We start from the raw sequence: 71,239 nt of genomic DNA, 5'->3' as shown, positions 1-71,239 counted from the left end.
GAAGAACTTGCCTAGTTTGGAATCCGGGAGGTGCATTTTGAGCATGAGAACTATAAGAACCTCCGTGAGAAGTACCAAATGAAGACCCTTGGCCATGAGAACCACGAAATGAAGAATTTGGGCCTTGTTGCCCTCCATAAGAATAAACGCCACCTTGTTGTGTACTAGAAGATCCTCCACTATCTCTCCATGAGAAGTTTGGGTGATTTCTCCACCCCGGATTATAAGTACTTGAATAGGGATCATTCCTTGGTCGTTTTGGAAAACTACCAACCGGTTTAGCATGCTCATCAACAAAATCCGGATAGCTAGAGGCAAAATGACACTCACTAGTAGCATGTGTAGGCGACTCACAAAATAGACATAAAGATGAAGGCATAGAGGCGGCCTTTACGTGATGTGTAGATGCACCATGCTCTTGAGCATGAAGAAGTAGATCAAGCTTCCTCTCAAGCTTTCTATAATCCGCACTAGAGATCTCTTGGGTAACCCGTGTCTCATGAGTGCTCTTGGTGTCATAATATGGATCTTTCCTCAATCTTTCCCTCCTAGAGTCATGATCATCCCATTGCCTCGATTGTCGACCCAAGTGCTCAAGTATATCCCATGCCTCGGTTTGACCATGGCTATGAAGTGAACCTTGTGCGGCAACATCAACCCTTCTCCTCTCGTGTGGTAACAAACCACCATAGAAACTGTCAATCATCATCGACTTAGTCAAACCATGATGGGGACATGCATTGCAAATATCCTTGTACCTATCCCATGCCTCCCAAAATGTCTCATGATCTCATTAGGTGAAGAGTAAGAGCTCATGTCTCATGCTAGTAGTCTTGTGTGGTTGGTAGTAAGCATCCAAGAAAGTGTCCGTCAACTCATCCCATGATCGTATACTCCTTGGTTGTAGCTTCAAAAACCATCCCTTTGCGTCATCTCTAAGTGAGAAAGGAAACGACCGCATCTTGAACTCACCCTCCGGAAGTCCACCCTTTGACATGGTGCTCACAATCGCCTCAAAGTCTTGCATGTGGTTGATGGCCTTCTCAGATGGCATCCCACGGAAAATAGGTAAGATGCTCAATTGTTGTGGCTTGATCTCAAAGTCCACATATCTATCCAGAAGTACTAAGCATGATGCCGTATTGGTCATGGAAGGTCTAGAGAACTCCCGAATAGGTCTCTCCGCCATCTCTCTAACCGGTGATCTAATCGGACTCGATGAGGGATCTCTTGGAGGTACTCTTGGCCTTGGAGGTGTTCGTGAACGATTCCTTGGATTTTGTCTAGGAAGTCTTTGCAAAGTGCGACCACTCCTCAAATTGATAGGTAGTAAAGTATTGCTCATGCACCTATCAAAAAAACACTAGAACATTAAGCACCTCAATAACCAAATAAACACAAGATATTCAACAAGCTTACCAATCACAAAATTTGATAATTAATTAGAGGGTGAGAAAAGAAGGAGACTTGACAAGTAGTGAAAAAATAAAATTAGAAATTAAACAACTAAACAAAGAAACAAGAAATAAAAATAAAAATAAAAATAAAAGTATGCTAAAAGTGACCCTAAATTCCAATTACCAAGGGATTAAGATCCGAAGACCCTAAACCCCCTTTGTCGACCCTCGGGTGCCCTATTTTCTTCACTAAAAAAAAAAAATTAGCTTTATGTAATTATATTTTAGTGGTTAATGCCTTTTTCCAACCCCAATGTCGAGACATGGACTTAGCTTGTTGTGATTGTGAATAGATTAATCATGATCTAGGACTTTGAATTTGTTTTGTAATTGAGCGTATATGTGATCTATGCTTGACTATATGTGTGCACATAGCCTATGGTTAGGTTGGTTCATCATAATCAAATAGACATATAGAAGACCCAACATAACCTACCAAACTCACGTAGGTTCACTAAATATTACCGCTCAAGTGTTTAGAGGCTATATGTGTTTCACTCAAAAGCAATTTCAAAACACGCGTCGCCATATGCTTGCTCTTCGATCTCATCTCCGCTAGGTAGCTCACAACATTCAAGATCAAGAGGTCTTTTATTTTGTTGTAATGGGGCTAAGGGCGAGTGGCTAATAGAAATGAAGGATATGGAAAGACGAAGTCCAAGGAAATCGGTGAAGCAACTCTCTCTTGTAGAGATATATGACTTTTGCTTTCAAATGCTAACTCACTCACTCTAATCCCAATGTACAACCCACACTATACTATACTATGTAATACTTTCTTTCTTTTTTCAACACCTTTTCTTTTCTTTTCTCTTTCTTTCTCTCTTTTTTTTTTTTTTTTTTTTTAACTTCTTCTTGTAACCTCACACTTTTGGCTTTTCTTTTCTTTTCTTTTGAAGCACTCAAACATAAAGTCATTCTCTCGAATCGCTTCACCAACTACCATGGAAGGGTAGGATAAAAGTGTATAGGCTAGGTAGGAATTTGTGGTGCGAATGAACAAAAAGGCTAACTATATAAATAGGCTCAAAGTGGCAATCTAGTGGTAAATATCTTTGGCACATGCTTCTTTGGCCGTGGTGGTATTAAGCCTAATTGCCTCAATCCTTTCTATCCCGTCGTAAGCTAAAAGTAGCCTCGAGAAGTCTCAAGCAAGTTCTAGATACGCAATGTCATGAAATTGTACACACATGAAAGAATAAGTGAATGAACGATGCATACACTATAGATATAGGCACAAAAGCTCACAAATGAGGGCATGCAAGTCAATCAAATCAACATCCTTAAATTTTCAAAATTAGTCATTTGCTACTCTATATTTCAAAACTAATCAATGTTTAGATGGAGTAATGAACAAATTAATATGATAAAAGGGTAGTAAATTGGCTAATTTTGAGAACATATGGTAGCAGATTGGCACAAATAATGCTTAGCTAATTGTAAAAACCTAGGGTAGCAAATTAGTAGAAATAAAACGTACGATAGCAAATTAGCACTATATTAATACTTAAGATAGCAAATTTGGTATTAAGCCGAAAAAATAATGCTCTTGATATTCGAACTCGTAACTTCCAAGTTATTCATTTCCTTTTCCAGGAGAGTAGGTATGGAATGGCTTTCCAAGAATTTCACTTTATAAACTAAACCAGCTAGACCTTAAAAATTACATGTGAGGGAAAGGGAATGTAAATCAACTGTCTTATTAATTTTTACTCATGAATGTAAATCAACGGCAATTGAGTACGACCGAGTACATAATCAACTAACCACCAGAGCAGGACAGTAATGATACATTACTACATTGATACTCGATACGTACAACTTTATTCTTTAGCCGCATTCTGTAGAAGAATCATCAACCTTTTTTAGGTGCTTGGGAGGAGGTCAATTTCTCCGCAATGAATTGAAATGCATGCTAGAAGTCGAGTTTTCCACAATCATAGTTTACGTATTTTACCATCTTAAGGAAAAGGAACTTGTAAAATATGGCGTCTCTTAAGAATTTCATACCCCGTCCAGATCCTCCCTGTTGCACCCATCCAGATATATAGGACCACATGATCAACAAAGTGACGTGCCACCTTTTTTCTTCTACGTATTTGCCCAGTACTTCACTCAAGTTTTTCAACACAAGTACTTGTCCATTCTGTACAAAGGATGTCCTGATATGCCTGCCTAAGATCACTGCATCTTCTAATGCTGAGCAACCCCCCTGTGCTAGATCAGGGGTCATGGGGTGCATGGCATCGCCAGCTACCGTGATGTTTTGCTTGCTTAATTTTCCAAATACTACGTTCCAGGGGTACCTAAACATCAACGGAGCCCATATTAATGTCGAAAGATCTGCGTGCTGCACAACATCTAAGTATATAGGTGGGAGGTCCTTGGCATAATTCTCAAGTACTTCTTTTTGTATATCTTCAGGATCTTCTGCCAGGGAGGTCCCTGCAACCAATCAAAATGTAGCATAAAATTTCCAACAATTGGTACAAAGTTAGCCTAATCTAGGAAATAAAACATGTACTCAACCAAAACCAATCTACAATTGATGGAGAAGCCATCTTCCACAACGGCAATTGATTGGGTGGAAAGCTCTTATTGCTGTATATAGGTAATTACACAGTCTGTTATATACAACTACTTTGTTACTCGGTTTAAGGTTTCGAACCTTTAGCTGGAGATATGCCAGAGAAGAACCAATAGATCTCTGTTTCAGCTGTCTCGAAAGGGTTAGATCCAGCTAAATCACGGATTGGTCTGGTCTGCTACTATCGCTCTCGGTCTCGCTTATCTGTAAAACAAACAAAGGTCAGAGGGTAGATCGGGTGTGCCGGCCTTCAAACCTTCGATGCCTAAGTCAGTATCGTTATGAGATAATGATAATAGAAAGCGATAGTAAACAGTTACCTCTTTGGGTTGCTGGAGATGACCTTAATGTAGCAGATTTGTGGGAGCTTGGTTCCGTTTCTTTCGGTGTGGGATGACCGGGGTTCCCGATATCGCCCAGAGGGGTATCGGGACCCTCGGCTGGGTTCCCGATATGAGTCTTGTGCTTCCGATACTTGTGCCTAGGAGGTATATGTATACCAACAAGTCCCCCAAGTCCCCGGTCAAGAGTTCTCTTGGGTGGGGAGTTTGTCTTTGGTAGAAGTATCGGAAGTGCAAGGCGAGTTTATGCCACGTGGCTTCCGTACCACCATTACCCCAAGTTCCCACCTAAGAGGAGTCTTGGTTGGGGTGAGAAGTTCGTACTCGCGACTGGTGATGTGTCGCTATCGCTAATATGTGTTAGGGTTCCATGCGTCTTTGGCGCATATGCTATGCCCTGGTGACACGTGTGCTGTTGTCATTAGTTTTCCGTGTGCGGGAAGTCCGGTGTACTGGAGTCCGTAACATGTAATAATGGCGTAGTGGTAAGGAGTCGAGGCGATGGCGCATTTTCTTTGTAACGCTCAGAGATGTCGGACACGTGGTGAGATCTGGTGTCGTCGTCCTTGCACGTCCAACGGTCCCTGTATTCTCGAGGTCCCTATATAAGGACAGAGGAGGGAGATGGAGGTGGTTACTATTCCTCTGTTCTTGTTGGAGATTGGGATAAGAACTGATTAAAGTGAGAGCCTTTAGCGTGCAGAAAGCTTGAATCTTGCGATCGATGGCCGGAATTCCGGGTTGTTTGCGTCGTTTTCTCTGTTTCCCAGTTGGAAGAGTGAGCATGTACGTTGTCTCTTGACTTTTCTAGGTTTGTCTAAGAGCATTCGTGTGTGTGGGTTTTGTTAAGGGGGTCGTTTGCCGGTGGGCTCTGGGTCGCTTTGGGTCCGGTTAAGCTTTGGAGAAGGTGAATTGTGGGTTGAAGTGGGCTTGCTGTTGCGACTCCGGGCTAGGTTATTAGATTTTGAAATTTTGTGGGGCGGGTCGGGGAAGGCGATAGATAGGAGGCGATTAACTAATTGTGGGTATTGCGTGCAGTATGGTACGGGAGCATCACGGTCGCAGTAGGCGAGAGGGTTCCTCTCGTAGAGGTGAAGGAGTTTCTCGTGGTGGTGTTAGCGCTGCTCGTGGGGGTGGTGGAGGTGCTCCTCGTGGCCGTGGCGAGGGTATTGCTCGCAGGCGTGGCGAGGGTGTTTCTCGCGGTCGTGGCGAGGGTGGTCCTCGCGGGGGTGCCGTGTGTACTTCCCTAGGAGGTGGCGAGGGTTCGTCTCGTGGGGTCCCGAGTAGGGTTGAACATGTCGCGGGCCTTGAGGCTCTCGAGGATGAGAACATCGAGGTTTTAGAGATTCCCCACTCGCCACGTGGGCGGTTACTCCTTGGCGATATGCCCATTGATCAGCTAGGTACGAGTATGACGGAGGAGCAGATCGCCGAAATGAGGACGACCTGGGGCAATCCGGGCAACGTATTGTTACACCCACTGAGAGATGGTGAGCGATTTAGCCACCCCGAGGTGGGGTGGGCATGCTTTTACGAGTATCAGCTCAAGTGTGGGCTAACGTTCCCGATACCGGAGGAGCTACAGTATTTGCTGTCGTGCATAAATATATCGTTGGGGCAGTTATCGCCAAACGCGTTGACGCAACTGATGGGGGTATTGCTGTTGTGGAAGCTCAGCAGACTGCTATGTCCCCGCATTGGCGAGTTTAACTCCTTGTTCAAGATGCAATACTCGACGAAGGCTGGCCATAGCAGGTGCGTTAAATTTAGGGCGCGTGGTCGCGCGATTATTGAGGACCTTCAGTCAAATATTTATGCTCGCTGGCGGGGCAGGCCTTGCCTGGTTGGGGGCCGCTGGCAGAATCCAGACATGGTGCACCGGGCTCCAACTCGTTTCCAGCCTATCTGTGAGTATCGTGATTGCATTTTTGGTGGATTTTGTCATTGGTGTGTGCTAACTGCGTGTCTTTATATCATAGTGAGGCAGGAGGCTGTCCTGACCACGCTAGAGCAAAAGCGTGTGGCAAGGGTGTTGGGCGCGTTTCCCAGAGGGACAAGGGGGTTCTATCGCCTGTGTAGGCTCCCGATATATGAGAGGTTTGAGCTGGGGAGGTGTCCGGGTGAGGGGCTATTGATTGTTTATGATGTCTAACCGTTCCTTCTGTTCACTAGGGTTGGCCGGAAATAGATATTGAGAGCAACTCTCTCTTTTGATTGCTGCACTCAATTGTGAGGAGAAGAATTTCTTGGAGGTAAGTCAAGTTCGAGATGATTGTAAAGTTATATGATTGTTTTTCAATCAGTTAGAGTTCAACATATTCACTGGAAAGCAAATTGTGTTACAGATAGGCTTGCTCACCATGCTAGTTTGTTTTCCATTAATAATGTTTGGTTAGATGAGACTTCTGCTATTATTCAAGATGTACTCTATGAGAATTATTGTCATACATACTTCTAATGTAGCTTTAGTTTCAGGTTTTATGTCCCCCCTCCCCCCCCTCCAGAGCCGCGATGCAAAATTTTACTAGTAATATAATAAATGGAATCGAGTGTGGGCAGAACCTCCTACCTAGACTGGGTTCCAAATCCTTTTGAAAAAAAAAAAAACTAACAGATGTAGAGAACGATAAAAAGAAATATATATATATATAGGATTTTTCTCAGGTGCGGACGTCCGTACCGAAATTTCGATACGGATTTCCGGTTTTCACCCACTTTCCGTTCACATATTTTGATCTTAACCGTTCAGTTTTTAGGTCCTAATGTATAGATCATCTCTGCAAAATTTCAGCCAATTTGGTGATTGTTAAGGCATCTAAAACTGCAATTTACACGAACGAACCGAATCTGTCGAACTGGAACCGTTCGTGTACATTGTTGTAATTTGCAGTTTTGGATGCCTTAACGATCACCAAATTGTCTGAAATTTTGTAGAGGTGATCTATACATTAGGACCTAAAAACTGAACAGTTAAGATGTGAAAATGTGATCGAAAAATGGGGGAAAACGGGAAATCCGTACCGTGCGGACGGTACGGACGTCCGCACCGTAGCCGGACTATATATATATACCGTAGTCGGACTATATATATATCGTGATGAAGGATCAATTCTCATGTTTGGATTGGTTTTAGAGATGGCTAGAGTTATCAAAAAACAACGAAAAACTGTTAGAGAACCATGAGTTTTATAGGCTCAATCTGTTGTCAGCACTGATTCGATAGATGATACCTGGGAATGGATAAATTTGCGCAGGTGAGAAGAACATATCAGCATCGGTCTGCCGTCGAAAATTTGGCCGGGTCAAGTTTTGCCTGAAAATAAGTTAATAGCTTTTAGGTTAGAGAAGTAGATTTTCTGTTTTTAGTAGTAGCTTTTTGGTTCATCAACAATAGCTTTTTGATTTGGACAACAACTTTTTGGAAGATGTCAATAGTTTTTCAAAAGATGACAACATCATTTATTGTGAATGACAATAGTTTTTCTGGTGAATGATAAAAACTTTTCAGTTTGGGACAATAGGTTTTTTAAATATGGCAATAACTTTTTCTGAAGAGTAGCAGTAGCTTTTTTTCGTCGATAACAGTAGCTTTCTGAAGTGACAATAATTGTTCAAATGCGGTGGCATTTAGTAAATAATAAAACTTAAAGATGCGTAGTTTTTTCATAAATATTAAAATTTCAAATATTGTGTTGGGGAAAAATATTGAATTAGAAATGTGACCTTGTATTTATTTGTTTTTTTTTTTACTTTTTTTAAATGTATTATTTCTTTTCCTATCCTCACCCCATGGCTGCGTTTGTTTCAACGGATAAAGAGCTTGGATAGGAAAATTTAGGCCTGGGCATAACTGAATCACATACGGTTTTCCGACCGTTTCGAACCGAAAACTATGGTTCGGTTTCCGAACCGAATTAAGAAGGGAAAAAACCCATATTTTCCGAACCGAAACCGACTGTATGCGGGTCGGAATCGGTGTTGAACTTGTTTCCGACCGGTTGAAAACCGACCCGACCGAATTTCCTAATATATATTAAAAATATATAATTTATATTATGTGTCAATATTTGATTGGTTTTATTTTTTCTTTCAGTACACCTTACCTCACTGAATCTATTCATCTAAAAGAAAACCTAATACCGATCTCACTCATCTCAGATCTCACTTTCTCTCGAGTCGCTTTCTCTCAACACAGGCGATCTGCCGATCTCAGTCTCTACGAACGAACACCACGGATCTCTATCTCCGGCGCCTCTCTCAGCCATCTCCGACGTCTCCCTCTTCTCCGACGTCTCTCTCTTCTCCGGGCTCCGGTATGTGATGAAATTAGTGATATTGGGAATTTAGATTTAGGGTTTTCTAGTTTTCTGCTTTGATTTCTGATATTGTTTGTGGGTTTTACAACTTTGGTTTCTATCTCTCAACACAGGCGATCTCAGTCTCTACTAACGAACACCACGGATCTCCATCTCCGGCGTCTCTCTCAGCCATCTCCGACGTCTCCCTCTTCTCCGACGTCTCTATCTTCTCCGGGCTCCGGTATGTGATGCATGTTTGTCTAATTGGGAATTTAGATTTAGGGTTTTCTAGTTTTCTGCTTTGATTTTTGATATTGTTTGTGGGTTTTACAACTTTGGTTTCTACTTTGCAACCGATTGTTGATTGTTGGTGTTTGTGGTTTTTTTTTTTTTTTTATTCTTGTGGCCTTGTGGGCTCAGATTATGAAATTAAGGTCACGAACTTGATTTGTTTTTTATTGTTGTTTGCTCAGATTATGAACTTGATTTATGATTTGTTTCTGACTTGATTTGTTTTTGTTGGGATATTGTTCTGATTTGTTTCATTTGTTATTGGCTTTATGGCTTACTGCATATAGTTAAAGAAATTGTTTCTTCAGCCTTTTTAGAACATTTGAGGCTAAAATTGTGTTCGATATTTTTTGCAGATGATGGAAGGAACTCCAGGAACTCAAGGAACTCCAACTGGATCAAGCATAGGCACCACTCAATCCCAGCTGGATCCTGCAGCAGCTATGGGAGTTGTTCCATTAGCCCAGCCTGCTTCTACTACTGCAACTACTACTGATACTGCAGCATCTGAGCAACCTGCAGCTGACTCTGCGCCTAAAAGGAAGAACAAGAGCATAGCTTGGGATCACTTCACTAAGCTCACCAATCCTGATGGTTCGAAGATGGATAAGCCTCGAGCAAAATGCAACTACTGCCCGCAAACATATTATGTGCACTCCAAGTCAAATGGGACTTCAAGTATGAGGAACCACATGTTGTATGCCTGCCGGAAGTGTCCCTTATACATACCGTCGAAGAAACATAAGCATCTGGTATTTGATTATGCTGATAATGGAGGTAATATTACTGCACTTGGGTATGAAGAAAGCAGGTCTAGAATGTTTTGTGCTAAAATGATCATTAGGGATGAGTTACCCTTTAGTTTTGTCAAGGCACCAGGTTTTATTGATTTTGTGAAGGTAACTCAGCCTTTATTTAAACCACCTTCCCGTAGGCAAGTAGTTAGAGATATCTGGGATCTCTACCAAGGTGAGAAGACTAGGATTAAAAACATTTTAGCCACCTACTCTCAGAGAGTCTCCCTCACCACTGACACTTGGACTTCGATCCAAAATGTCAATTATATGGTTCTCACAGCCCACTTCATCGATGAAAATTAGGTTTTACACAAGAGGATCTTGAATTTCATTGTCATTCCTAACCATAAGGGTAAGACTATTGGGAAGCTTGTGGAGTCATGCTTGATAGGATGGGGAATAGAAAAGGTTTTTACCATAGTTGTCGATAATGCTAGCCCTAATCAGGTGGCCCTCGATTATATGAAGGAAAAGATAGGAAATTGGAAGGAGCTGGTCTTAAATGGTCAGTTTTTGCACATGAGGTGCTGCTGCCATATCCTTAACTTAATTGGTTTGCTGCAGGGTTATCAATCCTTTTAGGGCTAGCTTGACACCAAAGATGGTTGAATGCTTGGTTTGCTGCAGTGACTGGTTAAGGGCTAATGGTGTGGCCCAATTATATCAAGAACCTACTAGAACTGAGTTGGAGATGTATGGTGAGCTGGAAAAGCTTGAATCAGGTAAAAGTTTGTTTAATTTCAGTCATTATATGTATTTGACTATTTGCATATATTTTTTAGTTTTTTTTTGTCTAATACATGTTCTTTTATCTGTTTTCTTTTTCTTGAACTAGAATCAGGGGTTACTCAGGTGGCATCTGAGGAATGAACTGCTTGTGATGATGGCATGATGAGTTGAGCTGCTGAAGGCCTGTTTTTGATGGCAGCAATGTTTTTTTTTTTTTCCCTACAATGCTAGCTATTCGGTTTGTAATAACTTAACTTATTTAGCTTCATTGCTTTGAACTTACTTGAGAGACTAATGTTGGACACTTGAACTGCTTAGTGATGTCTAAAATTTTAGGTTTGATAATTTGCAGGTTTGATTCGTTTGAATTGCTTAGATTTGGGTCTAAGTCTTTTGCAGGTTTGAATTTTGAAATGGTTATCATTTGCTACATGTTTGTCTGTGATGGTGATGCATTTGCAGGTTTGAAATGTTGATAACATAATATGATGATTGATGCATTTGCAGATGTGCTGAGTTATGATGTTATCATGTTATGAGTTATGGTTGAAATTTTAGGTTATCATCCATTCATGCTTAGATTTTGCAAGTTTGAGTGCTTGGATTTTGAATAATGTTTGTAATGTTAGTGATGCTTAGATTTTGCAAGTGCTTGGATTTTGTGATGCTTCTTTTCACGTTTGTGAAAGACTGAAAGTGAAAATAGACTGAAAAAGTCATTATGGGCTGAAAATTGACTATAATATGCCTAGAAATAATATTTCACATTGGGCTTGAAAATGAAAATTTGGGCCCATAATAAAACCGAAACCGACCCGCCCCGATTCCAAAATTCAGCCCAACCGAATTTTCGGCCCAGCTAGCAACAATATGGTGTTCGGTGTCAAAAATGGTATTTCTGATTGGATCGGTTCGACTTCGGTTTGGGCCTGAAACCGACCAGGCCCGACTATGCCCAGGCCTAGGAAAATTTAAATCCAATCTGGAAGTAATCATGTAGGGGCCGTTTGTTTGTCCGGATATGATCCATGGACAAGATTAATTATCTCCAATCAAACGAGGAGTTGTGTTTGGACGTCCAGACATCAAGTAACTTGATAATTTTTATCATATCAGATCTTGATTTCAAATCTCGTTGAAAAGGTATGATAAATCTTATCCATCTGGATATCACCAAAAAGCATAAAAACGCTACCTACTCATCACTGCGGCTTCTTCTTTGTCCGTCGAAGAAGAAAACTTGGCCTCCTCCTCGATCAAACCGCCTCTTTTATCGATTAATTACGGTTTCGCTGTCCGAGCCAAACCCTCTCTGCTACTCTTGATCGTCTTCTTCATCGTCCTCCTCTTCGGTGGTGATGCGAGACGGCGGCTTGCGGCGGATCTCGATGAGGCGGGTGAGGACTTGGTAGATGCTGCATTTGTAAATGTAGAAGGCGGAGACTGCCATGAGGGAGGCGCCGACTGAGGCGGCCATGGTTGAGAGTGGAGATTGAAGAGGTGGAAGATGAAGATGACAAGATGGACTCAACTCAGTGGTTTTTTTATATTTGTTGTAGGATAATAGAATTGTGTAGAAATAGTTGTGTGTATTATTGATAATAGGAGCCCTATATATAGGGAATTACAAAGTACCGTAAAGGTAATAGAGTCCAAACATAATTAGGGAATCTATAACTACTCCTATTACAACTCTACAACAAACCCTAGTTTGTAGAGGCACACATTATGTCGATATCCTTCAACACTCCCCCTTGTGCCGCTCAAACTTGGTGATGACGCTTTGATTGTTGCCTCGTTAAAAACCTTGCCAGGTAACAAAAACCCTGTGGGACAAAAATAACCCTGGTCGAAGGACAAAAAGAGCACAACACGTCCTTCACTCTTCGAGATCGAACATGTAGACATCATGCCTCCCCCTGATGTCAATATCTCCCCCTGATTGCTACAATCATGGGAGTTCGGATAACTTTCTCAATCCGATGCTCTTCACATGTTTCTCGAAGGTGGATTTTGGTAACGACTTAGTAAATAAGTCCGCTACATTATCCTCTGATTGGATATGGTTCACTTCAATATTTAGAAGTGCTTGTTGTCATTTTGATGGAGGGGATGAGGAGCACGGAAGGTGGCATTTTGCCTTGTGGGGTCCGATCCCATACTTCCGTCATCTCTTTTCTCTGTAGGGATAGAACAAGCCCATATCAATCGTACATCTCAAGTATTGAAAGATTGTTTTTATACCAGTCCAATGGCGTTGCGTTGGCGCATGGCTACATCTAGCCAACAAGTTCATAACAATTGAGGTGTCCGGTCTTGTATTGTGCTAAGTACAATAATGCGCCTATTGTACATGAGTAAGCATTCCTGCTATTAACACGTCTTCGTCATCATCCCTGGGACGAAACGGATCCATTTTAGGGCCAAGACTACGGACGACCATGGTGCATCTTTGACTTTATCAAAAATGTCTAAGCATCTATTGACACGGTATACAAAACCGTGTTCTCCCAAGGTCCTTCCCCTCAAACTCGGATTTCAGGTGTTCAGCGGTTTTCCTTAACTCACAAGGGTTCCAATTATGTTTATCAACATAAACCGCGACAATTGCAAATCCGGAACTTGTCATGGAAACGCGTGGGCATAGTTCATCATATCCCTTCCCAATCAAGTAGTCATTTTAGTGAGCATTTCAACCTCGTTGCAAATGCGCTCCGTGGTCTAGAGCCACTTGACTTGGGTAAACAAAGTCCACAAGAACCTTCATTATATTCCGTATCTAGATCCCCATAGAAATACGTAGTGACCACATTCGTAAGCTGCATGTTCAGTTATTTGGAAACTACCAAACTGACAAGGTAGTGGAGTGCAATGACATCCATTACGAGAGAATATGTCTTCTCGTAGTCGATTCCAGGGCGTTGTGAGAAACCTTGCGCCATAAGGCGAGATTGCCATCTCTTTCTCTCATCACGCTATCTAACGAAGACCTATTAATGTCAACAGGTTTTATGTTAGGAGGTGTTGGCATCTCAGGCCCGAAATCCTTCCTCTTCGTTAGTGAATCCAATTCAACCTGGATCGCATCTTTCCATTTAGGCCAATTTTCTCTACGTTGGCATTCTTCAACGGAGTAAGGTTCGATGTCATTGGTCTCAATAATTCCACGTCCTCATGTACACTAGTGTAGTTCGTAGAGATCTCTATATTCTCAGGAATTGGTTCTAACATTGAGGCGTCCCCCAACGATGTCTCTTGGACATAACCACAATCCAAAATATTCTCATGAGATGGATTTTGAGTATCAATGATCAATGGATCAAGTTGTGCCAAACTCGCTCTCTTCTTAGGAAGAGAATCCATCGAACCTATGGGTCTCCTACGCTCTCTAGCGGAACCCATGGCCTATGACGCCATTATGCCACCTTGTGGCGTCACCATATTACCATCCATGGTAGTGGTGCAGTACCCATCTTCTCTGGGTGGCACCATGTCCTCTTGTGGGGACATCAATCCTTGCAGGCATGTTTGCAGCAAGTATATGTGATCTCGTCACTTTTAGGGGATCAAGATGAGACATAGTGGGGACAGACCACGACAATTCCTGTCGTTCCTGTTGAACATTGACGTTCTAATCTCCCCCTAACGACGGGAAGACTGTCTCATCAAAGTGACAATTCGCAAATCCAGCGAAATAGAGATCGCCTGTCAAGGGTTCTACATAGCGGACTTACAGTTGGAGACTCATGTCCAACAAATATATATATATATATATATATGCATTCGTTGCAATGACTCATGTTGATGCGCTGTGGCGGCGCAATTGGCACATGAATCGCACACTCAAATATGCATAAATACGAGATATTAGACTCGAACCCAGTCACTAGCTGTAACGCAAATAAAAGTTGAGTGGCTGCTATGAGTCGTAGACGAATTAGCATAGCTGCATGCGATATTGCATAACCCAAGCGGAAATATTGGTGCGCATTACCAATGTCCGGGCTACCATTGTAGTCGTTTAATGGTGGCTTTTCCGCGAGATCAATTGGGTGTGTACATGGGAATATGATACTTGATATCAATACCCAATGATATGCAATAGTCATCGAAAACTGTCGATGTAAACTCTCTAACATTATCAGGTCAAATTGACTGAATGGGATGATCTGGGTAGTGAGCCCGTAGCCATATGTTATGTGCTAGGAGTGTAGTATAAGCAGCATTACGAGTGGATAATGGCACAACACGTGACCAGCGTGTTTGCGTATCAACCAACACCATAAAACATCTATATGGTCCGCAAGTTGGTTGATCAAATCCATAGAATTCCCTTGGATTCTTTGTAAGAATGGAATTATTTCCTCAATCTCCTTTGCATAGGATGGTCTCAATCCTAAATAACAGGCTTTACAGAACGAAACATGGGCTTTATAATCAACCAATGAAGGTTTTGGTTAAGCCATAATGTCACAATAGACTTGAGAAGTAGAGAGAGGAGTTTATGGCGTCAATGCCATGTATTTGCCGCAGGGGGTAGGCGGCACTGGCCATGTATGGCCTGTCTTTGCACAATCATGACGCCATGAGGCGCATGTGCAGCTCCTCGAACCAATTCTTGGTTCTTACTTTTCTTCGTTCTGAAAATGGATGTCTGTGTAAAGTCTTTAATACACGGATCATCATGTCAAAGCCTATATGTGCCAAAATCCCATAAGTCGTCTCTCATGACATAGTTGGATTCAATAACTCAAATAGTGGTTGCATACAACCCACTAGAGCGACACATAAGTTTCTCTAATACTCGTTTACGTTCGTAGTCATTAGAGGTGATGCAAAGGAACTCTGTCCATTCTCATAATGTGTTTCCACATGAAAAACATTGGCTCTTATATAATAAAGTTCGAATTGATGTATGTCCAAGACATTAAGTAAAAGAATTGACACTTTATTAATAGCCAATGATTACATCAAAGTTTCCAAAGTCTAATCCAAAATAAAATCAAAGTAAGACACATTGTAGTCACTCTATCCGTTTGGTAACTCCAATCAAATATGACCAGGGAAGTAGAGAGAGATGTTGGTGGAGCGAGGCTCTCTTAAGTACCAATAATCTCAATGACTTTCCTAGACATCACATTTTATTGGGTCCGCCACATAAGAAAGAGTTAATACAATTGTCATTTATTGACTAAGGCAAATTGCCATTACAAAAGTTCTTGGAAAAATAAAAAGGACTAATCTAATCAAAGTCTGTTGCATCCATGTGCACTTCATCTTCAGCTTTGAAGTCCTCTATGGTGAGATTGACATCTCCACCATCTTCTTCTTCTTCTGCAAGGTACACTTCTTGCTCTCTCAGGTCCCTATATACCCTGTATCTTGCAGCTAGTTCCTCACTTGCCTTGCATTGCTTGAACCAATGCTCAATTGATCCACATCGATGACACTCATCATTGCGGTTGCCTCCCTTTAATTGAGGTGCACGTTGTGCACGTTGTGGGCGTTCCCTAGGAGGGTTGGTGCCACCACCACGACCCATGGTACCTCCACCACGAGCCATGGCGCAACCACCATGACCACGACCACGACCATCTCCCCCACGTGTGACATTGCCACCACGTGTATCCGCACCAAACTTGCGGTTTCCTTCCTTATTAGGGCGGTTATATGGACCCATACGTCCTTCATGTCCCTCATTAGGGTTTCGCTCCTTGCGCCCTCTTTTGGGTGCATTATAATTCGCCTCATGAACGCTCTTAGTTCCAATGGGCCTTGAATTATAATTTCTCACGAGTATGTTATCATGTTTCTCAGCTACAGATATGATATTGATAAGCTGATGAAACCTCGTGATCCGTCCAGCATTAACCTCAGTACGGTATTGCTTTGATACCACAATGGCTGAGACGGGGAAGGTGGAGAGAGTTTTCTCAATTAGCTCTTGCTCTGTGACAGGTTGTCCACAGAATCGCAACATGGATTGTAAGCGAAGAGCCTCTGAATTATATTCAGCAACAGACTTGAAGTCAGCAAAGCGCAGATTGTTCCATTGAACTTTCAAGTCAGGGAGGAGGGAATCTTGGACATTGCCAAAACGCTCTTCTAGCGCTACCCATAGCTCTCTTGCATCCTTGATCGACATATACTCCAATCTGAGTGCTTTGTCCATATGACGTCGCATCAAGATAACTGCTTGAGCATTCTTTGCAGATGTTCTGATGAACACAAGATCCGGGTTAGGTGCCTGGATTATGGGTAATATTCCCTTTGAAGTGAGATGGTTCTCAACATCGGTTACCCAACTGTGGTAATCTGAGCCTGTTGAGTCAAGCATGGGAAAGTCGAGTCTAGGTTCATTCGACATCCTGAAAATAAGAAGAGAAAATATATTAGTTTCGGAGCTAAACTTCCACGAAAACTAAATAATAAGATTTCCGAGCTATGCTACCAAGAAATCAATTTCCAAGAATCTCTTTTGGATTAGACCAAACAATGATGTTTTAATATGGTCACAATTTGATGCTTACGGACGCTCTTAGTCCAAGCATTGTGAACGCTCTTAGTTCACACGAACACTCTTAGTTCGTTTAATTATGAACACTCTTAGTTCGTTAAGCGTGAATCCCCACAATTCCGCTTTGTTAAATATCAAACTCATTTGGCAACATATATTCCAATATTTGCAGAAAATAAAAGGAATTTAAATACAAGAAAGCAGCAACCTTAATTATAAAAACTTACGTGATTGTTCTTGGCTTGAAGACACGCGCGTGTTGATGCAGGCGTGTAGCTAAAATAAGATCGCTGGAATCTGGTCGGAAATGGCAGTTGGTGGGCTGCCCTTCTCCCTTCCCCTTTTTTTTTTTCTTCTTTCTCCTTTTTTTTTTCTTTCCGGGCCCAACCCTTTCCCTTTTTTTCTTTTTTTTTTTTCGGGCCCAGCCCTTCTCTTTTTTTTATTATTTTTTTTTTTCGGTCTTCTTCTTCTTTCTTTCGTTCGTTCTTCTTCCTCCTAGGCTGCAGGCGGACTGGGCTGCTGCTGGTGGTGCAAATCGGAGGCGGTGCTGCTAGTGGGTCGCTGCTGCAGTTCGCTGGTGGTATGGGTGCAGGGAAGCAGCGTACTGGTGCTCGGGGTTGCGGGGCTGCTTAGCGGTGCTCGGGGTCGCAGCGTACTGCAGGGCTGCTGAGCGGGCTGCGGGGTCGCGGTAGGCTGGCAGGGACGTGCAGCAGGAGCAGCGCAGTGGCAGGGAGGCTGTGGTGTGCTGGCAGGGAGGCAGCAGCGCGCAGGAAGCAGTGCAGGCAGCAGGGGCTGCAGTGGGCTGCTGGGGTGAGGCTGGTGTGCTGAGCCGCAGGCGTCTGGGCGCGGGGGCGCTGGGGAGGAGGCCGGCCGGGCTGGGCTGCTGGGTTTGCAGGTTCGGCCGGTGAGGTGAGATGAGATGAGGTGAGGCTGAGGCAGGCCGGAATGGAGATTTTTTTTTTTTGTTTTGTTTTGGGTTGGCGGCAGAGAGGAAGTTCTAGGTTTTTTTCTTTTCTTTTTCTGAAGCTAGGGTTAGAACTCGTGCTGATAACGTGTTGTAGGATAATAGAATTGTGTAGAAATAGTTGTGTGTATTATTGATAATAGGAGCCCTATATATAGGGAATTACAAAGTACCGTAAAGGTAATAGAGTCCAAACATAATTAGGGAATCTATAACTACTCCTATTACAACTCTACAACAAACCCTAGTTTGTAGAGGCACACATTATGTCGATATCCTTCAACAATATTTTATTTATTATTATTTTTTTTTTATAAATATTTTAGTTATTCAGTTCCCAATCCTGTTACACAAACGCAAGATTGGTTAATCTCCTATCCAATCTAGTCTAGTCTAATCCAATCTTATCTGCTCTCCCAAACGCGGCCGTAATTTGGAAGCCCAGATAGTTTTCAGGTGGATTTCTCAATTCCTGTCAGGTATGGATAATCAATCTTGTTAGAAAGGTAAGATATAATTTATCTGACTAGGACGCCTCAAGTTTTACATCTTGGTTTCCAACCACGACAGAACTGAACATCTGCCTCCAACTCCTCCAGTTCTCATCATGTTCCTCCTCTTCTTTTTCTTCAATTTACTTCTTTCTGGTAGTTCTCCACTGATTTCTCCAATATCTGATGCGTCTCCTCCAATATGCAGATGGTGAATTCGACCTCTGCTATTTTTGTTTCCGGCAAGAAGTCAAGAACTCGTCGGCTAAAATCCGGCAATCTCCAGGCAATATTCGGCCATCTCCGACCTCCATTACATCTGTGTTCTTCCTCCCTTTGCATGTTCTTCATATCCAGCCTCCCTCAACTGCAATTCAATTGATCTTTTCATTAATGGAATTGTAAACCCCAAACAATCCCAATTCTTCTGAGCTCTCTCTCAATCTCTCACGCTTTTTCTCTTTTCAGTGGTTTTTTTTTTTTTTTTTTTTTTTGCTTTGGTTTTCAGGAAAAGGAAGTATTCCATTCCAATTCAAAATCCACTCTAACAAACGAAGTGTAAGGTTACGGAGTCCTTATCCAATCTAATCTGATTTCAATCCAATCCTATTCTGTATCCCATTCCAATCCAATCTGTAATGCTAATGATATTTGAACCTATTACCTCCTTGCTGTCAGTTATTCAGTTCCCTATCCAACATAGCTACGGAATAGCTTTTGCCAAGAATTTCACTTCGACTAGGTATAGTGATCATCTTGACTAACTACCAATACGTAAGGTATATTTTCTGTATCTATGAAACCTAGCAGAGCTCTGCTAAGGTTGGGAGAGCGCCGCCCTCGGGCTTGGCCTCTCTATACCTTTATCCGTCCTGAATGGAGTACACCTACGGCGTCTTCCTTGGATTCGTCCAAATCCTGTCTGGCTATTGCCGGGTCTTCTCTATCATAGATATTATTTGCATCATCATGGCTGGCAAGCGTGGTGGCATGTTTCCTACCGGCTATTCTTCTTGTGCAGCCCCATTAGGAGCGTCATTTTGTGGTGGATCATCTAGGCCAAAGCGGGTGAGGCTCAAAGGTGAAGGTGAGGCATCAGAGGCATTGGCAGATCCGATTGGATCATAGAGGCGGGGTTTGGGGACTTGGTGTTTGTCTGGGTTAGGTCAGACTCTGTTCGAGTCTTTTCTTGTCGGATGGCAGCAATCCCGACATGGCCATCTTCTTACTGATCGGAGTCCACTGTTGGTCTGGTTGCAAAGCCCATATGCAGTGGTGATGGAGAGACGTAGATGGGTGGTTGCTGGATTGCCGTATTGGTGGTCCGATTTCCGAGGCATCGACGTTGGCTTAGTTAGGTTGACTGGTTCGCACCCTCGTCGCCGGCAAGCTGGAGGCGTGGTGTCACTTTGGTGCATTGACGACGGCAAGGTCAGATAGTTTGTTGATTTGGCTGCTAGGGGAACTCCTCATTAGGCTTGGGCACTTGTTTGTTTTCCAGATTTGAGTTTGGGCCTTGTTGGGTGTTTTAGAGCAGTAGCAATTGGGCTTACCAACTCTTGGTTCCAGATTTGGGATCCCGGTGGATTTTCTATAAAAATTTGGGATCTAGGACGCTCTCCATTTTGGTACTAATCTCTTATTGTTATTGGGATCAATACTCGCGAGGAACTGCAGAGATTATTGATCTGAGGTAGTAAACGAGTCTTCTGATGGATTATGTTGAAAAATTTTATTGTCAGTTTCTCATTAGTTTACTCCTCCTGAGCTTCACTCAATAGATGGAGTGGTATTGCATTTAGCAGTGTCTTTTTTTGACTGCCCGATTGGTGCGGGTCACAGTGTAAAAAAAAAATCACTTCAAGATCTAAACTAGACCTAAAAGATAAAAAACCTAGACCTTACAAATTATTATTATTATTTATTTTATTTTTGAAAATTAGACCTTACAAATTACATTTAACAGAGAAGGAAAAAAACCGAACATTAACAGAAATTCAAAGATAAAAAGACAAAATTCATTCCCTAGCGTACATTACTACATTGCAACTCCTTGGGTCTCCCTAATCAGATGTACTTGGTACGTACAACTTATTTATTCTATAGCCTGCACTCTAGATCAGCGTTCTGTAGAAGAATCATCAACCTTTTTTTTGCCTCCTTATTCCGGATGAAATGCGTACTAGAAGTCGAGTTTTCCACTGTCATAGTATACATATCTAACCATCTTAGGGAAAAGGAACTTGTAAAATATGGCGTCTCTCAAGAATTTCATACCCCATCCAGAGCCTGCCTGCTGCATCCATCCTGATATATATGATCCAGTGATCAACAAGGCGACGCGCCACCTTCTTTCTTCCACATATTTGCCCAATACTTCACTCATCTCTTTCTGCACAAGTACTTGTCCATTTTTTACAAAGGATGTCCCAATATGCCTGCCTAAGATCACTGCATCTTCTAATGATGAGCAACCCCCCTGTGCTAGGTCAGGTGTCATGGGGTGCATGGCATCGCCGGCCACCGTGATGTTTTGCTTGCTTAAGTTGCCAAACACTACGTTCCAGGGATACCTAAACTTCAGCGGAGCCCATGTTAATGTCGAAAGATCTGAATGCTGCACAACATCTGAGAATATAGGTGGGAGGTCCTTGGCATGATTCTCAAGTACTTCTTTTTGTATATCTTCCGGATATTCTGCCAGGAAGGTCCCTGCAACCAATCAAAATGTAGCATAAAATTAACACAAAGTTACCCTAATTTAAGAAACAATGCATGTGTCCAACCAAAACCAATTGACAATTGGCGGAGAAGCCATCTTCCACACCTGTGATATATGTACTCTCATATGTATGTTAGATCAGAACATCCAACCCAAAACCATTTGGCAATTGGGTGGAAGACCCTTATTGTTTTACACGTTACAGTCAGTTATATATATACAAATACTTTGTTACACAGTTTAAGGTTTTGCACCTTTAGCCGGAGATGTGCAACTGAAGAACCAGTAGATCTCTTTGTCGGTGAGGGGAACGAAGCCAGCCCTTCTACCTGATCCTACATACTGTTGCACGTTCTTCTCGAGTCCATGGCCTTGAGGATACACAGCTAAGCCACGAACAGCTGATCGACCTGAAAGGACTGGTTCAGAGAGTCCTAACCAGCGTGACACAACTGAGTGAACCCCGTCACAACCTATGAGAACCTATAATTGAAGAAAAGGAACAGACAAGCTATAGACCATTACTCCATTCTATGAATTACTCAAGATTTCATTACAGATTCTGTATGAGTCCAACTAACTTTACCTTTGCTTTAATGACAGTTCCATTTTCCATGTGAACAATGGCAATGGATGAACCTTCAGGTTGTTGGGTTTCGATAGCAGAGATCTTGGAAGAGAAACGGATTGAATGAACCGGTAATTCATCTGCCAAAGCCTCGAGCAAGGCTTTACGGTGTACTGATCTCGGTCCAATTGCATCACTGAATATTTTCATGATGATCGAGGATGACATTCAACATTCAAATTAATATAGTGTGTGAATTTATATCCCGATGCTGAAAACACAATAATAATAAGATCTTTGTTTAACAATGTTACCCATTGGCTTTGGTGAAAGAGATTTCTTGAACTTCTCCAGTATCAACATCAGTTACATATCCCCTGATAAATTATAAGCTCCAAATATAAATACATATAAAAATGGTGGAATACAGCTACACATGAACACATGCATGTTTCAGAGAAATGACCCAACATACACGTTACAATTCATATTAGTAGGAAAGGAATATATAGACTTTAGTCAACATGTAGAAAACTATTGACAACCACGTAAAATAAATCAGTAATTCCTCTGTTCAAAATTATAGTCTACAAGCTCTACATGTCTTTCTTTCTTTCTTTCTTTCTGCTTAATTTTCTATTTAAAAAAAAACCATTACAAAACGCAAAAATAACAATAAAATAAAATGCTGTAGTAACATAAGCAAACCAACTGATCTTATTACCCACAATTTTTACGAGTTAAATATATAAGAGCATTTTTACTTACTTGAGAGAGGAGGTATATGAAGCAAGCTTATGAGAAACCCCCAAGGCATCAAGAGCGACCCAGGCGTTTGGGAATAGAGTCAAGGCTGCACCGGTGGCTCGCAGCCCTTCCGATCTCTCCAACACCAACGCTTCTATTCCAGCCCTCTTTAGCGCCACCGCCGTCGCCAGCCCGGCTATCCCTCCTCCCACTATCACCACATCCTCCACGGTTGTGCCCATTATTCCGGCCGATCTTACACGCTATATCTACACGTCTGTATATATTTGTTTATATGCAAACATCGAGTACTGCATATATATAATGCTAGTAGGAAAAACAAAGTCTGATACTGAAACAATAAAGATTCTTGGGGCGGCTCAACTTGGTCTAGAAGATTGACAGGCAGGCTTGTACCAGCTGAAACAATAAATTGACCCGAAATGGCCAGGTATTTTACAAAATGGCATGCCATGTGATCGATGATGACGGAGCAGAGAGTGGGTTTTGAAGGAGAAGGGCAGTGATGTAATTTTCCAGATAACGACTGTTATCAGATTAACAACTGTAGCCCAGATATTTTGCTGCAAATCGAATCTGAAACCAGGTAGAAATGGAGAAGGAAGAGAGCGGCTTGAAATACAAGTCCTGGTTGGTTGAAGACAGAAGACCTCAGCATAAATTTATCAGCTTCCTTCAGCTCTATCACCATAACCATAACAGATGCTTTTTAACTCCTCACCATAAATTTAACAGATTCCTCCGGCTTATCAGCCTGAAACCATAACAGATCAAGATAATTGGAAACTTCCCTATCACCATTCTCAGCCTCAACAACCGATCGACACATAGCTCCAACCATTTTTAAATATGAACTAGGGTCGGAATTCAACCAAGGGCAGCCAAGATAGCCGCCGTGAAAAGGAATTTCGGCGGTGGCCGAAACCACTCCAAATACCCATTCTGCCAAACTTAACCAAATTTGCAAAATCAATTATTGAAAGACGTAGAGCATGACGAGATGATCGTTTTTCATACCTAATACAGCATCGATTTCCGCCGGAACCGCCGGAATTTGCAGAACATGCGCCGGAAAAATTCGAAGCTTTCGAACTCCGAATCTTCTCCTCCAGTCGACGGTTGGTTGCACCGGTGTCAAGGTCTTCTTTGCACCGCCAATCTGAACCATTTGACATCTGCAAGACCTTGGAAGTTGCCGGAAGTGGGAAAAACTTCCGGGTCGGATTGTGAGAAGCGCTTCTGGGTTCTTCATTCTCACTTATGTAGTGCTCCAATTAACTGAATTTATACGGCTATGATGAAGCGGTGGAGAGATGGACGACTCAGATCCCACCATTTTAAGATTCTTTTCCATTTAGTTATTTTTATAAATTTGAAACTTCCGAAAATCTTAATAAATAGTTTTGGTCTCCGAAAAATTCCGCAAAAATTATCACAGACTTGTAACATCGTCTACATCATCATCAAGTCCAAAATTTTAATATTTCACCTTTAAAAAAATTTAAAAAAATATTTTCGAGCACATTAAATTAAAATTTACATGTTTTCGACATAGTTTAAGTCTCAATCCACGTTTCTAATTTCGTAGCCTCACGCATTGTTCATCATTGTAAGGAACGCGCCTCACGCGCGGCGAAAAAACAGAGGGAGTACGAGTGGTGCCTCTCCCGGCCGAACGCCGCCGGCGCTCTTGCCGTAGCGTTCCGGTCCGGGAGAGGATGATCGATGCAGTTTTATGCCGGAGGCTTGGCCTAGGGATGGATGGCGGCTGGATCTCGAACAGAGAAGACCGATCGGTCTTCTTTCTTCTTGGTTCGGGGGTCAAGGTGGCTCGACGTGGTGCAATTTACCGGCTGATTCTGGTGTCACGGCAGAGGATGGTGGCTTGGCGATGGCGGGGCTGAGGTTGAAGGCTTGGCGAAGGCTGGAGGGGATCTGATCTCTCTGGGGTTTCTGCTTCTGTTGGCGTCCAGGTACTGGGGTGGCCCGCTTTGTGGTGCGACGACGTTGTGGTGGTGGGATTCGCTGTGGCGGCGGGGCAGTGCAGAGGGGCGGGACGGCGGAGTGCGCGGGCACTGGACTCGACCTTGGTGGATTGCGGCGTCGGATCCTTGTGGGGAGTGGCTTTTGGGCCGAGCCTTTGGGCTAGGGTTTTTGCTTAGTCGTTTGTTTAGTTTACTGGTTGTGCTGTTAGTCGTTAGTTTGTTAGTTGTTGGATCTGCTCGTCAGATCTCAAATAAGTCCATGCTTTTTAGAGTTATGGTAGTCGTCGTGGTTTCCGGCAATCGGATCGATTTGGGTTGCTGGCTCGTCGTCAGGATCCAGTCCTACCTGGTCTTTGTGCTGGGTTTTCATTATCAGCCTGTGTTGAGGAGAAAGGGTGATCCTGGGATAGCCCGCCCAATAGTGTTCTATTGGTTAGTACCTATTCTAGTTAGTGCTACTTATTTTGGTCCGATTGGCGCGAGCAGCGGCTTAATTCGATTGTGGTTGTTGGATCCATTGACGCGTCCTTTTCTCTTTGTCGGAGTGAGGATATGGGTTGTTAGTCTGAGTGTTAGTCATTTGGTGTAAACCCTGATGGGTGCTGTGATTTGCAATAGTCTTTAATGAATGAAGTTAATTTCCGATCAAAAAAAAAAAAAGTCTCAATCCACGTGGTAAACATTGAATTCTACATTGTAATTGCAGTGCTAGTCCGGTGCTGCTTTACTCAATTATAAACCCGTGTTTGGGTGCTGTAATTGCGGCAACGTTGTAATTGCAGTTTTAATGAATGATATTTCACTTGATCAAAAAAAAAAACATTGAATTCTACATACTCAAAATGCTTGTAACCACTCCCTCGCAATTTATTTTCTCAATCCGTCAGTGCTCACACCCTCGTAGGGACAATCTGTATCAATCCATGTAAAAAATTTGGGACTTTTATCTCCCCATGATTCGGCTCCCCTTAGGGAAGCATAAGTGTATATTGGGTTGACTCCTTTGACCAATATGAAAACGATAGGCAACCGGGTTAATTTCTTTAAAAAGGTACCTATTAACATGCGTTAAATATATTGGTAATGTCAAACATATCGATTTTCAATTTTAATTATTTGTATCACAAAAAGTCTTTATATGCCTACTAATGTTGTCTAGCATGTTTATTCGTTGTGATAAAAATATCCATTCCAAAATGAAAGATGTGGAGAAAATAGAATTTGGAAAATTCGACCGTTAGATGTGATCAAGGTGGGGAAATATGGTTATGGTAAAAAATTTACACATTTTCACCATTGTTTCTGCCTCGATAAACTCTAAATACTTATCAAACTAAAATGCTTGTAACCACTCCTTGACAATTTATTTTCTCAATCCGTCAGCGCTCGCATCCTTGTGGGGACAATCTATATCAACCCATGTAAAAAATTCTGGACTTTTATCTCCCCGTGATTCAGCCCCCCTTAGGGAAGCATAAGCGTATATAGGGTTGACTCTTTTGACCAATATGAAAACGATGGGCGACCGGGTTAATTTTTTTTAAACCGTACCTATTAACATGCGTTAAATATATTGGTAATGTCAAACATATTGATTTTCAATTTTAATTATTTGTATCACAAAAGGTCCTTATATGCCCACTAGTGTTGTATAACATGTTTATTGGTTGTAGAGAAAAGTATACCTTCCAAGATGAATAAGGTGAAAGAAATAGAATTTGACACATTTGACCATTAGATGTGATCAAGGCAGGGAAATATGGCTATGGCAAAAATTTTACATGTTTTCGTCATTATTTCTGCCTCAAATCATGTGGTCAAGCCTAAACTCAAAATACCTATCGAACTAAAACGTTCATAATTACTACCTTGCAACCTCTTTTCTCGATCTGTCAGTACTGACACCCTTGTGGGGACGAGATATATCAACCCATGTAAAAAATTCGGGACGTTTATCTCTCTGTAGTTAAGCCGCCCTTAGGAAAGCATAAGCGTATATTAAGTTGATCCCTTTGACCAATATGAAAATGAATGTCGATCGGGTTAATTTTTTTACATGGTACCTATATATACGCAATAATTACATGGATAATATCAAATATGTCAATTTTTACTTTTGTGTTAACATTTCGTGAGAAATACCTATGTGTTTAGTGTCTACTAGTGTTGTATAACTTGTACATTGTTTATGTAGTGACATGAACTTTTTCAAAAGCGACAATGAGGAGGGAATTGAGATTTTTTTTTTTTTCCAGAGCGACCGTTGGATGAAATGATTTAAATAATTTATGTTTGATGCAAAAAAATCAATCAATTTCATCATAATTTGATTTCAATCTTTATGGTCAATCGAGGACACCTTAATAACATTATTAATTACATTCTTTTAAGGGTAACCCCATCAAGACATAACACCTTAGGGAAACCCACCGTTGGATGCAATGGTTGATATATTTTATGCTTATTTTTAAAATATTGTCTCATTTCGACTTCGTTTCAACAACTGTCCACTCGGTATCATTTATTAACCTTAAACACTAAAAGACAATTTGACAATCTGTCATTAATACTGTAAGAGCACTTTTCCTGAAAATTTCTCATATACTTCTATTAGCCATGCAAAATAACTCAAGTGATTTGATCTTGGCGGTTAATGTTTCGAAATACTTACTTAAATGTTAAATTTATAAATAAAATTCAATCAAGTCAACGTCAATTACTATATTCAAATTTTGTTTTAATTTTTTCTTTCCATTTCTTTTTTATGTCACTGATATCGACAAAACGAAACCAAAATGATAACCAACAAATTTGAGCACTAATTATATTGAAACAAAAAGAAGTTAAAAAACAAAAATAAAAAGACAACAAATATAAAAAATAAGGAAAGAAAAGGAAGTGAGGTATCTCGATCCCGAGCTGCCACCGTCAACTCTTTGTGCTTTGGCCACCACACCCCTTTTGTGCAGTTGTTAACTTTCTTTTCAGTTTTATTTTAAACAAACATTAAACTGGTTTCTTCTTAGGAGTTCTGCTGTTTCTTCTTCGACCTCCTCCAGAAAATTTCATAATATTAATCGTTCACCCGTACAATTTCGATTCAACATTTAAGTCCTAAATCCATATATTCTTATTCAAAGAATCTGGTTTTTTATATTATGGGTATATTTCCAGGTTGACGTGGATGAGAAAGGAGCAAGTTCAAATAATAAAGGAAGGAGCAATTGGAATTGTGCTTCGTCGGCGACTAGTGATCAAGGAGGTGCAATGATTGCCACAAGTCAAAACAGAAGTCCGATCTGAGCATCTTGTTGTTATGGTTTTCTTTCCACAAGGGCACAACCATGGCTGTACGAATGCTTTACAAGGAAGGCATGGACGTGGGTGGCACTGCAAACCACACATATGAGAGCAAAGAAATCATCCTTACTTATTCCCTTTCCTGGGACCTCCTTCTCGCTGGCTTCCCACAATGTTCTCCACATGAATGTGGTGTTAAATACAAATCCAGGGGCTCTATTCCCTCAGGTGCTGTTTGGATAGGGTGAATTGGAGTTGAGGATTTGGATTTGGGTGACCTAAATCCAAATCAACCCATTTGGTAACTTTATCTTATAAGCATTTGGATTTTCCCAAAATCCTCCTTGAGATTTCAAACCTGAAAATTTGATGATTTCAAATAACTAGGGACCCTAGTTATTTCAAATCTCCACGTCTTACCTCTCGACGAAAAAGAGAAAAAAAAATTGTCACCCAGCATCCTCTGTTCAGTCTCTCTTTCTTTCACATCCTTCTGTTTACTCCCTCTCACCTCTTGACTCTACTCTCTTTCACACCTCTCAGTTTCTTTCTTCTCTCTCCTTTCTCTCTCATTCTTTCTTCAATCCCTCTGATGATTGGTATGAGTTGGGTCGCCACAGTTAAATCTTTTTTACCTGTTACAACAAATAAATCTTTTTTACCTGTTACAACAAAAAGAGGTACCAAGGATCACGTGCGAGGAAGGTCGCCACAGTTAAATCTTTTTTACCTGTTACACGTCGTCTGTTGTCTAGCTGATTAGAAATGACAATTCTGCCCTTCCGTTAACGTCCGTTTTAGGCGTACGATACGCCCAGCGTAACCCAAAATTGTGCTTGTCACTTTGCCTCTGTTTTTAAAAGAATCAATTGTTTAATTCCATGAACTTTTATGTAGTGGAAGGTGAAAAGAAGTTGAGAAAACATTCAACTGCACTTCCTCACGTGCTATAAGCCTAGCTCATTCCTGACCAACTGGACAGCAGTTTTGATTCGACTTTGTTCTGAAACTTGTTTCATCAAGTCATCAATTTCTTGCTATTCCATTGCTTTTCATGCACCAACTCTCTAGCTATATATAGCCTGAGAGTGATGTAGTTCCATTTTCAGTGCTTTTACCAATGATATATTTGATGCATGTTGTTCTTCAAGACTCCAGATATGATTGAGTACTTTAAGTAATTTACCAATGATATATTTGATGCATGTTGTTCTTCAAGACTCCAGATATGATTGAGTACTTTAAGTAATTATGTGGATGTTTTAAGACCACAACTTGATTCATCCTTCCTTCCCTTATATGGTGTGACTTACAAAGATCAAAAGGTATCTGAGATTCCAATCCACCAAAAGCAGATTGGGCAAATTAGCTTATGAATCTATGTAAGTTTATAAAAGAAATCTTTTGTCACGCATTACAATTTTCTTCCTTTCTTAGTGATCCTTACACAATGTCAATATCACCAAAGTGATGTTCTTTTCTTCTCACTCTCAAAGTACCAAATAAGCATTTCATTTTTTTTTTAATAGGAATTGATTTCATTAGTAATCAAACCATAAAAACAGGCCAGAGTCTAACAGAACTCACATAAGCAAAATGGTCAGAAAGAAACCAGAAATCTATCTAAGTCATAACTAAACTTATTAAAATTCTAAGGGACGCTCGCTAAAAGCAAACCTAACTAAGCAAGACAAACCTCGCTTTCTAAAAGAAAATCAATCATCTAGTCTAATTTGCCAACACTCAATTGTGGTACAAAAATCAACTAGAAACATCTTAGAAAAGCATATAGAGATTGGACCCTACCTAAACAAGGCTTGCATCCAGAATGTCTACTGATATAAGAAACTAACAGAGCCAACTCCTTTCCCTTAGAGTCAGAGTTAGCACCATCTTCAGCAACTAACAACCTCGACAACATGTTGGTCTTCTTGCTGTTCCTTGTGGTCTTCTTGTTCTGATCATTATCATTCTTGGCTGTTTTACTCTTACCTGTTGTACCATATGGCAACTTGTTGAGGCTTCCTGCACGACGGCCACGCTTTCTCTTTGGTTGATTAGTAGCACCAACAGGCACTTCAATGAGGCCCATAGTCACTGCATCTAGGTTTTTCTTACCCACAGCCAAACTAAGTCATAATTTTTTGGGAGAAATGGTTACCTCATCACCTTCTAGAGGGCGGCACAGCCTAGTGATTGGTGGCAAATCCTGTCGTGGATCCTTAAGTTCTCTGATTTGCACCTGCCATCTAGCCAAGCGCATAACCACGAAAGATTGCTAAAAAAAGGCCTCCAGAATAGAATGGGAGACTTGTGCTTGAAAGACTAGGGTTTGACCATGCATCATAACCTTAGCTGCAATAGCGTTTGTCCCTTGTCTTCCACGAAGCACCGCTAAGGCAGAAGGCGGCTCCACTGTACCCACTTGTGCCTCGTCCTCCTCCACAAACTCAGGCTCGGAATAAGGCAGTCTGACCTGAGTAACAAGACCACAGCTGCCAGAATGCCAAAAATCTTGTCATACTTAAACTTAACCAGAAACTGGACCTCGTCCTCTACCTAGAAACGACGCTTTAGCAGCAGCGGCGTAGCATAATCTATCTCAACCCTAATTCGCAGCATTATTGTCCTGAACACCGATCGGTCATATTACATGAAGTCAGTCCTGCTAATGAAGCGCATGATCCGCTCGGATCTAAAGGCAGGAGGAACATGAAGCGTACCATTGATCCTCCACGTTGACCGAAACATCCCCAGAAAGGATCGACATGTGTACTCCCTTACAGTTAGGAGTTTTCCAAGCATAAAAACTTCTGGCTGTCGTAGTCCTCTAGATGGACGCAGGTCAACATGCCATTTCCCTTCCACAATGGCAAGGGAGGAGGCGAGTCATGCTGCCATTGCATCAATAGAGGCCATTCTCGTTGAAAAATTTCTCACAGTCTCAAAAAAATCTAACCCTAGGAGAGAGCAGAGTTTTTCAGCCTCTAGTCCATTTGGCTTTCCATTCTCAAATAAGCATTTCAATTGTACTAAGATGTCATTATATATTAATTTAAATATTTTGTTTGCCACTATAGTAGAACTTGAATTCAGAATACTTTTCCATGTTTTGTTAAAATGTACGAATAGTTGAATACATATATAGAACTCAAATCAACTATTTTAATTGTTCACACTAAGGTCACTTTTTTTTTTTAGAAGACCGCTAAGATCAATTACCCATTAAATAGAAATCGAGAATCTAAACAAAAAAAACATCTTGATTGACTCAAAGTTGATTGACAACCGATATGGAAAAGCAATAAGAAATATTGCACAGAGTACCTGAAAAACAAAAAACTAGTCAATATAAAAAAATTAAAGCTATTTGCGCCCATGTCCCGTCCGACGATGCGTCCTCGAGAAGTCATCGTCGGACGGGTAAGCTTGTTCTACGAGTCCGATAGTGAAGGCGAAAGACGAGGTAGAGGCTGCGGTTCGACTAGGGAGAGGCCGTTGCATGCAACCGGTTTTCGGTTTCTTCCCTCTTCGATCTGGCTCTCCAAGGCAGTGGGCGTGCATAGTGGTGTGTAGGTGGAGGACTGGTTTGCTAAGGTGTAACGCCCCAAGTTGCACCTCACCAGCTTAAGCACGTCACAGTGCCGCGAGTCTCTAAAACATAAACCGAACGCTCGATTTATTTTATAGAGAACCGCTAGGCATTTTGTTTGAAATCTTTTTGTAAAAACACAGCGGAAGCTGCAAATACCTTTGAGGTGAAAATTCGTTTCATTCGTCTAAAGCTTGGATTTAATGTTCACACAGATGGTACGAACTTCAAAGAACAAGAGTGTGACTAGATTTGGCACACAGTTGACTGTTCACAAGTCTCGGAGTACAAAGTTCAAGGAATAGAAAGGTAATTTACCAAATTTGTTCTGCACACCCAGCTCCATCCGCTATTGTCCCGTCACCAGTGCACAATACCTGCATCCAAACTGTTGTAGGGGTGAGCTTTCGTCCTCGCTGCTCTACAGGAACTCTACCACGACTAGGTTTGAAACCAGCAAATATATCTTTGGGATCCCAGTATGAAAACATGCTTAAACCAAGTATTTAAAAGAATGACAAACTTTAATGTTTTTCAACTTGAAAACCGATGCATGATGCTTAAATAAATACGGCGCCAAAACCAAGTATTACCTGATGGCCGGTCCCATAGACCCACTACACGACCTTACCTCAAATTAATTTATCACCAGGTAAGCGTAGCGAGAGCGTCCGCTACCTAGCTACGCACACGTACCGGGCCCGTCATTACAATCGGAATATCCGGACGACCGGCGTAACTAACCCTCCGGAGGTTTTGGGGATCGAACCCAAGGAAGTCAGAGCCACCCTTCGCTCTCAAGCCATCACACATTTTCTCACGGATTGATTAGTATGCATTGTATTTTAACATAACCAACCCATACCACTTATCATGCATCACATTAATAAAAATATAAAAGAAAATCACCAACCGAGGAGAGTCTTGAATCCCTACCTGGATTCCGACGCTTTCTCTCACGTACTCCGAGAGTCGCGAACCTTCCGTTCCTCGGGTAACTGGAGTCCTAGATTCCGACATTTCGACAGTTAATAATCCATCGAACAATTATATGAGATCTCGACGATTAATAAATCATCCTAACCAACTTTTCCTGGTTTGACCAGGAGTTGACCAACTTTGACCATTGTTTGACCAATCGAGATAGGTTCGATAATTAACTTAGATTATCGAACATTCACTTGAAATTACGATATCGACCAAACATATATTGAGTGCACCCGATTACTAAGGCCACCCAATATATATATATATATATATATGCTTATATATTAATTTCTTTCACTTTCTATCCATTTAACATATGCACAAGCATAGAACATGTTTCCAATTTCGTCAACGACACTTGGTCTTTTACTTTCACTTTGCATTTTGTCACATAGTAATTCGACCAAATTTACTATGGACACCCAAATCACATGTGACCAATTCCACCCATCAAATCCATTTCCTTGACAATTCATTTTATAAACCATAATAAAAATACCAGAATAGTAACTCACAACAACTTAACAAACTAAACACACAACCAAGGAAATCTGAGCTCTACCACAACGCCACAGTTCATTGCATATACAAACAAATCCAAAGTTTCAGTACCAGCAACAGATATACCAACTCAAGCTACTAACTTCGGATTTGCATCACAATAACCAAACTTCAATTCAAGATTTTGAATTATACCTTCAAAATCCAACTGCAACCAAACCAAACTCCTTGAGGAAACTAGGCAGATGATGAACTGAGGATGTCAACGTGATCTACCTAGCCAACTGCCCAATTCCTTGTCTACAGTTGAAGTCGAGGCCGAGACCAAGCCAAGGAGAGCCGGAAAAGTCGCCGGTAACGAAGAACACGGCAGAACCGAGATGAACCCAGAAACGAAATCGTTAAAACGTGACCAAATTTGAAAACTAATTACACAGGCATGTAGACCATGAAGAGGAGATGAGGTTTAATACCAATTACAGGCCAGATGGTGGCCGGAATCGCAGAAACTCGCCAGAGCAGTCGCTGCTTCTCACCGTCGAGTCTCCCTCCTCGTCCGGTGCATGGGCGATCAAAGGCCACAGGCGTGACGGCGACGACGAGACGAAGCTATTGGTGGCCGCGCGCCGTCGTGGGGGGGGCCGGACGGCGTCCCTCTGGTCGGGTTTCCCTTCCGGGTCGTCTCTCTCTCTCTCTTTCGGGTCAGAGAACTCTGGTTCTCTCCCTTTCTCGATACTTCCGGTGTTCCCACGGGTCAAGACTCATATATATAAACTGACCCAATTAACAGTGGACGTCCCTGATGAAGCGGTGGAAGAGGTGGATGGCTGGGATCGCTCCACCTGTCTTCTATTTCTTGAATTAATTTTCAAAATCCCAAAACTTCAGATAGCCACGATAAATAGTCCGAGTATCCGAAAACTTCTCCGAAAATTTCCACGAACTCGTCATGACGTGTACTTTATTATCTAATCCTTAAATCGAGGATTTCAATGTACAAAAATTTCTGAAAATATTCTCGAGCACTTTGATAATTACCGAGATAGTAAATAAATAATTTGTTGAACGATCTCAATTTAAGCTCGATAAATTTTCTGGGGCTCACATAAGGAGACTGCTGCAGGAGCCGTCTTTGCCCTACGTTGCACAATTTCTCCTATGGACGGGGTTGAGAGTTGAAGGAGAGCGCGGGGATCGATCCAGGAATTGCTCCAGACCTGGTTGGTTTCTGGGCGCACTAGAGATCCGGCGTTGGATGTCAGACAAGGTTCATAGTTCTGTGTGGCAGCGCGTGTCGATGGTAGAGGTGGTGCGAGTCCGGTAGCGATGGAGAAGACGGCTGCGCGTGTCGACGGTAGAGGTGGGCTGGACCTCGTTCTTGGGCCTTAGCTAGTGGGCTTGTTCCCCATTTTATGTTTTTTCAATAAATGTTTTATTTGTTAGGTGTTTTTTATTCCCAATAATTCCCTACCAATTTTTGGTAAGGCTCTGTGGGCTGTGTCCCAGACTACATACTCAATATGCCTTGTCTGACCTAGCGAGGCGGCAAGTCGTTGCGAAATGGTTGTGTACATACCTCTAATAATATGGAGTATTTACTACATCACCAAGCATAAGTAACACCTACTTTGGGACATCCACAAGACATGGCAAGGCCCAACCGAGACATGCATCGTGTAGCCCTATGTTCAGGCTACGCGGCGGTATCCGGAAGTCGCAAATCCGCCACCGGGAAGCCACCTTCCCGCCCTTGCCAACATGCCTCCATAACATAGCTTTCTGCATGTTAAATAGACTAGAATTATGTGGAAACTTGTCCCACATCGAAGAATAAGTAGAGGAAGGGCATTCCTTCATCTATAAAAGGAATGCCTCCTCCCACAACTCAAGACATTCATTACATCTCTTGTAATCTTGTTAGGCCGCAAGGCTCGACACACTAGTATAGCTTTCAAGTGGACGTAGTCTCCCGCTCATGCGGAGGCGAACCACTATACATCTTGTGTCAATCTCTCTCTCTCTCTCTTTCTTTATTTATAGCTAACTAGAGATCCCCACGGATCACTAACGTTAACATTGGCGCCGTCTGTGGGAAACCAACACAATGGCTTCGTCACCTACCGTGAGCTAAGTCTGCTTAGCGGAGCTTGAAGAAATTCCTTCCTTCTTTGAGTTTATGTTTGAATTAATATTTCTTGGCGGCAACTAGAGCAGAGTGTGCAGAAATTTGCACCTTGCGGGCTGGTCAACACGTGGTCAACGCCCAGCGGAGTTAGTCAACCCCCATAGAGTGGTCAAAACTTGCAGAAACTGCTCAAAACACCAGCATGTGGGGCGGTCAACGCCAGTCAAGGTTGGTCAACGCCCAACCCATGAAAGTCAACGCTGGCACCACCAAAAAAAAAAAAAAAAAAAAAAAAAATCTAGGCGGCCAAATTTTCTCTGGACACCCAGAAATCTTCTCTGGGCAGCCCTCCAACTTTCAACTTTCCCGCCCGACTTCATCTCCGCTGCACTTCAACCTGCAGCTCCGCCAAACTCTTCGATCTCCACTGAGCTCAGGCACCGGCGAACTCCTCCGCCAAGCGGACACCACCGACCTTGCACCACCATCAGCGCCGCCGCACTCGGACTCTCCGCCGCACTTCGCTCCTCCGCTGGCCTAGCTCTCCACCAAGCTCCGCCAGCCACAAGCAGCCCTCCTGCTCGGCAACTCCGAGTTCCGCCAAACTGCGGTCGCCCACGCCGGGGACTTCCGCTCACCAGCCCCGAGCTCTGCAGCTCCGGTGCTCCGCCGGGAATAGCTCCGCCCAACCTCATCCGCCGAGCTCCAGTTCCCCGCTGAGCTCCGTGGTCTCCGCCAGACAACAACCACCGTGGCGAACCAGGTCCTCCAGACAAACACGGCATCCGCCAGCGTTGGTCGCCGGCACGAGCTCCGCCTCACTGTCGGACCGCTAACGTCACTGCGGCCTCCGCCCACTGCAGGTCGGGGACTGCACTGCTGTTACCTTCCTCCGCCGGCCAAGTTCTGCTGAGCTGCTCCACTGCTGGCCATCAGCGCTCAGCTCCTCCGCTGAACCTTTTTTCCGCTGACTCGAGCTTCTTCCGCTGGCCACCTCCGCTGGCAAAAGGCTCCGCTAACCACAACATACTCCACCGCTGCACTGTACACCGCCAGCCCAGGCGTCAGTGGAGCATCAGCTGCAATCACAACGGACCTTCAGTCCCAGCAAAGCTTCACTCCCGGCGGAGCTTCAATACTCTGGGCACAGTTTCAACTTTCTCGGCGGAACTTCAACCTCCTCTTCATACTCAGAAAACTGCTTTGGGCACCCATTCAATCTCGCAGTCCCTCTTTGCTGCTGGCTTCGCAACTGGCGGCCTCATGATTTTGATTTCTTGATACGGATCTTCACCTAAACATTGATCAAAGCCTCGGGTGCAGCTCAACGTCTTCTCTCTGAAACAAACTAAAAAACAGATGAGTTTTCTTCCGTGCAGAGCTAAAGCATATCAATATGCCTATTATAATCAGCTACAGCATATATATTATATTCTCATTGCTTTGCAAAAGCACATACATGCCATGCATTTAAAGTTGGTAGCTCATGATGGCATACATATGTCCACAACTCTACATATTATGCGCACATGCCATCTGTTAAGCATGCTATGTGTATCTGCCTACATGCTTATAATAATCAAAAGCCTGCAAGATCACATGCTCCGCCCAAAGTTTCTTGTCTCCAATATGCTTCTGTCATCCATTAATACATACTCGGCATTAGCACACTTTTCGACTAGTACTTAGTTGTATATGTCTAGCAGCTTTATTCCACGAATGATAAATGCCTGTATTGTTTGTTCAAACTTGGTCATATACAACTATATATGCAGCGGCACTGAGCCTTGGTTTATCTTTGGCTGGGCACTAATGTTAGAAATGTACATTTGCATTTACCAAGGCAATCTAGGCTATACCACGGGCACTAACCATCTGGCTACTTAGCTATACATATATATATTGCTCATTGCAAACTCTCGTGTCCGCATTTAATTGGTGCTTAATTGACTTGCCTCCATCATTATCAAAATTGGCATGCCTCAATTACTCTACTGCACTAGCAATTACTTGGCTCCTTATTCATATCATAGTTATAATTCACTACCATTGCTATCCGATATATACATTTTACAAGCATTTTAATTTTACAATATTATATGCTAATGGGTTATCTTGTCAAGGAGATATAATCATCAATCACCTCTCCATTTAAACGAAATCATCATCCTTCTACTAGCAAGGAACTTCGCCGGAGCAATGGACCGGAACGCTAGGCCAAAACTCCGCTAGCCTCCAAACCGGCATAAGATAAGTAGCTTCATCTTATCTCTTACGCTCTTGCAATTTGAGCTACCGCACATGCCATGTCTATACATGCTTGCTCTGTGTGTTTTGTCATTTTTTCGTGCACATACAAACTTTACGAGTCCACGGTCTACGACCAAAACCGCCAAGCGGTCAGGCAACGCCTCATAATAGCCATTGATCCGGCAGCAAGGGACTAGTTAACACAGCCTACGGCAGCCATTGATCCGGCAGTTAACCCCGACGCTTGGGTACCAAAGATTGGGATCGCTTCCCAACACCCTCTGCTCCGTGCAGCTCCCCCTCAACAAACATGGCTGGGGAGTCGGGGACTCTCTAGCGGGTCTACCAGGGGCCCAACCCTTGAGCTTCCGCTCACGAGCTTCCCGCTCATGCCTTCCCGGCACCCCTTGAGCTTCCGCTCACGAGCTTCCCGCTCATGCCTTCCCGGCAACCCCATTGAGCTTCCGCTCACGAGCTTCCCGCTCATGCCTTCCCGGCACCCCTTGAGCTTCCGCTCACGAGCTTCCCGCTCATGCCTTCCCGGCATCCCTTGAGCTTCCGCTCACGAGCTTCCCGCTCATGCCTTCCCGGCACCCCTTGAGCTTCCGCTCACGAGCTTCCCGCTCATGCCTTCCCGGCAACCCCATTGAGCTTCCGCTCACGAGCTTCCCGCTCATGCCTTCCCGGCAATCCTCGAGCTTCCCGCTCACGCCTTCCTGGCATTCCCAATCTTCACATTCATGTCTACTCGACACACCACACGTTAATGGAACATGGAATTCTTCTACCATTTGTCGCTCCCGACAAATTGAATTCTTTTCGCGTTCCATTAATACGAGCGACAACCAAACTAACACAAGCGTTCACGTACTCATCATTTACACGCTACAAACGCTTACCTTCGCAGCGCTCATACAACTTACATTTATCATATGCAATCCATATGCTCACACGGCCATACGCGCTCTCGAGTTTGTACGTCTTAAATCGATCGTACTCGACGCCATTCGCGTGTATACATCAACATGTATCACGCACCTCATACGTTTCTATATGCCAAACGCATATCAATGCAACTCACATTTTTTGCCCAATGCAACGAGCATTCTACGTATGCCTGCTTTTTGTTTTTGTTGTACAGGTTAACTAGTTCCTTCTTGCTTACGGAGTTCGGGGACTTGTGGGCTCCGTACCGCCCGGTTACTTATGCTTGATGACTTCATGATTTGAACTCCCCAACCAAGAAGCTCCTCTTACTCGGGGACTTCGGGGACTTGTACATACCTCCAATAATATGGAGTATTTACTACATCACCAAGCATAAGTAACACCTACTTTGGGACATCCACAAGACATGGCAAGGCCCAACCGAGACATGCATCGTGTAGCCCTATGTTCAGGCTACGCGGCGGTATCCGGAAGTCGCAAATCCGCCACCGGGAAGCCACCTTCCCGCCCTTGCCAACATGCCTCCATAACATAGCTTTCTGCATGTTAAATAGACTAGAATTATGTGGAAACTTGTCCCACATCGAAGAATAAGTAGAGGAAGGGCATTCCTTCATCTATAAAAGGAATGCCTCCTCCCACAACTCAAGACATTCATTACATCTCTTGTAATCTTGTTAGGCCGCAAGGCTCGACACACTAGTATAGCTTTCAAGTGGACGTAGTCTCCCGCTCATGCGGAGGCGAACCACTATACATCTTGTGTCAATCTCTCTCTCTCTCTCTTTCTTTATTTATAGCTAACTAGAGATCCCCACGGATCACTAACGTTAACAGGTTGTAACCTTCTAGTGGCAGGATGAAATCTAGTGTCGTTAGAGTTAATTCTAGTCGACAGCATAGTGGGAAAGCAAGTTTAATTGTTTTATGGCTTTGTATGAGCTTTATCTTTCCGGTATGTCACCATTGTGAAGCAAATGGAGTTGCCTAGATATCTGGTATGTCAACCCTTGTCAGTGGGTGCATGTTTGAATACATAGAATTAGTGGGAGCTCTTGTTATTATTCAGGATGTTTCTTTATTACTAATTATATTCAGCAATTTCATTAATGAAGACTTAAGGGTATATGCACCAGTCCTTATTTCAAAAAAAAAAAATTAAGATCAGTAATTAACAAACAACGGTAATCAAAATTGAAGATAACTTTACAGCATTGGAAAGAAGAACGATCTCCAACCATTATTCAATATCTCAACAAACCTAGACAGATCAACTATGCGTACACTCTGATCAAAAGACTCAAATCAAATTAGGATCTAATTCTTCATCTCATTCCAAAAACTAAATTTCTACAACTTACTGAAAATTAAAATCAAATCCAACAAACTCAACCTCCACGTATGCAAAACACGATGTTACTAATGAATCTTGACGAAATCTAATGGAATTATTTTAAGATCACATACTAAAACTGATAGTTGTCAAAACCCTCTCAATCATAACCAAATTACAGCAAAATATGCAGCCGATTAACTTGAACACCAATCATTCTTAGCGACCACAGTGAGTTTCAAGTTTCAACCAACTCTTCAATCAATACTATCAAAATCCATAATCATATATCACACAATGAACAACTTTTCATTAAAAATAGAACTACAGTCACTCACAAATGATCAAAAGGAAGCTACTTTCCATTACCAAAATCCAAACCCACATCAAGTACCAAAACCAAGGTAAACAATCCCCAAGCTTGGAGTAATTAGTCTATAATTATTGCTTTTGGGCTTAGAATAATCTACTTTTGCTTACTGTTTGTATTAAGTATGTTCTGAATTGGCTTCAAGCCATTTGATTTTGATGACACACACACACACACGTGAGCAGCCTTCTGTATATATAATATGCGCAAAATGTTCAAGTTTGACAAATTTAGTTTGTCCATTGATCTTATCTAGTATAATACTTTAACGATTAGCGATTTTGAAATAAAATCGAAAAGTGAATCTCATTACCATTGATTTGAAGCTCTACCTTTATATTTGTTAAGAGATAAGAAGAGATGAGTTTTTGGCGACCGAAGGAAAAAAAAAAGAAATTAATTTGGAAGGATTCAAGACTTGAGATTGGAAAATGGTTTGAGAGAATTAATTTGTTAATGATTTTCCAATAATGCCCAATCAAATTAAATATGAAAAATTAAAAATGAATGAGTTGAGATATGAATTATTAATTGACCAGATTTTATGAGGGGCTAAACGAGTAAATTTTCAATTCCATTGAGTGAAGGAATTGAAATACCACACCCTAAATTGTATTTCTATTCCGCCTCTTTTATGGAATTGAACTCCAGTCAACTCATTTATTTTACTTTCCTTTCCAGACTTATGATTTAACCAAACACGACAATTTAATGAAATGAGAAACTATTTCACATTCCAGATTTGATTTCCTGGCTAACAAACGGGGCTAGAGTGTAATGATATGCATTTTCTGTGGTGCAATAGACAATTGGATAACATCAAAAATATACTAAAAAAATATTGCTTCAAACGGCCGAAATCTGCTGAATTTGTTGGTTCACTTACACGGTGTATACAAAAATTTTCCAGGCGGCGAAGAGGGGGAAAAAAAAACGACAAGAGAGGTAAGGAGAAAATAGAAGAGGGAGAAAGGGAAGGAGAACATAAAAAGAAAAGACCCCTCCTATTTGAAACGAAACCGAGACCAATCCCCCGCTGCAAACCGCCGCACAACTCCGATGAGCCACCGGTACGAACCTTCCCGCCGCCGTAGCTAATTCCGTATTATTTATGTGAGCTTTTCGTTTAATTTGTTTTCGTATTTTCTGATTTGTCCTTTACAGCACGCGTATTTTGATAGTTTATATTGAATGCGAAGTGTTTGATGAAATTCATGTGCAATGTTGGAGTTCCCTTCGCTTAATTCTATTTCGATTAATGAATTCGTACCCACTTGTTTTTGGTGTCCTTTTACTTGTAGGGTTAGGGTTTCTTCCCCTTATAAATTGAATTTGGAAGGATTGTTAACTGATATCTATTGGGTCACTATTTTGTTGCGCTAATACTTGTTTTGTTTTTTTGTTTCAGTGAAATTTTAGTTCATCATACTTGATAGGATTCGAAATCGGGAAGAGAACAGATTTTTCTAGTTTTTGGAATTGGGTTTGTCTGGGCGTGTGTAAAGCGCAGAAGCAATGTCGGTGACAGCAGGTGTTAGTGATACTGTGATTGCGATTAGGGATAAGCTGAGAGGTAAAATTGGACAAACTAAAGTTAAAAGGTATTGGCCCGGAAAAGCTCCCGAGTGGGGAGATGATGCGGATGAAGATGGCGATATTAGGATGTCCGCGGCTGCCTCCCTGGAGAAAGCCTTCCCCACTCAGGATTATTCGGATGTTGGAAGGAAAGATGATCCTAGGCTGCGTCGTTTGGCTGAGAGCAGGATAGATAATCGCGAGGATGTTAGGGCTGATCATAGGCGTATCCGGCAAGCTGAAATTGTTTCAACAATTGAAGAGGAAGCTAAGAGGCAGGAAGGGATAGATGCGGAAGAAGAGGATCCTGATGCTTTAGAGGAAAGGAGGAGAAGGATTAAGGAAAGGTTGCGTCAGAGGGAGCAAGAAGAAGCTCCACTCCTCCCCTCGGAAGATGAGGAAGAAGATAAGGAAGAGGAGGAGGAAGAGGAATCAGAGTATTCAACTGACTCAGAAGATGAGCATGGTGGCATGATGATGCTGAAGCCAGTCTTTGTTCCGAAGGCTGAGAGAGATACAATTGCTGAACGTGAGCGAATTGAGGCAGAAGAGTTGGCCCTCGAGGAAGCAAGGAAGAAAAAATTGGAGGAGAGGAAGAGAGAGACGAAGCAGATTGTGGTTGAGGAAATCCGAAAGGATGAAGAGATTCAGAAGGGTATGGAACAGGACGCTAACATTGCTGATATTGATACTGATGATGAACTTAATGAGGCAGAGGAGTATGAAGCTTGGAAGGCAAGAGAGATTGCCAGGATCAAGAGGGATAGAGAGGAGAGGGAAGCTATGTTGAAGGAAAAGGAAGAGATAGAAAGAGTAAGAAATATGACAGAGGAAGAGAGGAGGGAATGGGAGAGGAAGAATCCTAAACCTGCACCTCGACCAAAGCAAAAGTGGAGGTTCATGCAGAAATATTACCACAAAGGTGCTTTCTTCCAATCAGATGCAGATGACCACGCTGCAACTGTTGGAACAGATGGAATTTTCACTCGTGATTTCTCTGCTCCAACTGGAGAAGATAAGATGGATAAAACTATATTGCCGAAGGTCATGCAAGTCAAGCATTTTGGTCGTAGTGGAAGGACAAAATGGACCCACCTTGTCAATGAGGATACTACTGACTGGAACAATCCGTAAGTTGACTTTCCTAAATGAATTATTTTCCATTCTGTTTTTCACTTCACTATATTGCCATGCTCATGTCTTTACTTTATACACTGTTCACTTAAGATTCTATGGGTTAGAGAATACTGAGATATGGAGGCATTCATGGTGGTTGCATAACATTGTTGAATCCTATGTGTTAATATGAATGTGGTGATTTACTAGTACGTCTGGAGATTTGCTTAGGAAATGTGATACAAGTATAAATCTACTGAGTAGTCACTTAATTAATGAGTTTAGAGTTCTAAAGGATTCATTGTTTGAAAAAAAAAATAGCATATTCATTGATGAAGAATTCTTTTTATCAATTGCATTAGGGGAGGAAAAACAATACTGATTATGACATCATATATGTAAAGCAAATTTCAACTTTCCTGATAATTAAAATAGAGTGAATAACTTCTTAATTATGGAAGATTAAAGCACTTTATATGATTTGCTTGAAAACAAGTATGTTAACTAAGAAATATAAATTTAGTGGAGGATAAAGTTCTTGTGATTCCCACTCATGTATGAGGCATGTGTTGACTTGGAGTGAATCCAAGATACATTCAATGTGATGCCAGAAAATTTTCTAATGTCAATTTCGAAGTGATTTCAAGAAACCTTTACTCTGATGTCAAACTCTGAAAGTAGTGCTACGTTTGAGCAACTAAACCCTAGAAGATTCTTAATGTAGGTTAGCTGTTCTGTATATCTGAACCTCACATTATAAAGATCCCTAATGCTTGCATGCTTCTAATTTATCGAACATATATTGTTTTTTATTTTGTATTTGACTTATAACAGTTTCTTCTGGTCATATTGATATTGTTACATTTATTTTCATTTTGTGCAATATTGTTATTTGATGAGAGAGCATCAACTGACTCGGCAGTTTAGGGATTTAAATATATTGCCTTTCTTTAGCTGTGCTCTGTTATGTGTCTCGGGTTCCTTTGGTAAGAGGGAAACTTACAAATGCTATGCATAGACCTTAAGTTCAATTTTCTGTGGAGAGAACAGAGTATTAATTTGGTCCGAGGTTGATTTTACTGCTTTTTGTATTTCAGGTGGACCTACAATGATCCTCTTCGGGCAAAGTATAATGCTAAAATGGCTGGAATGAATGCACCTATAGAAAAACCCAGAGGAAGCAAGAAATTGAAGGATCAGAAGTATTATTGAGGTTAACGACTCTGTCTCATCTGGGTGGTAGAAGCCAGGTTTTTGATTTAATGTTTTATTGGATGATATACATGCTTCAGGCGGTAATAGTGCACGAGTCTTCACATTGTAGGACTTGCTACTCCGAGCACAGGGGTGTTAATCCCGGTCCATAATAGTACTTCTGTGTAACTCGAGATTAGAATTACAACTGTAGAATGATTTCTGAAAATTTTACCTCTTATATCCTAGTTAATTTTCCTACTTGTTCTTTTGTGTGTATTTTTATTTTATTTACTTGGTAACCTATTTTCATAGATAGGTAGAAAGCGACAATATTGTTGATTGTTTGCGGGTGTTTTTGGTTTTGGGTTTCATGCATATCGAGTAAACAAGAAGCGCAATGTTTAATTTTCTATCTTATAAAGGCTCAGTGTTTGTTAGATATCTACATTTCAATTGGAAGTAAACGTAATTGACCTTAACCTCAGAATCTGGATACTGTATCGTCTGCATTTGAATAGTCTGGTGTGATTGGATGTGGTTTCTTTGCTCCCTTTTCTGCTAGTTATTAAATTTAAATCAAAGTTTATTAGATTGTTTATTTTGAATTAGGTGGATATGTAGTGATTGATTCTCCATTGATTTGTGTGATTGATTCTCCATTGATTTGTAGCCTTGGACTATACATGACTCGTCATATGAAACTATTTAGGAAACGAAACTTACAAAATTTACCTTCTTCCTGGTGTGATATGCCGGTTTTACTTTCGTATTCTTCTTTCATAAAATACATTCATATCATATGTATAGTTTTCTTTTCTACTATAGCTTTCAGCATATACACGTCCCCTAGTGTCACGAGCCGCACTTAGGAGTTGTGCTATCGTGACATTTTGTGAAGGAAATGCCGAGAGGAGTTGTGCTATCGTGACACTTTGTGAAGGATCCCTTCTTCCTCTCGGCATTTCCTTCACAAAATGTCACGATAGCACAACTCCTAAGTGCGGCTCGTGACACCTAGCATGTTGATAAATAGAGCCAAGTCTTCAGGTTTGCATTCGCATTGTGGTTTCCAGAATGCATGCAGATTTATTTTATTCTTTTGGTATGAGTACAAAGTGGATTGATAATTTGATAGACAATATATATAGTTGATGTTTGCTAGTCTATTGAACTGTGGATGATGTTCTTTTGTATTTTTCTGAGATTATGGATTATTGTTGACTCTGCTACTATTTAGATTTCTTTAATTCGTAGTCAAGTTTATGGATCAATTGTGATCTACTGTAATCCCATTATTAGATTACTGACAGAAAGGCTGTATGATTAAGTGAATAATTTTGGTATATAAGAGAGAGTTGGACTTCTGGCTTTGGATGTGAGTAATTTTCTAGTACTAGAACTACAAGTCATGACTCTTCCGTTGAATTGTTCTTCTTCCGGGGCTTTGTTTTCTCTTGTATATGCGTTTAATCTCGCAGCCATCATGCTTGAAAGTTTGAACAAGTTAGCCCAGTTAAGCAATCTTTCTCCTGAAATGGGTTTTTCTGCTAATTGAATGTGAATTCTCCCTCTCTGCCTAGTGGTTGTGTTTGTCTGATCTGATATGGGGGTTCAAGAAATCTTGGTGGTCATCCTTGTTACTGGGTTTTGCTTCCAAGCTCAGGTTTCGAGCTTTCAGGACCTGACGTGCAATCCAAATGACTTTCAGGCGTTGCAGGATTTCGTGAAAGTTTTAGATACTGTAATTGATGGGTGGAAAATGATTTTTCTGATTACTGTAAATGGCCAGGTATCACTTGCAACTCTTCATCCTCTCTTGAATTGAATGATTCCATTGATACCTATAGAGTGGTTAAGTTGGAGCTTCTAATTAAAAGAATGAAGGGCAAACTCTTTGAATCTTTAGGCAATTTGGAACAGCTTAGGACTATTAACCTATCCTGTGTGGGAGTGGTCAAATTCTGCTGGGCTTGCAATTAAGGCGATTAACTCCGTAGTTAGTATGACGTTAAATTTCAATCATGAATGCGGCGATTATTACGACAATAACTACGCACAATGATTACGAATATAAGTGTGCAATGAATAACTATCATAAATACGCAATGAATGACGGTCATAAGTACGCAATGATTAACTGTTATTAGTGCAGCAATAATTGTCATCATAAGTGTGTAAATAAATGCAGTCATAAAAGCAGAAATAATGGCAGCTTGTTCCCCAAGTAAGTCATCGCCTATATAAAGGAGGCTCAACGTCCAGGTAATTGGATTCTTTCTACTCCACTACTAAGAAACGTACTGGCTTAGGCATCGAAGGGTTTTCTGCAGGTACCCCCCTCCTCCTCGAGCCGACGGTCAAACCTTCGAGTCAACGCTCAAAGAAAGTTTTCAGATCGTTCCCGGTCAGCTCCCGCTTCAGTCCGCATTCATTGATGAGTCAATATCCTCTATGGAATTTTTCGTCACCAACAAGTGGTGCCGTCTGTGGGAAACACTTTTCCCTAAAAAGTGATGGCGGGAGCTGCACCATTAGAAATCTCATTTCTCTCACTAAGGATTGGGAGTGATGGAATACAAGCCCTGAAGTGACAAAAGTTTGGGTAACTTAGATTAGCGTTTTTTCCTTTAGTAATCATATTCTGATTCTTTCCTTTTATATTTGAAATATATTTGTGGTCAGTGTTGTTGGAATGTATGTGTAATGCTGGTGGCCAGAGTAAATACCCAAGGCCGGTGGCCAAGGAGAATAAGATGTCATTGATCAGATTCAAAGGGGAATGAGGGCAATTCCATGTCTCATGCTGAAAATGAATCTTCGCCTTGAGGAAATAATCGAGGCGGCTAGGGCCCGAGGAAAGATTCGGGCCGGCCAGGGCCCGAGGAAAGAATCGGGGCGGCCAGGGCCTGAGGAAAGAATCGCCAGGGTTCGAGGAAAGAATCAGGACGGCTAGGGCTCGAGGAAATATTCGAGGCAAGATTCGAAATAGCTAAAGAATGGAAATTTCCTCTTAGGACGAGTGTCCAAAGAGAAAATTTGGGGGCATTGTGGGAGTGATCAAATTCTGCTGGGCTTGCAAGTAAGACGATTAACTTCGTAGTTAATATGGCGTTAAATTTCAGTCATGAATGCGGCAATTATTACGACAATAACTACACACAATGATTACGAATATAAGTGCGCAATGAATGACTATCATAAATACGCAATGAATGACGGTCGTAAGTACGCAATGATTAACTGTTATTAGTGCAGTAATAATTGTCATCATAAGTGTGTAAATAAATGCAGCCATAAAAGCAGAAATAATGGCAGCTTGTTCCCCAAGTAAGTCATCGCCTATATAAAGGAGGCTCGACGTCCAGGTAATCCATCTCATTTTCTGACTCTTTCTACTCCATTACTAAGAAACGTACCGACTTAGGCATCGGAGGATTTTCTGCAGGTACCCCCCTCCTCCTCGAGCTGACAGTCAAACCTTCGAGTCAACGCTCAAAGGAAGTTTTCAGATCGTTCCCGGTCAACTCCCGCTCCAGTTCGCATTCATTGGTGAGTCAATATCCTCTGCGGAATTTTTCGTCACCAACATCATGCAATTTCTTCAGACTCACTTCCAATTCCCATTGTTCTATTTGCCAAATTTAGAGCTGTTAGACCTCGGCTTTAATGACATATATATCTTCAAATCCCTTATGTTGTAATTTGACGGTTGCTGCTCTCTCTCTTTGGGTAGCATTGACTAGCTACCTGATGTGCATGTAATAACCTTTCTTTTGAGTGCTGTTATGTCAAGACTTTTTAGATGGTTGTTGATGTATTTAGTTGGTGGTTATGTCTAAGTTGGTATAATACATTGTGATTTTTTTTTGTCAATGAAAAGTTTGTTATGTATTGCAAATTTCTTTTACAAAGTCTTGGATGGTCATAGTGTAGCCTTTCTTAGGCAAAGAGAGATGAGTTCAGATCGACTATAGTGTGAACAAAGCATGATGTCAATGTTATTACCGAACAGTTATCATCACCAATCAAATAACATTTCTCCATATACATTAGGGTTAAACTCTTTTTTAGAGCAACTCCAACAGATTCCCTATATTTTGATTTTTCTCTACTTTAGGGAAAAAATAAGTCTCTTTTGCTCTAACAGATTCTTTATAACTATCCTTATTTTAGGGAAAGTGAGGAAAGAGAAAACCAAATTCCCTATATTTACAGCAAACTCTAAAATTTTAAGGAAGAATATGGAGATTTTAGAGATTGTTGTAAAATAGGGAATCTGTTGGAGTTGGAGAAGAAAAAGAGGCTAAAACTATGACTTTTGCTTCCCTATAATACAGAAATTATAGGGAAGCTGTTGGAGTTGCTCTTAGTTTCCCACTGATGAATTTCTCAATTTTTTCCTCTGACGTTTAATGCAGTAACAACGACTTGGTTAGAAAAGAAATATCAACTTTGGAAGCCTAGAACTAAACCCAACCCTTTCTAGTCCAAAGTAAAGTCTTCGTGGTAGTTTAAAGGTCTTGCTTTTTTAGTTTTATGAAGAGTAATTATGAGTCGGTTCTTTTTCAGTTTTATAAAGAGTAATTATGAGTCTATTGTTTTTAAAAGTATATTTAAATCTTAGGGTGAGTACTCAGGGTCTTGAGTGGGTCTTTATGTCTATTTAAGTCTTCAAGTATTCAAGGGTCTTATTATTAATAAGTCTTTAATAAAGTCTTATGGTGTTCTAGGAGTCTAATGGTTATGTTTTTTTAATCCTATAAAGATGGCTACCTATTATAAACCCAAAACATATTGGAATGAAATAAAATTGAGTTTCATTGAAGGTTTGGTGCCTTGGTCTCTCTCCCCTAACCTCCCTCATTCTATTTCTCTCTTCTACAGCTAAGAACCCTCTGTTTCTTCTAAACCATTCTATTTTCTTAATCTCTCAAAACTCCCCAATCCACCATATTCATACTCTCACCAACTGTTGCCCTCTGCTACATTAGTTTTTGTATCAGAGCAAAGCATCCTATCGGCTCATTCAGACCCCCTACCCTCAGAACTACAATGGCCACAATGCAAAGCTTTCATCCAAAGTGGATAGTTTGTCATAAGAATATGAAGGCTACAAGAGGATGTTCCAAGAGGTGCTTCAAAAATTGAATTCCTTGGAACATGGTTTTTAGTCTTTCTGCCTTGCTTAAAGAGAAGTCAAAAGAAGGTGAGAGAAGCATAGCCCAGAATTCATTTTTAGCTTCAGATTCTAGGCACGAAGACTCAAGACAGTCTAGTTCAGAAATGAGTGTCAAATTGGATGTTCCATGATTGGCTATATGGTTTAGAAAGTTACTTTAGATGGCATCAGTGTCAAATTGGATGTTCCTTGATTGGCTACATGGTTTAGAAAATCTTGAGGTGTTCCTTGATTGGCTACATGGTTTGGAGAGTTACTTTAGATGGCTTCAGTTGGCGGAGGAGCGAAAAATTTCTTTTGTAGAAGCTAAAATGAAGGGGATAGCTAGAGTTTGGTGGGAAAAATACCAACAAACTCATGAAGTGACTAGAACTTGGGAAGACATGAAGATGACTTTGACGTGTTTCTTTTGTGCCACCTAATTACAAGCAACGGGTACACCTACAATTCATAGAATTGGTGCATGGAAGCCTATCAGTTGAAGAGTATACCAATAAGTTCATTTTTCATGGAATGAAAACATCATGAAATTGATGTATCACAAGGGCTTGATTCCCCATATTTGTTTGGGATTAGCAGCAAGTTGATGTATATTATGAATGATGTTGTTCAGATTGTATACCAAGTGGAAGAAGAGTATAAGAAGAAATCGTCCATGTGGATTCCAAACAAAGGGAAGACAATTGACAAATCTTTTGGAGGATCGATTCACATCTATAACTAGTGGTTCAGATGAGAAAACTCATGGTGGTTTTCATAGGAAGATAACATTCCTACATCATTCCCAAATAGTAGGATGTCATCTACATAAAGTACAAGGAACACAACGGCACTCCCACTAACCTTCTTGTAAACACAAGGTTCATCCATGTTTTGCGTGAAACCAAAAGATTTGACTGCATCATCAAAACGGATGTTCCAACTCCTTGAAGCTTGCTTAAATCCATAGATGGACCTATGAAGCTTACATACTTTATGAATGTCATCTTTAGACGCAAAGCCTTCAGGTTGATCCATATATAGCTCTTCCTCAAGGTTGCCATTCAGAAAGGCAGTCTTTACGTCCATTTGCCATATCTCATAATCATAATGAGTAGTTATAGCAAATAATATCCGAATGGATTTAACCATGGCAACAGGAGAGAACGTATCTTCATAGTCAATGCCCTCTCTTTGCTTATAGCCCTTTGCCACCAACCTAGCTTTGTAGGTTTCTATTTTACCATTCGAGCCTATCTTTTTCTTGAAGACCCATTTGTTTCCAATTGGTCTAATACCAGGTGGAGGGTCAACGAGAGTCCAGACTTGATTGGTATACATAGAGTCAATCTCGAATTCCATGGCTTCTTGCCATTTCTTTGAGTCAATGTCTGACATTGCTTCATTATAACTAGAAGGATTATGCAGGTTTTCATTATCACCAAGGAGATTTAACTCCCCAAGGCTTTCATGACGCAAACCATACCTCTTAGAAGGTATCCGGATCCTGCTAGATCTTCTTGGAGTTTGTGTTATAGTTGGTTCAGGAAGTTGTTCATCGGGAAATGAAGTGTTAGCTTGTGGCTTGTTGGACACTTCCTTGAGTTCTACCATTTGCTCAACATTTCCATCAAGGACGTAGTCCCTTTCAAGGAAAGTGACATTCTTGCTAAAAAACACCTTTTGTTCTTCAGGTTGATAGAAATAATATCCTAAACTATCTTTAGGATATCCCACAAATAAACACTTGCTTGATCTAGCTTCAAGCTTTCCTGCTTCTAGTCTTTTGACATAAGCTGGACAACCCCAAATCTTAATATGATTGAGACTTGGTTTCTTCCCATGCCACATCTCATATGGTGTAAGAGGGACGGATTTGGAAGGCACTCTATTCAACAAATATTGAAGTGCATATCCCCAGAAGGATATAGGTAAATCAGTATAGCTTATCATGGAGCGAACCATGTCCAACAAAGTTCGATTTCTCCTTTCATTGACACCATTGAGTTGTGGCGTTCCAGGAGGAGCTAGTGAAGAAACAATGCCTTCTTGTTTGAATAATCAATAAACTCATTGCTTAAGTATTTGCCTCCTCAATCGGATCTTAGAGCCTTAATACTCTTGTCGGTTTGTTTCTCAAGTTCATTCTTAAATTCTTTGAACTTTTCAAAGGCTTCAGATTTGTGCTTCATAAGGTATACATAACCAAATTGAGAGTAGTCATCGGTAAAGTTTATAAAGTATGAGAATTCACCTCTACTAATTGTGGACATAGGACCACATACATCGGTATGTATTAGGCCTAAGAGTTCTTTAACTCTTGTTCTTTGTCCACCAAAATGTGTCTTGGTCATTTTGCCTTTTAGACAAGACTCACAAGTAGGCATAGGATCAGATCCTAATGACTCTAAATATCTATCTGTAGATAACTTATGAATTCTATCTTGGCTAATATGACCAAGCTTAAGGTGCCACATCTTAATGGGGTTAACCGTTTCTCGAGATCTCTTAGATCCCAAAGCATTTTCCTTCATACAGTTAATAATAGCATATAAAGCTAGATGAAAGAGACCATCAATAATATTATAGCATGACATATCATGCGTTCATTAATAGATACAAAACCACTTAGTTATCAAAAACTACTCTATAACCATCCTTTAAAAGTATGGAGATAGAGATAAGGTTCTTTATACATATAGGAAGATAAAGACAATTCTTCAACAACAATGTATCTCCTGATGGTAACTTCAAAATATAAGTCCCCAAGGCCTTAGCGTCAACTCTATTGTGTCATTTCCTACACGTAGGGAAATTTCTCCAGCTTTAAGCTTCCTTGGTCCCACTAGGTCCTGCAATGAAGTGCAAATATGGTGAGATGCACCTGAATCAAATATCCAAGTGGAAACATTATTAACTGTAAATATTGATTCAATCACATTGATCATACCGACCTACTGCTGAAGACTTGTTCTTCAAGGATGCAATATAAGCTTTGCAATTTCTCTTCCAACACCTTTTGGTTCCTTTTGTTCCTTCTTCTTTTGGATTGCTCCCTTAGGCTTTGCCACTTTTTTCTTCTTCCCTTTGCCCTTGCCTTGGACTTGGTGGAAGAAGAAGCGACAATGGCCACACTTCCACTCTCTTTCTTAATTTGCTTCTCAGCTGTTACCAGCATATTGAGAAGATCAGGAAGAGTATGATCCATTTGTTGCATATTATAGTTCATTATGAATCATCTAGGGAGGATAGAAGAAGATCTTGAGCTAGCTCCGCATCAAGTGCAAATCCTAGGTCTTGAATTTACTCAATAAGACCTATCATTTTGAGACTATGTTGATGCACAGGAGCACCCCTCACATGTTTTGTCTTGACAAGCTCATTGACAGTTGTGAAGCGCACATTTCTATTTCTCTCACCAAACAATTCAGTGAGATGGAGTACTATAGAAATGGCGTTATCCATATTCTCATGTTGCTTTTGAAGTTGTGAGTTCATGGATGCAAGCATAACACATTTAGCTTGAGTATCATTATCCTTATGCTTTTGATAAGCAACATGTTGCTCATCGGTTGCATTTTGAGCCAAAGGAGTGTGAGGAGGTGCATTTTGTAAGACATAAGCGATCTTATCGAATGTCTACAATTTTTAAATTGCGGAGCCACTCATTGAAGTTTGGGCCCTCAAGACGATTCTCGTTGAGAATTTTGGTGATAGGACATCCTGACATATTGCAGTCTACATAACATAAAATAAAAGAAGTGAGATTGATTTTAAACTAAGTGACTCGGGTCTTAAGAATCAAATGGTACCCGCTCACTATTTGACAAATTCCAAATCTCTCACGGAATTCGAGAGTTTAAACTAAAACTCTTAGTGAGTATGAAAGACTCATTTCCATTAAGCCAACCGCATCATAATAGAACTATAGGTCAACTTAATTTCCATGAGAGGATACTGTTATCCAATCACACTAAATGTGAATATCCATAACTTTGGTCTCTTAAGTAAGTAAGTCTCACCATATCAGGATATTGACAAATCACTCTAGTTAAGCTATACCCATCATCCCATGTAAGTATAGGGATCAAAAGTTAAATCTCATCATAATAGAATATTGACCATGATTTGTCCTCTACCTCACAACATCAAATGTCAAATAACCTCTCTTCAAAGCTCCTAGCAAAAAATACTTCCGTTCGGAATGATATTCACATGCAAGAACATCTAATAGGAGATTACAATGATGGAAGACCACAAAGAAGTATTCATAACACCTTCTGGTTTTTTCAACTTAATATCACTTTGAGGGAATTTTAAGGTCTCATCTTCTATAATCTTATTAATAACAATCACATTGCATTTGCTTTGATCCTAATGCAATCACATATTCATTATACTTGATCTATAATAAAATACTCCCATTAATTGTTTTCGGAAAAACAATTTGATTTCATCAAAAAACATTTTTCAAATGGAATCATAGGAAGTATAAAATTACTTGATCAAGTGCAATGAATATGAAATTATAATAGGTCATATAGAATGATTATAGACTTGAAGTTTGATCAAACATGAGCCAATATGTTGGATCAAGGTCATGTTTGGGTGGTTGATTTTAATTATGCGTAACGATTACGGAAATTAAACAATTAAGCTAAGCTATTACACTTTGCACTTGAACTCCTTTCAAGGCTAGATGACTTCAAACTTCTTCTTTGGATCATCCTTAAGTGCCTCCATCTCCGATTGCAAGAGTGGATAAGGGGCATAAAAGCTCCCACTTAAATTTAATCAAACTTGAATAAATTAAGCTAGCTACTTAGTTAGACAACCAAATGAATTAATTACATAACCCAAGCGAATTAACTACTTTAATTACATAACCTCATTCATTCAAAATGAATAGTCGGCCAATCTCATGCTCAATTATATTAGGCCGTAGTCCATAATCATCCTTTAATTAACTAAAATAATTAGGTTAATTAAATAAGCATAATTAACTCAATCAAAATAAATTAACCACTAAATTACTTTAATTTAATGCAAGTAAATTAGTTGAGAGATTTAGGGTTCCTATTATCAAACTATTTGATTGATGGGACTTATCAAGTCATCAAAGTTAGTCATCACCAACCTTGAGTGATTTAAGGGATGATGTCTTACATCTTACATCACAAACTTTTGGTGAGTGATTTAGGGAGACATGACTTATATCTCATTCATCAACTTTTGGTGATTGAACATGCATAGAAGTCATCACCTTTCAATAGTAAAGATGACTAACTCTACCAACTATTTAGTGAAGAAAACATGGAAATGATTTTATGTTATCACTAACTATTAGGTAAATATCAATTAATGAATTTATGGGTCAAGAGTGAAAGCAAACAACATAAAAATATAGCTAGTTCATAACTAGCTTCAACAAGTTCCAAAACTGGAAATAAAATTTCAGCTTTGTGTTCTTCCTTTGAACACTTGTTTACTTCATCTTTGAAGCCAAAAAATCATGCATGCCATAAAGCATATTTAACCAACACGTTTCTAAGATTAACACTTTAATTAAGAAACATATAGAACCCCTTAATACATATCTCATATGCATAAAGTTTCATAAAACTTAAACCACTTCCTACATGTAATTTCTAGAAACTTTTTCTAGCTATCATAAAATCTACCTTACATCACATGCTTCATAACTTTTATGATAAAGACAAAATTTATGATCTAAATTACATATTACTTTAGGCTTAAGAAAATCACATCAACCAACATACTTAACCATGTTTATAACATATCAAAATTAAGCCAATGGCTCTGATACCAATTGAAGGAATGGATGTATTTCAAAACTTTTTAATTAGTGCGAAATTAGTTTAACAATTAAATTATTAACTAAACATAAAACTCATTCCTTTAACCCATGATCTTGGCTTATTATGATATGTATATAAACATAGCATTATGATATGTATATAAACATAGCATGCTTAGTAAGGAAGAATAAAGAGGGAGTTTATGTTCTACTCTCCCTTGGAGCGTGATTTCAATCTGATCCAAGTGAACCACCAAAGTTCCTCTCCTTGATCTCTCCTTGTGTGTGTTTCCTCCACCTTGAAGCACCTTGGATTAAGAACTTCTTCTTGTGCTTGTAGACTCCCCCTTAATGTAACAAGTAGAGCCACAAAAGGATGTGGCATTTAAGGATCTTTACCAAGTGAATCAAGAGATGAAGAAAGATGAAAGGAAAGGAAGATCGAAGTATGCAAGTGTTCTTCCTTCCTTGTTATAACACCAACTTGTGCTATTAGACAAAGGGAGAACTCTCTCTTACCAACTAAAAGATGATAGAGTGAAGACACACACTCTTTTGCCATGTAAAGGGACAACCACTTGTTTTTTTTTTTTTTTTAGTGCAAACTGACCCAAGGATAAAGAAGGAAAACTAAAATAAGGGATTAAAACAGTAATTGCAATCCCAAAAACTAAGGAAATAAAAAGACACTAAAAAACAAACACCTATACTACAAGAGAAAATAAAACATGAATTTAGCAATCACAAAGGTAGAGAATTCAATTACCTGTACGTGAATATTCATCCTTCCTTACCCAAATTTGTTTCAGTTTAGGCACATATAAAACAGGGACTGAAATCATATTTGCAATCCTGGTAACTTCTCTTAAGTGCTCTCTCAATTTTGCTTCAAAGAACTGATTGTGCATGCTTCTTTGGGGAGGCCTCACTTTCTGAAAATTTTTCCTAAACTTGTTACACTTGGGTTTGATATGACCAGGTGTACCACAATGATGACATATAGGAATGAGTCTTCTCAAGTTTGAAGAGTTTTCAGTCTTGGGAACCAAGGTTTCCTTCACAAACCTAATAGGCTTGGACTCTTTGGAAGCTATACAAGAGGAGTATCCCAACCCCTTTTTGTCCCCTTCAGTTTTTCCAATCCCAATCATTTTTGAAACTTTCTCAGAACCTATAGAAAATTTTGAGAACATTTCTTGTGACTCTTTCAAGGAATGCTCTACACTCAGTTTTTTAGAGGACAGGGAGTTCATAAGACTAACTTGAGCATCCAAGCTTTCTTGTAACGTCTGGATACGGTCAACATAAGCAGCTTTCTCAATCTCCCAATTTTCTGCATGGGATTGCAGACGCTCAGCAATCCCATTTCTTTCTTTTTCTGCTAGAATCAATTTTTTGTTTAGTTCTTCATTAATTTTGATCATTTTAGATGAAGCTCTGCACATTTCCTCATACTTAACAGCCATCTATTCATTATTATGCTCATCATCGTCAGAATCACTTGAGGAAGTAGAATGAAGAGTAGCAGTCAAAGCAAAGTTTTGTTCCTCATTCTCAGAATCACTCCAAGTAGATTTCATGGCCTTACTTGTGCGAGCTTTATACTTCCTATTCCCACAATCAATAGCAAGGTGCCCAAAACCTTGACACTCAAAACATTTAGGATTTTCACTAAAAGAAATTTTTCTAGAACTTGATCCTGATGAATTCTTGACTTCTTGAAAGGAATGTCCAGCCCTAAGAAACTTTTTGTATTGTTTAGAAAGAAGAGCAAAGTCCTTAGAAGTAAACTCTAAGTCATTTTCTTTTTCCTTTTTAACTGGCTTAATCTTCATTTCAAAGGTTTGAAGATTTCCAAGAAGTTCATCTAAAGAATAAATTTCTAAGTCTTGAACTTCTTCAATGGCAGTTTTTTTGGACAAAAAACTTGCTGGCAAGGATCTAAGAAACTTTTTCACAATTCTATGTTTAGCAATAGGATCACCTAGGCTCTCACATTCATTCGTCACGTTTATTAGCCTAGAGTGGAAGTCATCATTTGATTCATCCTCTCTCATGAACATATTTTCAAATTCAAGAGTTAGTCTCTGAAGTTTTTGAGCTCTAACTCTTTTATTACCCTCATATGTCATTTGGAGAAGATCACATGCCTTCTTTGCAGTCTTACAAGTCCCAATACGCTTCCCCTCTTTCTTAGAAAGGGCTGTATACAAGCTGTGTTGTGCTTTAACATCATTGTTATAGTCACGCACCTCACTTGTTGACCACTCACCCCTTGGCTTGAGTTCTATTACAGTGGCAGAACTCTCAGTAGCCTCTGACTTAGTTTTTGTGGGAAGTTCCCATCCGGTTTCAACAATATTCCAGATGTGCTCATCTTGTGCATGCAAGAACGCTTGCATCATGGTTTTCCATTGAGCATAATCTTCCCCATTAAAATAGGGAGGACAATTAATAGACCCTGAACACCCTCTATCACAATCCATCCTAAGCTTCCCACGGATCTCACTAGAAAGACTAGTGACCTGCCCTGATACCAAATGAAAGTACTAGAATGGCCTAGAGGGGGGGGGCGGGGGTGAATAGGCAAGTCACTGGTAAGTACAAATAATTTTCTGGACATTGCTAAGGGATTGAAAGAAGCTTCCTATCCCTAATGAACGAAAATAGATTAAATCAGAACTGTAAGTGATTAACCAACACAGAAGAACAGAAAACAAAATGAGCAAAAACACAGGAATTGTTTATGCAGTAAAAATCCTCAAGGTGAGGTCAACAACTGCATGGCCTTAACTCTTGAAGGCCAAGTGCTCAAGCACACACTATGAGATAGTAGTCAAATTACAAAGTAGACTTACAACCTCTCGGATAACTCTGGACTCGGTTACCTCTAGCTAAACTCATTCTAGCCGGTTGAACTACTCCACATCAATTTGCTAATGCCTCTAGTTGCGCTTCACACGTCTCAACTTGTCACTCTTCAATTCTTGATTGTGCTTGACTCCTAACTAAACTCGTAGGACTTCCAAGACATAAGAATGATATGGATGATGTATGAATGAATTCTTGACTCACTAATTCACTTAGACATGGAACAAATGAATTAATGATCAAGACACAGCTTTGCCTTATGAAACAAAAGAACTTTTCTATCGTGCAAAGCTTAAAGAAAAGAAACCTAATGCAGGACATATATATGCATCAAGAGTAGACTCCCCCTAAAACAATTAGGGATAAATACCAATAAAAGTAAATTGACACCTAATAGGAAACAAATTTCCCTAAAATATATTATGCAATAAGAACTGATTTTATCCTAATAAAAGGAGATATGTGCTCTAAACAATACACGTCCAAAATTAAAGTTGTTCTCATCTACAAAGTTTTTCCTCTCGTGAGAAACCCTAACGCCGTCGCTGCTCCAACGTGCAAACTAAGGTTCTTCAGAACCATCAGTCCATCTCTCATGGAGATTTTGGCATGGAACTGCAGGGGAATCGGAAACGACTCTTCTGTGCAGGCGCTGTGTATGCTGGTGCAAAAACAGAGGCCAAATTTCATATTTCTGAGCGAGACCAAGGTTTCGGATCCGGATTACATGGCCAATCTCAGATTGCGGATTGGGTATCTGAACTGTGAACCGGTATTCAGTCAAGGGCAGTCAGGCGGTCTGGCGCTTTTCTGGCGGGATGGTCTTGATGTCCGGTTTCGGTCAAAGTCGACGCATCATATTGATGTCGAAATTAGGGCTACTGATGGCTCATGTTTGCATTGGAGGTTGTCCGGATTCTATGGGCATCCTACCACTGCTGAACAATATCAGACATGGACGTTGCTCAGGGATTTTGGGGATGAATTGTCACTGCCGTGGGTGGTAGTTGGGGATTTTAATGAAATATTGCATGCAGCTGAGAAACAAGGGGGTGAACCGCGTAGGGAGGGTCAGATGCAGATGTTTAGAGAAGCTCTGTCTCACTGTGATCTAGCTGACCTAGGGTTTACCGGTGTGCCGTTTACTTGGCATAGAGGAGGTGTCTGGTGTAGGTTAGATAGAGCAGTTGGGTCGCCAGCTTGGGTTGATGTCTTTGCAGCTTCTAGGGTTACTAACTTGGCTCCAATTCATGGCGACCATGTTCCAGTGTTGTTGAGTGTTTACCAAACGGTAGGGGAGACAGGACGTCTTCTACGACGGTTTCACTTCGAGAGTTTCTGGGTTCAGCATGTTAGTTGCAAGCAGGTTATAGAGGAGGGCTGGGCTACTTCGATAATTGGTTCTCCTATGTTCCAAATCTCTAAGAAGATAATGCATACCAGGTTTGCACTCAATCAGTTGCAGTGGTCTACTTTTGGTGATCGTAAAAGGGAGATTGAGTCACTGAGAGGGCACCTAGAAGGGATTTTGAGCCTTCCACAATCTAATCAATCCCATCAAGAAGGTTTGATGTTGTCCTCCAAGTTGGATAGCCTACTGCTTGAGGAACATAATTACTGGAAGCAAAGAGCTAAAGTCACTTGGCTAACAGAGGGAGACCGTAACACGAAATATTTCCATAGAAAGGCATCTAATAGAAGGGCTAAGAACCGACTTCAGGGATTGTTTGATACGTCGGGTGAATGGCAAACATCTGAGTCTGGCATGGAAGCAGTAGTTTTGGACTATTGTTCTACTATATTCTCTTCACAGGATTTTGATCCTGTATAGATGCATGAGGTTGTAGGTCTGTTACAGCCTAAGGTCACTAGTGAGATGAATGAGGCGTTGTGTGCTTCCTATTCTGCAGAAGAGGTTAAAGTTGCTCTTTTTTATATGTACCCGACTAAGGCTCCGGGCTCGGATGGGATGCCTCCCCTCTTTTTCCAACAATATTGGGATGTTGTGGGGACTGATGTTGTTACGGCGGTACAAGATTTTCTTCACTCTGGTAGGTTATTGGGAGCCATTAATTATACTCATGTGTGCTTAATTCCTAAGGTGAAGAATCCGACGTTTATGTCTGAGTTGAGGCCTATAGCTCTTTGCAACGTAATTTACAAAATTTGCTCCAAGGTTGTGGCTAACCGACTGAAGATGATTCTTGACTTTTTGATCTCTCCTGCCCAGAGTGCCTTCATTCTAGGGTGGTTGATTACTGATAATACCTTGATTGCTAATGAAGTTTCCCACTTTATTCACAATTGGAAATCCAGCACAGAGGGAGTTATGTCTCTCAAACTAGACATGAGTAAGGCATATGACATGATGGAATGGGGTTTTTTGGAGGCGGTTCTGTTACGGCTTGGGTTTGCTGAGAGTTGGGTCCATATCATCATACAGTGTGTTACTACAGTCAGGTATTCTTTTTTTATTAATGGGAAACTTTGCGGTTATCTATCTCCTTCCAGGGGTCTTAGGCAAGGGGACCCACTATCTCCATACCTGTTTCTGCTTTGTGCGGAGGCGTTTTCTAGGCTTTTAGAGGGTAAAGTGGAGATGGGATTGCTACAGGGTATTCAAATTTGCCCTGCAGCACCAACCATTCATCATTTACTTTTTGCCGATGACAGCTTATTATTTGGTAGAGCTCATCCGGAAGAATTCATGCATATTCAGTTTGTTCTATCAGAGTATGAATCAGTGTCAGGTCAATAAGTTAATTACTCTAATAGTAGTATAGTGTTCAGCAAAAGGGTTGAGCCCATTCTACAGGGGCAACTAGCGGATTCCTTGGGTGTTAAGATTGTCCCTACAGGGGCAACTAGCGGATTCCTAAGCACGCGGAGTATCTGGGCCTTCCAACATTCTTGGGGCGGAATAAAACTGAACAGTTTTCTTTTATTAAAGAAAGACTCGGTAAGAAGCTAGAAGGCTGGCAAGGTAAGCTGCTAAGTAGTGTCGGAAAGGACCTGTTGATTAGAGTAGTGGCTCAATCTTTGCCAACTTACTCTATGAACTATTTCCTATTGTCTCAATACTTTTGCGATTCCCTTCATCAGATGTGTGCACGATTTTGGTGGGGAAGTCAAGCTGAGAATAAGAAAATCCATTGGCTATCCTGGTCTAAACTTTGTCAACCTAAGGAGCTTGGGGGAATGGGGTTTAGGGATCTACATGCTCATAATTTGGCTCTTCTTGCGAAACAGGGATGGCGGTTGATTTACAATCCCACCTCTCTCCTTGCACGGTTATATAGTGCTAGGTACTTCCATCATGGAGATATTTGGTGCAGTTATTTGATTTCTTCTCCTTCTTCTTGTTGGAGAGGGATTTTTTCTGCTCTAAGCTTGCTCAAGAAAGGCATACGATGGCAGGTTGGTGATGGTGCGAAAATTAGAGTTTGGGACGACCCATGGATTCCCAGGCCAGTGTCTTTTAGACCTTTTTTTCGTAGTAGTGTTGGCCCAGTTTGGGTCAAGGAGTTAATTTTGCCTAGACAGTCTTGGGATTCTGAGTTGGTAAGGGCTAGCTTTGATCAAGAGGATGCAAATGTGATTTTAGCTATTCCTATGAGTCACCGTAGTGTTTCTGACAGATTAGTTTGGCATTATGACTCTAAAGGTAAGTTTACAACTAGGAGTGCCTATTTGCTTGCCTTCAATTAATTGCATGAGTCTTCCTCCACCTTGGAGGCAGGTAACTTGACTAGTTTCTGGAAGAAGATATGGTTGGCCGATGTTCCTGGTAAAATTAAGGTTCACTTTTGGAAAGTATGTTCTTTTATTTTACCCACAAGCTCTCAACTTCGGCTTTGAAGAGTTCCGGTAGCGGATGGGTGTTTCTTTTGCAATGCGGAGGAGGAAACGATTCTGCATGTGTGTTGGGAGTGCCCTTTTGTGAAGGAGCTACTGGGTTTGTTTCCATCTTTAGGGGTTGTACGGCAGCTCCATCTACCTGTGCAAGGTACGGTGGTGGATTGATTGTCTACGTGCTTGAAGTTATTGGCCAATGAAGGTGTTTCCTTATTGTTGATCTTAGTGTGGTTTGTCTGGAAGGCAAGGAATGGACGCCTTTAGTCTGGTAAGTATATGTCTCTCAACCAACTTGCATTCCAAGTCAATTCTTTTCATCATCTACATATGTCAGTGAGGTCTGCAGCGAGATGCCCTAGACCTAGGGCAGCGGAACAGCCAGCTATTGGATGGCTCAAAGCCAACTGTGGCGGTGCTTTTGATCAATTATCTCACACGGGCGGTGTTGGGGTAATTCTAAGGGATAGTTCTGGAACTATGGTGGGAGGTGTGTGCTCCAAGGTCGGGTCAGTGTTGACACTGGAGACTGTCAAAGCTTTGGCATGCAGGGCTGCTTGCCAATTGGTTTCGAGATATGGCCTTTCTACTGTCATGTTTGAATCAGATTGTCAGGGGGTAGTCAATGCAATTACTTCTTCTAGTGAGAATACATCAATTTTGGGAAGGATTTATGATGATATCTCTGACTGCTTGGAGACCTTACCAGGTTCTCTTTTTTCCTATATTTGTAAAGATGCTAACAGGGCAGCTTTTAAGTTGGCCCAATTCGCTCTAGCTTCTGATTTTGACATGTATTGGAATGGGTTTGTTCCCATCGAGATTAGTGGCTTCATGGCCACATTATGTACACAATAGTTCTGTTATATGAATACATACTGACGTCCTTCCTAAAAAAAAAAAAAACAATACACGTCTAAATCAGAGAATTAAACACTGACAGAACCACTTGATATGACATTCATTTTAAAAACCCAGTCACCTAGACAACGTACAAGGTGAGAATCCTAAACAGACCACTTCAGGATTGAAGCACAGCTAACAATCCTAGAACTCAATCATGCACAATGTAATGAATGAACCTTACCAGATCTTCCATACGAGTCAGTAGGATCTTGTCTTGTGTTTCAAGCCATGAACCTCAATTCCAATTGTTAAGATCATTCTTCTCAAACCACTACTACAGAAAACTAAATTGGGGACACATGGATTTTGGATACAATGACATCATTTTTAAAATGCGTCCTTGTATTATTCTTAGGACGTTTTAGTTTTTCTGAAAACACGGAGGGGGAGCATGGCCACCCACTCAGCTAAACTAAGGCACCTCTAAGTTTGGTAAGGTCCTAGGTTCGATTCGCTGAAACCCAAACATAGAGAACAATAATATAGAAGTATATATATCAGTCTCCCAAATCACAGCACTCTGCAGCAAAATTGAAAGAGAAAACCCTAAATTTTCACTTTCCCGGGTTCTCCAAAATTTCCCTCTCTGAGTTTCAATTTCCCACCATGGAATCTCGCCAAATTCACTTTAGAATTCACCCCGTTCATTTACTCAAACCCAGGTATCAGAGCAGATTGATTCATTCGATCCCCAAAACAAACAGATCCAAGCCATCGCAGCTCTTCGCTCTCCCCCCAAGCCACCACAGCTGCACCGCGCCTCTATTCCAAGCCTCCACCGTGTCTCTACCTCAGACTCCCTCGATCCCCAAAACAAACAGACCCAAGCCACCGCAGCTCTTCGCTTTTCGCTCTCCCCCCAAGCCACCGCAGCTGCACCGCGCCTCTGTTCCAAACCTCCACTGTGTCTCTACCTCAGACTCCCTCGATCCCCAAAACAAACAGACTCAAGCCACCGCAGCTCTTCGCTCTCCCCCCAGGCCACCGCAGCTGCACCGCGCCTCTGTTCCAAGCCTCCACCGTGTCTCTACCTCAGACTCCCTCTGGTCCGCGCCTCTGCCTCTAAACGGTAAGTTCTAATTTCTAAACTTCAGCCGCAATGAATCTTGTGTCTGCTAAAATCATCCCAAAACCATGTCATTGCTTGATATCCTTTGAAACCAAGATGATCTTCTGCACACAAGAAACTAATTTCGTTGTAAAGATTCTACCTTTAATTCATTTTCTGACAATTTCCATTGAAATCGATAGAGTGAGAGATACGATTGGAAGTTTGAATTGGTATTTCACTATTTTGGTTAGTGGGTAGTTGGGTACTGACTACTGAATCTACTGATCTAGTTTGGATACATGAATTGGTGTTGGTTGTTGAACTATTGATTATTGGTGTTGGTGTTGATTGTTCTTCAGTTCTTCGCAATGTTCTTCAATCAAGAGGAGGCACTATTTACTCTTGTTGCTTTGTTTTGTTTTGCAGAGTCTATCATATGAAGTGTTTTCGTATTTCAAAACAACCACCACTTCTTCCTCACCAACTCATCCAGAATTCATATTTTTGCAAGAACCAGGTATTGTTATCTCTATTCCTCGATGTACATTTGTATTATTTTTTAGTATTTTGTTATAGCAATTTTTAACTAGTTTTATTGTGCAACTATCAAGTAACCTACTATCTGTGAGTTTAAGAATCGATTTTGTTGAGTTGTCACTTATCTTTGTATAAGAATGACTTTATTGAATCACAGGTTTGACATTTTCAAATACTTGTCAGAAATTTTACATGGAAGCAAATTCTGTTGGGATTGGAAAGGTACTTAAGTTCACTGTTGTTTAATTTTTCTTTTCTTTTCTAGTTCTGTTTTAGAGTGAGTTTATCCTTCTACTTATTTAATTTTCATTGAGACCTCAAAAAAAGGCTGATAATTGGTTTTGTACAGGCTCAGAAAGATACAAGTCCAACTACACTTTCATGGTTCTTCTGCATGCTCAGTAAGAACCCTCTGAAAAGGAGAAAGTTGCACAAGAAGTGAGGGATGTCGTTGGTATAAATCATGAAGCTAACATTGATGAATTTGTGGCAGATATAACTGATGCAGCTCTCGAACAAATGCATCATCTTCACGCTACTCTAACTGAGACTTTGAGGCTATATCCTGCAGTTCCTCTGGTACGTATGTATGTATACTCAAATATCCAATTAAAACTTTCAAAGAGTTAATCAAACAACTCTGTAATAAAATCTGATTATATGCTTGATTGAATCTCGATCCAAGTGTGAGTCAATACAATTATTATTGTTTGTACATTGGTCTTTTTATTAATTAGTTGCAATCTCGTTCCATCATGCTACTAAAATTTGATGTGAAAAGCATATAATATTCATGTTAATCCTTCCTTTATTATTTCAGTAATTGGCTTCCATACTTAAAATACCAGCTGCTGAAACTTGTTAGATATTCTACGTACCAATATTAGGCTTCATACTCAGGTTTGTTTTACTGTATAATCTTGAGTATCCTTATAATTTAAAGTTTTAGTGCTCATTTTTCAATCTATAACCTAACTTCATTCCTTACAGGATATGTTGCTTAGCTCAAAAAATTATTGTGGATAGTATTTGTAATATCCTGTACGCTGGAAGTTAGAAACCATCTTGATATGCTAATGTTTCTGATCAGGATAGTCCATAATATTTGAGACCAAGTAAAGGTAGCTTTCATTTATATACATCTTTATATTATTCTTTCAAGTTTACTTTGTATATTTTGATATGCTTTTCTGTACTTTACAAGTAAGGAATGTTGCGTGGTTCTGCATGATTTAGATGCTTGTGTGTTTTGTTGTGGACATCCATATGTGGTTGCATCTATTAAGTTTTGGATTAAGATGCTGCTATGTAGTACGTTTTGTAATTTAATCGATTAATAGTAGTGTTATATTGCTCACTTGCTCTAATGTAAAACTTTTTATATCAGGTTGAGGACTAGCAAAAGAAAGTTCAAAAGGCCAGTAAAGTACATTAACTACCGAGATTATACATGGTAATTACTTTTGCCTATGTCCTAAGTTTGGGACATAGAGATTACATTTCGAAATATGACTGCTCTACAAGGGCAAATCACATAGTTCCAGATGAAACTTTGTTTTGCTTCTTTCTTTTGCCTCTGCCAAAATTCATGATTTGCCTGAAGAAAATCTGTCTTAGTTATTAAGGTATAAGTGATATGTGGGCTGAGTTTCAAATAAGTTTATAGCTTAGAAAATGGAATCAATAATACTGTGGTATGGTATTTATGCAATTGAGGACTTTATATGAAAAGGCTAGAAGGTTTATGGTGCCATGCCCTCTACTTATTATGTTCCAACTTTTGCTTGTGTTTCCAAACAACTGATCTTGCAAGCTCTTTCACTAATAATTTGCTTACTGTCTCCAACTTTGCGATTCAAATTCATTTATATACATGTGGGAATTTGATTTTGTCTACCCCATAAAGAAAATGCAGTAATATAAGTTCTCTTCTTAGTCGAATTGAGTGGTAAAACATATATTTCTTCTCTGTTAATTGATATTATGCAATCTTGACAAGATTGGACAGCTATCTACAGCAAATCAGCAATATTGTTGATTTTTTGGTGTAGGTCTTGTGATTGAAGACTGAATTTTCTGCTTTAGTCATATTGTTGATTTTCTGAAACTATTGTAATGTAGGTACTTCTACGCATCAATTTTAGCTTCATGAGTCGTGCTAAGCAGCAGCTTGAGTTTCTTCAGGTGTTTCCTCTTTGTCATCAGTCTATATACATGTTCCACGTTCCTCTAGGTAACTACTACTACAACTGTCTTTCTGGACAATGATTTGAGTTTTGTAATTGATCTTTTTGTAACTTTTTCAGTTTTATAGATAAAGGTGGTTCCAGACTTCCAGTGCTATCCGATCATGGAATTCCTACTTTAGGTGCAGGGTTCCCCTATACATTACTTAATGAATGTTGTGCTATTCGTTTCCTTTAGATAAAGATCTGTACATTTGTATGTATGTCTATTGCATATAGGATTAGATAAGATTTGAATGTATAACTAGGAATTAGTTACTAGAACGTGCTTGTAGTCAAAAGTCAAGTATATTGTAACGAGTAATAGATACAATGACATTTGTTTTGGGATTGTGAAGATTATTTGTATGTAAATGTCTTCTTTTCGTTTCAAGGGCATTTTTTTTTTGTGTTCTATAATAGATATAAGGACGTTTTTTTAGCGTCCTAATATACATTAGATGACCCTTTTCTCCGATTTAAGGACATTTAAAGTGTCCTAATATACATTAGAGGACGCTCTTCTAATGTCCTTAAAGACATTAGAGGACGTTTTTTTAGTGTCCTTAAAGACTTTAGATGACATTTTTTTTTGGATTAGAGGACGTTTTTCTGGCGTCCTTATAAACATTAGAGGACGTTTTTTGAACGTCCTCGTAAGTGACTTACAATGACTCCTTGATAGATGACGTTTTTTTTGCGTGTCATCTAAAGTTTTTGAGGACGTTTTTCAAACGTCCTAAAATGCTTTTTTTGTAGTAGTGAACACACTCTTAAGCTAGAACTCTCTAAGTTTTGTATAAAGGGAATGCCAACATACAAGTTCCTATACTAACACACTTATTCACTGATCTATTACTACACATTGCTGAACTAAATAATGAAGCAACATCTCAAAATAATTTTTCAGCCTCACACTTCAGCTTTTAAACTTCCTGCTATATCCTTTTCAATTCTTTAACCATACTTATATGCAGTTATTGAGTCTATGTTGTAATCAGTGTTATAAGTTTATATATTTTCAATTACATAAATAAAAGCTATAAAAATTAAAATTAAAATTAAAAAATACAAAACCGCCTAGGCGCTCCTCCCTAATCCACCGCCCGACTAGCGCCTAGCGATTTTTCGAACCTTGGTTGTAATTGAGGACCAAACAATGAAGCTACACTGAAACTGATGGGAAAACAAGCCGAGCAACTATTTGGAACAAGCTGTAAGGAGCTGAAACAAGAACCCCTATGTAATGCAAGAAACAGTTCCACAAGAGTCCTCCATCCACTTCCTGACAAAAAAAGAGTCCCTGACAGAAGTAGAAGAGAATTGTTTAACACCGACTCATAGAAAAAACTTCACAGGTAAACCTCTACAGATTAAACTTTTTTTTTTTCCTCATCGTATTTTTTGATTTAGTTAAGTATATCCTTTGACATATGGGTTTTATTAATTACTTTGACATATGGGTCCTGTTATTTAATAACAATATAATATCATAGTGCAGTTATTTTTGAAAGCTATTCAATTTCAACTTTGAAGTGAGAACTATCCTTACTATAATAACAGTAGGAAAGCAGTTGTAAAATAATTAACCAACCAGCTGGCTTAGCACTAGGAGTACTGAATCAACTGAATCTTGAAGGTAGATTGGTACAGGTAGCAAGAAAAGAATTCTATCACTACCAAAATGGTAAAGAAAATTAAAAGGAATCTGGTTTAAAGTATCAATATTTAGTTGTAGTGGATTGGTAGATGATGATCATCTGTTATGATGTTTGCTCTAGAAAGAAAGAACTGTTGATTTCTCCAGTGTGGGTTATCTGTTTCATTCAGTTTGATATGTCAGGACCAAGGTTCGAAAAATCGCTAGGCGCTAGTCGGGCGGTGGCCAAGCGACTAGCGCCCAGGCGCCTAGTCGGGTGCCTAGGCGGTTTTAAATTTTTAATTTATTTTTATAGCATATAAAAATATAAATCTCAGTATATATAGACTTTTTTTTAGGATAATGACTATAGAGTTATAGACCTAAGGATATATTAACACTTGCTACAATTTATTGATAAGAATAATAATAATATTAGATAAGAATATATATATATATATATATATATTTTATTCCCAGAGTTCCATGCCACTCAAACGTACACGACTTGACCATTCCTCATTCAACACGTACATGCAAACCCAGCATATTAAATGGACACCAGCCAAAGAAAACTCAGAGAACCCCAACAGATTAGATCGACAAACATGGAGGCGAGAACCCGACTTGGAACAACCGGTTCGTCTTCTTCAAGATCTCTTCCGAACTCCTCCACAGAGAAACCTCGGGGATCACAACTGAGATTTTCGCCGTCGGTTGCATCCATCGACCAACACGTCTAACTCCAGATTCGTCATCGGTTGCATCCAAAATTAGCTAGTCGGGATCTACGCCGTCGTTCAGTCCTCCTAGTGCTCAACCGCCCAGGCGCTTAGTCGCCCGCCTAGGCCGCCAAAACGGCTGCCGAACCTCAGTCCGTCGAACCCCTCCGATTTGGAATTAGTCGAGGCGGAGAGCCGCCGCCCAGCGCCTAGGCGGCCGAGTTTTAGAACAATGGTCAGGACTATTCACAATTTGTTTCTTCAAACTTCAGGATCATTGTTTTGATGTTCTATGTAGTTCTCAATTTGTGGGAGTAAGTTAACGTGTGTGTTTGTGGTTTGCCTATGCATGACACTCTATCGGAACTTATTGCTGAATATCCATCATAACTACTTTAAACTAAATAGATAAGATGTAATCTAAATGTGCATAGGTAGAATTACGAAAGAACATTAGGGGTTCTTCATGCACTTTAACCAAATGTTTGTGTACATTTTTGTTACTTTGTGCAACTCCTTCATGACTTTGGTGCTAAATGCCTTAGTACTTCACTATTCTGCAACCAATTAGACATAATTACAGTTTTGTTCCTTATGTTTGATAAGATTCACTATTTTAAACATTTAACTAAGCTTCCCTTCTTTCACAATGATAGGGAAACTAACACTGAACCACCAAAATCATCAATGGTGATCATCAGCAAGGAGAAAAACGACTGAAGTGCCAGACCATTTTTTGTAAGAATAAGACCGGAGGAAGCAACTTTTTGGACAACCTCCATAACTAGCTATCAATGGGCTTAAACTTTTTAAGGATATACACTTGCTAATGGACATCATCAACTATGTTTTTGCAAACTATTGCGGCAGCAATTGTAACTAAGTTAGACTTAAACTATGACAACCTGTCTTTTGAACATTGTACCACAACATCTGTACTGGTGGTGATGTTACTAGGACATGATCTACTTCATCTTTTGTTATAAAACAGAGTTAATCTTTTGTTCATATAATGATCTTGTCAACTATATTTTCTAGGCTTTTAAATTTAGTCCTTAAATAAACATTATGTTAGCTCCAAAACCCGCGGCAAAGCACGGGCACAATTTCTAATATATACTGAAAGAAGAATTTCACACATGGTCACTAAACTATGACTCATTCGATATTTTGGTCACTTAATTTTCTAATATATCACTTTGGTCACTTAACTATTATTCTGTCAATCACTTTAGTTACTGAATGAGTATTTTTTTTCACTTTAATCACTTCTCTCAATTATTCCAATACAGACTTCTCAATTTTTCACAATTGGTTGGACAAAAATATCCTTGATATTGGGGCAAATAAAGTTTTTTTTTTTTTTTTTTTTAAGAAAAAAATTAACAGAGTAACTAAAGTAAATAACCGAATTAAGGTTGAGTGACCAAAGTGATATATTTAAAAAATGAGTGACTAAACTGTCAAATAGGTAAAAGTTGAGTGACAAGTTGTGATAATCTCTCTATACTAAAACAAGGTTTTTGGTGTTTTTGGTACTGTAGTTTAGGAACAGTATCGGCTTAGTACTAGTCCTGGCTTGAACCGAGCCGTGACATGAATGAAAAGACGATATTGCCCCTTCCTGATATCTGTTGCTCCGGTACTGTGTGTTTGCTTCTTCACTCCACGGAGAGGAAGAGAGAGAAAGAGTGAAGGGAATTGATTTCTGTGTCAGGCAAGGATTGAGGTCAGGTACCTGCATCTGTGGCAACATCTAACCAAGTGAATTCGCGTTTGATCATCTCGGCACGATTTCTCAATGCTATCAATGAGAGTACAGAGAATGGTTTTAGAAGCGTAATGGGCGAACCCTCTCATGGAGTCTTTACATTTGGCTTCAGCCGCGTTTCTGCAAATTGTTAGTATTAGAGGTATCATTTTGGGTTTAGTTCATCTTTCCTGTATATTAGTTTTCATGTTTTCTTATAATTGATTCTGATTGCTTAGGTCCAACACAATGAACAAATATGGTGCTGTTCTTGATGACTTTGGCTTCAATAACTATGCTTGACAAGTTGATGGAGGAGTTTATATGCCCTATATCTAGAGGAATCTCGTCTCGAATTTGTTATAAAGTTATAATTAAAGTGTTAGCTCAGTGGTTAGAGCACCCACTACCTAATGACGAAGTCATGGGTTCGAGTCACCAAGGGGGTAGGAGTGAATTCCTTTGATCCTCTTGAAATAAAGAAAAAAATAATTAAACCTATTTAATCATGTGCTTCTTCCATCTCAGTAAAATTGGAAATAGCGAATAAGCTATTTGTTTGAGCTAGAATGAGACACAAGAATAGTAATAATGCTTCAGTGATCTGGAAACAATGTGGTTCCTTCGGTGGGGTTTTTGTAGCATCTTGGGGTTGGTTTCCTCATTGAATGAGGAAGATAAGTGAATAAATGCTTGAGGTAACAAATCGAAATCAAAGACCGGAGAGGGATAGGATTAGACCAGGAGATTCAATATCCCACAAAAGTACAAGAGTACTTTTCCATCGTTTAGAATTAAAGGAGTTCTCGGGGTTAGCAAGGATTCTGTTCTGAAGTTTTGATTTGTCACAAAAGAGGCAGATGGGATGCAGTTTGAAGTAAATGGTGTTGAGAAGGTAGGT

The 71,239-nt window shown here is 40.4% G+C and overlaps 5 protein-coding genes, 1 long non-coding RNA gene and 1 other non-coding gene across 10 annotated transcripts; 2 read left to right on the top strand and 5 right to left on the bottom strand.

Annotated features, from left to right (window-relative positions):
* The first annotated feature begins 719 nt into the window (after positions 1-719).
* Positions 720-826, top strand: LOC133727633 (small nucleolar RNA R71). The gene has a single exon (XR_009855310.1). It is a non-coding gene; the product is annotated as a small nucleolar RNA R71 (small nucleolar RNA).
* A 2,201-nt stretch (positions 827-3,027) lies between these two features.
* LOC133730742 (monooxygenase 2-like) lies at positions 3,028-8,303 on the bottom strand. 2 transcript variants are annotated; one of them, XR_009856664.1, is made up of 2 exons: positions 4,126-4,372; positions 3,028-3,902 (listed from the first exon to the last, which is right to left on the bottom strand). XR_009856664.1 is itself a non-coding variant. In XM_062158280.1 (2 exons), the coding sequence occupies exons 1-2, from the start codon at positions 7,650-7,652 to the stop codon at positions 3,373-3,375; spliced, it is 567 nt and encodes a 188-aa protein (XP_062014264.1). In that variant the 5' UTR covers positions 7,653-8,303; the 3' UTR covers positions 3,028-3,372. The 2 variants fall into 2 exon arrangements, 1 of the variants encoding a protein (XP_062014264.1); XM_062158280.1 differs by lacking the exon at positions 4,126-4,372 and adding an exon at positions 7,616-8,303.
* Positions 8,304-15,432: 7,129 nt separating this feature from the next.
* On the bottom strand, positions 15,433-18,274 carry LOC133724506 (uncharacterized). Its single transcript, XM_062151258.1, has 2 exons — positions 17,245-18,274; positions 15,433-16,868 (listed from the first exon to the last, which is right to left on the bottom strand). Exon 2 carries the CDS (start codon positions 16,865-16,867, stop codon positions 15,743-15,745), a length of 1,125 nt encoding a protein of 374 aa, XP_062007242.1. The 5' UTR covers position 16,868; positions 17,245-18,274; the 3' UTR covers positions 15,433-15,742.
* LOC133724504 (monooxygenase 2-like) lies at positions 18,267-23,765 on the bottom strand. Of its 2 annotated transcripts, none has more exons than XM_062151256.1 (6): positions 23,548-23,765; positions 22,531-23,284; positions 22,077-22,139; positions 21,781-21,958; positions 21,449-21,677; positions 18,267-21,184 (listed from the first exon to the last, which is right to left on the bottom strand). In XM_062151256.1, the coding sequence occupies exons 2-6, from the start codon at positions 22,749-22,751 to the stop codon at positions 20,655-20,657; spliced, it is 1,221 nt and encodes a 406-aa protein (XP_062007240.1). In that variant the 5' UTR covers positions 22,752-23,284; positions 23,548-23,765; the 3' UTR covers positions 18,267-20,654. The 2 variants fall into 2 exon arrangements, with proteins under 2 accessions (XP_062007240.1, XP_062007241.1); XM_062151257.1 differs by having other exon boundaries at positions 22,531-22,786.
* Positions 23,766-32,737: 8,972 nt separating this feature from the next.
* LOC133730705 (uncharacterized) lies at positions 32,738-33,998 on the bottom strand. The gene is made up of 2 exons (XR_009856663.1): positions 33,369-33,998; positions 32,738-33,195 (listed from the first exon to the last, which is right to left on the bottom strand). It is a non-coding gene; the product is annotated as an uncharacterized LOC133730705 (long non-coding RNA).
* A 6,825-nt stretch (positions 33,999-40,823) lies between these two features.
* Positions 40,824-44,074, top strand: LOC133724503 (uncharacterized). 2 transcript variants are annotated; one of them, XM_062151254.1, is made up of 3 exons: positions 40,824-40,991; positions 41,330-42,626; positions 43,710-44,074. In XM_062151254.1, the coding sequence occupies exons 2-3, from the start codon at positions 41,437-41,439 to the stop codon at positions 43,822-43,824; spliced, it is 1,305 nt and encodes a 434-aa protein (XP_062007238.1). In that variant the 5' UTR covers positions 40,824-40,991; positions 41,330-41,436; the 3' UTR covers positions 43,825-44,074. The 2 variants fall into 2 exon arrangements, with proteins under 2 accessions (XP_062007238.1, XP_062007239.1); XM_062151255.1 differs by having other exon boundaries at positions 40,824-41,034.
* Positions 44,075-56,251: 12,177 nt separating this feature from the next.
* On the bottom strand, positions 56,252-57,271 carry LOC133725489 (uncharacterized). The gene has a single exon (XM_062152771.1). The coding sequence runs from the start codon at positions 57,269-57,271 to the stop codon at positions 56,252-56,254; it is 1,020 nt and encodes a 339-aa protein (XP_062008755.1).
* Positions 57,272-71,239: the final 13,968 nt, after the last annotated feature.

The sequence above is a fragment of the Rosa rugosa genome, chromosome 1 (genome assembly GCF_958449725.1).
Source record: "Rosa rugosa chromosome 1, drRosRugo1.1, whole genome shotgun sequence".
Taxonomy (NCBI): domain Eukaryota; kingdom Viridiplantae; phylum Streptophyta; class Magnoliopsida; order Rosales; family Rosaceae; genus Rosa; species Rosa rugosa.
The sequence above is the reverse complement of the archived record's forward strand: the minus strand, read 5'-3'. Positions and strand labels throughout refer to the sequence as shown.

Excerpts from the sequence above, each read along its gene's own strand:
- LOC133724504 (XM_062151256.1), bottom strand. The coding sequence starts at position 22,751 with ATGGGCACAACCGTGGAGGATGTGGTGATAGTGGGAGGAGGGATAGCC. Across the intron at positions 22,140-22,530 it reads TCATATACCTCCTCTCTCAA|GGGATATGTAACTGATGTTG; the intron begins GTAAGTAAAAAT and ends ATAATTTATCAG. Across the intron at positions 21,959-22,076 it reads TCTTTCACCAAAGCCAATGG|TGATGCAATTGGACCGAGAT; the intron begins GTAACATTGTTA and ends GAAAATATTCAG.
- LOC133725489 (XM_062152771.1), bottom strand. The coding sequence starts at position 57,271 with ATGGATTGTGATAGAGGGTGTTCAGGGTCTATTAATTGTCCTCCCTAT.
- LOC133730742 (XM_062158280.1), bottom strand. The coding sequence starts at position 7,652 with ATGTTCTTCTCACCTGCGCAAATTTATCCATTCCCAG. Across the intron at positions 3,903-7,615 it reads GCAAATTTATCCATTCCCAG|GGACCTCCCTGGCAGAAGAT; the intron begins GTATCATCTATC and ends GATTGGTTGCAG.
- LOC133724503 (XM_062151254.1), top strand. The coding sequence starts at position 41,437 with ATGTCGGTGACAGCAGGTGTTAGTGATACTGTGATTGCGATTAGGGAT. Across the intron at positions 42,627-43,709 it reads ACTACTGACTGGAACAATCC|GTGGACCTACAATGATCCTC; the intron begins GTAAGTTGACTT and ends TTTGTATTTCAG.
- LOC133724506 (XM_062151258.1), bottom strand. The coding sequence starts at position 16,867 with ATGTCGAATGAACCTAGACTCGACTTTCCCATGCTTGACTCAACAGGC.